This window comes from Halichoerus grypus, chromosome 1 (assembly GCF_964656455.1).
Source record: "Halichoerus grypus chromosome 1, mHalGry1.hap1.1, whole genome shotgun sequence".
Lineage (NCBI taxonomy): Eukaryota > Metazoa > Chordata > Mammalia > Carnivora > Phocidae > Halichoerus > Halichoerus grypus.
Genome location: NC_135712.1, coordinates 211,463,556 through 211,524,503, shown reverse-complemented (window position 1 = coordinate 211,524,503; position 60,948 = coordinate 211,463,556). Strand labels below are relative to the sequence as shown.

Sequence of the window (60,948 nt, the reverse complement as noted above, 5' to 3'; positions counted from 1 at the left end):
GATAAAATTATCCACCGTGTGTGACTTGAAACCCTCAAGCTGCATCTGCCTTTGCTACAAATGTGGGCTTGCTCAATTTACGTATCTAGCTTTTTGACCACAGGATCTCAGACTATGTTTCTTCCTCTTCCCTACTTCTCAGAAAATCCCTCCTCGGAAGTTTGTGGGTGTGGCTGAAATGGCCTCTGGTCTCTGCTCTGGATGTATTTCTCCCATCTTGCCAAGTCTTACCAATTATAATTTCTTACTCCTTGTCCACGCTGAAATTTTCTCAAGAGCATTACATATAATTCTGAAACCTCCTCAGCTTATCCTGTGATTTTATTTCTGTATAAAATAAAAAGAAAATTTAGAAAGCTTCAGTTATAAAATTTGAGGAATTAATATTTATATTTTTTGCATGAATTATAACACGTCCTGCTCTCCCCACACATTGTGATCACTACATGATCACCATAAAGGTAAAACCAAAGGCCAAAGTTGTCTGGATTTTATGGAAAATAAGGTCCAACAAAATCCACTGGGTAAGGAATATAAGTTTGCCAAAATCCAAACAGGTCAACCCGGTTCCCTGTTTCAACTTGAATGGGACCAGTGATTTCTTTATTTCTTTATGTTTTATTAAGATTAAAGTCACATAACATAAAATTCACCATTTCAACCATTTTAAAAGTGTACAGTTCAAAGGCTTTTAGAACAGTCAGAATGATCGGGCACCTGGGTGGCTCAGTCGGTTGAGCGTCTGGCTCTTGATTTCGGCTCAGGTCATGATCTCAGGGTCACGGGATGGAGCCCTGCATCAGACTCCATCCTCCATGGGGAGGCTCCTTGACTCTGCACAGTTGAAAATCTATGCATATCTTTTGACTCCTCAAAAACTTAACTATTAACAGCCTATTGTTGACTGGAAGCCTTACTGATAAACAATTATCACATATTTTGTATGTTATATACATTATAGACTGCATTCCTACAGTTAAGTAAGCTAGAGAAAAGAAAACATTAAGATAATCATAAGGAAAATCCATTTACAGTACTGGACAGTATTTATTTATATATAAAAATCCATGTGTAAGTAGACCCATGTAGTTCAAACCCAGGTTGTTCAAGGGTCAACTATATATTCTAAGGGAATGGTTCAATAGATTTCCAGGAAACCAGGTGCTGACTAGTACTGGTTTTAGTGTTAAGTCTAGGCTGCCGTTCTGATAGGGCATAAACACTGGGCTCTGCTTGGTTCTTGTGTCCCTTTTCTGCAGGGTAGAGCACCTTCACCATATTTTCCATTTCCAGCCAATGCTTTTATGGAGTACCACCATTTCAAAGTGTGGGAAGTTTGCTGAGAAACAACTGTTTTTTGTTTTGTGTTTTTTTTTTTTTTTTAGAGGGAGAGGGAGAGCACTCAAGCTGCAAAGGTGGTGGGGAGGGGCAGAGGCAGAGAGAGAATCTCAAGGAGACTGTGCTCACATGGATCCAGTGGCAGGGCTCATCTCAGGACCCTGAGATCATGACCTGAGCCAAAATCAAGAGTCAGATGCTCAACCGACTGAGCCACCCAGGTGCCCTAGAGAAACAACTGTTTTTAAATGACAAGGAAAAAGGGGCACCTGGCTGCTCAGTTGGTAGAGCATGTGACTCTTAATCTCAGGGTCGTGAGTTTGAGTTCCACGTTGGGCACAGAGCGTACTATAAAAAAAAAAAAAACTAAAAAATTTTAAAAAGTAGGGGTACCTGGGTGGTTCAGTCACTTGAACATTGGACTCTTGGTTTCTGCTCAGGTCATGATCTCAGGGTTGCAAGATGGGGCCCCACGTGGACTCTGCACTCAGTGTGGTGTCTGCTGGAGATCCTCTTCTTCTCCCTCTGCCCTTCCCCCACTCACCCTCTCTCTCTCTCTCTCTCTCTCCAATAAATAAACAAATAAAATATTTAAAAATTTGTTTTAAAAAATAGCAGTGGTTAAATGACAGGCAAAAGAGGAAGGGGCATTTGTGTTTTGTGTTTCAAGTCCACACGTCAGTAAAGGATGATGTTTCCTTCTTTTCTTGAAATGTGGTTTCCTCTTGCATGACAGTTAAGAAGAAAAGCTTGGCTTCTGGTTAGAATGGGTAGAACCAGTGTAAGTGCCAGGGTGTGTTTTGGATGGCAGCTTGGTGAGAACAGGTGGCTCAGCCAAAGGAATTAAATGAAGAGGGTTTAACAAAGAGACTATTTATACAGGTGTGGGGAGGTAAAGGGGGCTCTGAACCCAATTCTAGTGTGTGAGTGAGGTTTTTTTCTCACCACCAAGTGAGACTCCAACACCAGCTGGGTGCTCTACAATTCAACTCCATGGTGATACTATCTACCTGGAACTAGCATAGTGTCAGATTCCTTAGGTGAAATGGCTCAGTCCCACAAGACTGCCCTCACCCCACCTCTGAAGCCTGAAAAACCCAGGTGGTCCCCATCTCCCCTTGGAGTTTGATTAATTTGCGAGGCTCACAGAACACAGAGAAACATTTTACTTACTAGATTACTGGTTTGTTATGAAAGGATATGACTCAGGAGCAGCCAGATGGAAGGGATGCACAGGGCAAAGTGTGGGGGAGGGGCTCGGGGCTTCTCCGCCCTCTGCAGGTGCACCACCCTCCCCAAATCTCCACATGTCACCAACCTGGACGCTCCCTGTACACCATACTTTTGGGTTTTACACAGGCATGTTTGATCAAATCATTGTCCATTGGTGATTGAATGCAATCTCAACCCCTCCTCCCTCCCAGGAAGTCAGGGGTGGGACAGAAAGTTCCAACCCTCCATTTGTGGTTGGTTTCCCCTGGCAACCAACCCCCATCCTTAGGTGCTTTCCAAAAGTTACCTCTTTAACATAAACCCAGTTGTGGTGAAAAGGGGCTTGTTACCCATTTCAGTGTCTTGTGATACTGTCCTTCAATGTCACAAGAGACCAAATATTATAACAAAAGATGCTCCCATTGTTCTTATTGCTCAGGAAATTCCAAGGGTTTTAGGAGCTCTGTGCCAGAGCAGGATGAATGCCAAATATATATTTCTTATTATAAATCACAATATCACAGCAGAGCTAAGGGAAACCAAGAAAGGATGGGGAGAGGGGAGGGAGGGAGTAGCAACAGGGGGTAACTCTTATCAGTCCTTGTCTTAAAGGGGCAAGGGGATGGAACAGGTATAGGAACCTGGAAAATGCCTTGCCTGTGACAGAAGAATCTAACCACTGCCCAAATGTGCAGTCCCTGCAGGGAAGGAGGAGCTTGGAAAATGAATATCCCCATCTCTCTCTCCTCCAGCTTTATTCCTTCCTTCTACAGCTACTGTTGGTCAAAAAAGGTTGGAAGACAGAGCACAAGAGAAGCCTGATAATGCAGTCCATACAGGACAACCTCCTGTGCACAGAGCAGGGTGGAGAAGGATGGAAAACAGATTCTTTCACAATCACCCAAAATGAATTGTTACAAGCTTGTTAAAGTTTGAGAAGCAGCCAGACCCTATGGAACTGTTCCTTAAATTGGGCATTTGCTCCCTTGGATTGTGGAACCCTACCCCTAACCCTAACTGACTGGGATTCTGTTATGGTGATGGTCTACTGCTCCATCAAGGAGAGGTGAGATAAACAAGTAGGGATTAAAGAAAAAGATCATCAACAGATTCTTCCTTCTGACGGCTTCTGCTTTTGTTATTTCTCAGCTTGTTCATTGTTTCATGGACCACTCTACTGTCTATCTGTGTCCCTCTCTGGGGTTTTGCATTCAGACTCTCCAAGAGAGAAAGAAATAAGCTGAATCGATTGGCCAGTCAGCATCCAATATGGAGAAGTACTCTAAGGTAGATTTCTCTGCTTGGGCCATCATAGATTGTTGGTGCTGAATGGACCAACCCATGGTCCCATCAATTGTGGTTAGAAGGGGAAATCACATGGTTCCATGCCTGACAACATGTGTGTAAAAATCATCTTTCAGTCCACTTTGTGATGTGTATCAGTTAGCCTTAGCTGTATAACAAACCATTCCCAAATTTCATTTGCTTAAAATAACAACTATATTATTTTGTTCATGATTTTGTGGGTTGGTTAGACATTCCTTCTGGTCTAGTCTAGCCTGGCTGGTTTCTGATGAGCTCGTTTATGCATTTGTGGTCAGTTGGTGGTTAGCTGGTTGCCAGATGATCTAGCATAGTCTCACTCCTCATCTGGAAGGCTGGCAACCAGAGTGGTGGATTGTTGATGAGTGAGCCTTGGCTCTCTTCCACATTGCCTCTCATCCTACAGTAGACCAGCTTGGGCTCATTCACATGATGATCTTGGGGTTTAAAGTGCAGCAAAAGAGGGCAAGCCCCGATATGCAAGCACTTTTCAAATCTCTGTTTCCATCCTGTTAGCTGTTGTTCCAGTGGCCAAAGCCAGCCACACAGTCAAGTCTAGAGTCAGCATAGGAGGACTACACCCCAAGATAGGGGAATTCTTACATCTGTTTGTGCAAATATCCTGTCACTTGCAGAATTAGGCTGTGAGCACATGAAATGCTCAAAATTTCAGGGATTTCTCTTGGATTCAGGAATTTCAGTTTAACATTCAAACACTTTTCACTTCTCAGCTGACAGTGATAGGCCTACACCCTCTTTCACTTGTCATTCAAAAGCAACATTTTGAGTATCACCTAGAACAAATATTTTGAGTCTTATGTGGAGCGGCTAACTGCCTGCACACCATATCTAAGTGATTGAATATTTTATTGCATTGACCCTAATTAATTTATAAAATAAAAGAGACACCAAAAAACGAAAATATTTATGTCAGGGATAATAAAGCTATGCCTCATAAATGCAACAAAACCAAGATAAGGAGTAAATTACTAGGTGTGTATTTGGACTTGTTAAACTAGGGTTTTGTGAGAAGGGGTGTTTGCCATATTTGTGCTGGCTCTTACAAAAATTCTTCTAATATGAACAAGAAGAAAATTTCAGGACACCGTGCTAATGGGACCAATAAAGAATTTCATCAGCCAAGTAGATGAATGTAATTATGCTGGGTGACCCTATCTCAAAGTCCAAGAATATGGATATGTTGTTTTCCCAAGATGGTAAACTGAAAAGTGATACCTTAATAGGGAAGTGCGTGATACATAGAAACACTGGCACGGTGGGATACACTCTTCCACAGTCTGGCCTTCAACTCTCTTTCTAAGAAGTTCACCAACTAAAGGAGGCTGCCCAATGTTGGATCCATTTTCTTGATGTAGATAGAAGTTGGTGCCACTCTCCATTAGGTGATTTTCTGTACTGAACACCGTCAGCATTTTCAAATTCACTCTCTGAGGCACTTTAATATGATCCACCCTAATGTAATGCACTATTTAAGTTGCCCAAATGAAAAGAGAACTAAGGGACTCTGCATTTTGCAAACTGCCCAACCAACACCCTCAGCCTTCTAGTGCACCACTAGACTCCTTGAGAAAGTGGAGCTCAAGATAAGAAGTGATGTACTTCCTTCTTCATTAGCTTTGAGAAGCTACTGGACTGGGTAAGAAGCAAGAACTTTTCATCTTGTGGGTAAGAACTGATTAGTGTATTTCAAGAGAAAATAGAAAATGTTTCATGTGTGATCTTGGGTCTAGAAAAATGTCTGGTACTGTAAAATTGTTCAAGGGGAACTTTTATATGTCCCGTTGCTTTGTTTTTGAAAACTGCTATATGGGCAACATTTTCTAGCTTCTGCTTGGGCAATATGTGTATTATGTGATGCAGAACATACTGAAATGCTTTGGCATTCTTGACAGAGATGATGCATTGTGTATTAAGAAGCTTAAGGTGAATTAAAGTACAGGCATACCTCGTTTTATTGTACTTTGCTTTATTGCACTTCACAGATACTGCATTTCGTTTTCTTTCTTTTTTTAATTTTTTTTACAAATTGAAGGTTTATATCAATTAAATCTACTGGCACTATTTGTCTGACAGCATTTGCTCACTTCGTGTCTCTGTGCCACATTTTGGTTATTCTTGTGATATTTCAAACTTTTCATTATTATTATATTTGGTGATTTGTGATCAGTGATATGACTCTCTGAAAGCTCAGATTATGGTTAGCATTTTTCAGTAACTAAGCAACTTTTCATTACAGGATGTACATTTTATTTAGACCTAATGCTATTGCATACTTAATAGATTACAGTATAATGTAAACATATTTTCTTATATGCACTGGGAAACCAAAACATTTATTTGACTCGCTATATTGAGGGAACCAACCCTGCAATATCTCTGAGGTATGTCTGTAATAAAGTTTCAAGAAACAGAGTCTGAAGCAAATGTAGCATAGAACCAATTTGCTATTAAAAATGAAGAAAACAAGACCTAGAAAGAGGAATAGGTTTACAGAGGTTGCATGGTGAATTGACAAGCATTGTCACACACCACATGCATCACCTCCATGATAAACCCATCAGCACAGTTAAATGCAAGGCTCGCTGTCAAAGGATTGTATATTTTATTCATGGCCAAAGTGACTTACTGTAAAGGTCAGTCAGTGTTTTTCCAGCTGCTGTGACCCACTGGCGGGGAGCAGGATCATGAAACCAACTTGCTGGGTAATAACCAGCATTTTAAAATAAATTAAAGGGAGTATAATCATAAAATATCAAATGCAGCATATTGATTTGTGAAACTTGGTTGAGTTCTCTCTCTCTCTGTCTGATGTATTTCTTACAGTGTGTCACAGTCAAAAATCTCTCCAAGTCAGCCTTGCTAGATATGTAAAGAAAGCCAGACACAGAAAGACAAATATTGTATGTTCTCACTTACATGTGGAGCTACAGTACTCAAATTCACAGAAGCAGAGGGTAGAATGGTGGTTGCCAAGGGTTAGGGGAAATGGGAAATGATGGTCAAAGGGTACAAAGCTTTGGTTACACAAGATAAATAAGTTCCAGAGATGTACTAGACAACATGGCACCCATAGCTAATAATACTGTAATTGTATACTTAAAATTTGCTGAAAGGGTAGATCTCACGTTAAATGTTCTTACTGCACACAGACACAACTAACCACAGGGGAGCAGGAGGAAACTTTGGGAGGTGATGGATATCTTTATGATCTTGATGGTGGTGATGGTTTCATGGGTGTGTACTCATGTCCAAACTCATCAAGTTGTACACATTGAACATGTACAGCTTTTTACATGCCAATCATACCTCAAAAAAGTAATTTTAAAAAGCTAAAAGACCAAATCAGCATTGCTAGAGGTCTCGGCGCTTCTGAAAAACATTATCCCCTCTTTCATGTAAAATACTCACTTTAGTTAAACCAGTTTCCAAAGAGGCCTCTGAATAATCCTCATCTAGACACAATTTCTTTTTTAAAAAATTCCTTTAAAGTAATCTCTATACCCAGCATGGGGCTTTAACTCATTACCCTGAGATCAAGAGTCACATATTCTACCTACTGAACCAGCCAGGTGCCCCTGGGCACAATTTCTTTGCAGTATATTCTATAATAGGTTTTTGGAAGAGAAGAGAACCAAGAATCAAAACAGGGAAATGTATGCTGAGAGGGGGAGTGCATCCAGGAAGTGACCAAGTATAAGTCCTCGAAGAGGCCCACGTACAGATTTTGATTTGCAATTAGGCAGTATTGTCCACTGCAGAGATTGCAAGCTGGTGGCCCAATGGTTCTGCATTTGGGGAAAAAGTTGAATTGAGTATCTCTAGACAGAGCCCAGGGTTTTCAGTTCTCCACAGTCCTCCTTGCTTCCCCAAAATGGCCTTGCTTATTCTTATTACAGTTTTGCACCTAAGAGGCATTGGGGCTTAGGATCTTGGTCCAGTGGTTATACTCAGGCTTTGAATCCAGCCTGACTTTTCCAAATCTTAGCTTTGCCTTTTCCTAGCAGCATCACCTGGAGGAAATGATAGAATTTCTTTGAGTCTCAATTTCATCATTTGAAAAGTGGGAAGATATTATTCGATCTACATTAATAAGGTGATTGTGAGCTTTCAATGAAACAATAGTGTCAAAGCACTTAGAAAAAAAAAAAAAAAAAAAAGCACTTAGTAAGGGACTTGGCCCACCACAGAAGGTCCATGAATGTTTTTAGGAAGTGAGAATAGAAGGCTAAGAGAAGTATCTGTAGCAAAATTTGATTTATGTGCTAGATACCAATACGTAATGTGTGACTAGCCTGTTCAGGCCATCGGGAGTAAGAGATTTTTCTGGGATGGGATTTCTCAGGCCACTACTTTGTTTTGGGGGGAGCTTCACAGGACCCTGTTAATTCTCATCACCACTTGATAATGGATCAGTCAGTCCTTAACACACAAAGTCATGGTTATAACTGGAGTCAGGAAAGAGGAATGGGAGACCTCCATGGCCACGACTGTCATCACTGTAACTACTATCTCCACCATCACCACCACCATAACCACCATCTCCACCATCAGTAGAACCACCATCACCATCTCCACCATCAGTAGAACCACCATCACCACCACCATAACCACCATCTCCACCATCAGTAGAACCACCATCACCACCACCATAACCACCATCTCCACCATCAGTAGAACCACCATCACCACCACCATAACCACCATCTCCACCATCAGTAGAACCACCATCACCACCACTGCCATCACCACCACCTCCACCACCACCATCACCATAAGCACTACCATCATCAACATCATGATGTTATCATCACTTCCACCATCATCACCACTATCACTGTCATCATCAAAACCACTCCCTGCACTGTCACTACTACCATTTATATTATTTTCACCATTACTGTCATCACCATCATTGCCATCATTTCCACCTTCACCATCACCATCATGTCCACCACCACCATCATCATCATATCCTGTCCCCATAACAGTTAACTTTATTCAGCACTTGTCACATGCCAGGCAGGTGCCCACATGCTATGGGAGGTCATCTTCACTGCATCAACACAACATTACTGGGAAGTATATGCTCTTTCTTAGCACCATTTTGCAGATGAGAAAACAGCCCCAGAGACAAAGTCACCACCTCAGAGTGATTGAAATAGTAGCTGCCGATTTGCAATCCAAACTCGGGTTTTCCTGGGCACTGAGTTATGTTCTCATCTCACTGCCTATCGCCAACAGCTAACTGTGGGTGAAGTGTTGAGAGAATTGCCCCACAAGCAGACCCCTAGAGATTCCAAACTCAGAAATCAAAGCAGAATCTACATATCAAAGCAGGAGCATGGAGAAGGGAAGGACCTACCAAGAGAATCCATTTTTCAGCCATTTTGTTTCCTCTTCTGTGAAAATACTTCATTATTGTTATTATTTTCTTATTGCTATAGTAATGTATAAAATGTAGAGCTAGTTAAATAAAAAGAAATTTAAATCACTCAGAATGCCACTCTTCTATTAACATTTATAGAATCCCCTTTAAATGTGAGATCACATATTTTGCTCTATTACCTGCCTTTATCCTAATGCTGGATTACAACCACCTTCCATGTTATGTTAGTAGCCTCCTACAGCATGATTTTTATTTATAATATCTAATTATTTGTGTTACACATCTTTGAATGCTCCCTTTCTTACATTTTATGTAAGAAAGCATCTTATCTTTAAATGCTCCCACTTACATTTTATGAAAATATTTTCTTCAAATTCTTTAGCTATATCTTCCCCATTGGTGCCTTTGTCTTCACTGGCACATTTGATGGTTTAACAGATTTGCAGGGCATATAGTCTTTGCTAATGTGCACTGGAGGTTTTGTCCTAAATCTTAATTGCTCATGGCATTACCTGAGAATGGTGCTTTTTACATTTCAAAATGATATTCACAGAGCAAACACTAACAACTTAAAGTCTTTGAAAGTCTCATTTTTGGTGATGTGCAGCACTTCCATTGTTTCTCCAAGAAGGGACTTAGGTTTTGAATATGAAATACCTTCACTTACTTCAAAATTCAAATGGCATCAAAAGGTGAAATATGAAGTCTCCTTGCTCCTGCTTCCCAGTGGCTCAGTTTTCAAAGGCAACAGGTATTAGGAGTTTCTTGGGCAGTTTCCAGGAATATTTTATGCAAATGCAAAATCATAATATGCATTTGTATGTTTGTGCACACACATTTGTATGTGTGTATATGTTAGTTATGTATGACCTTATGTAGGTGTAAGTACACACACACATAACTGTATAGAGAATAGCTCACATTTTGCAGTTTCCCTGTTGTATAAATATATTATAAATATATGTATGCACATTTCTAATTGTGTATAGTGTGCTGAAGTCTTCCTTATTATCTCCCCATCTTACACAAATGCTAGCATACATACTTCTGCCCCTTGGTATCTATCTATCTACTTAATGAACAACATATCTTTAAGATAATCCCCCCTTTTTTATTACGGGACTTCTCAAACATACACAAATGCAATGACAATGGCATCGGGAACCCCATAGACCCTTCACCCGGTTTTAGCAATGATCAACACCTGCCAAACTTGTATCAAATTTATTCCCACTTACTCCCCAAACCATTCCCTCACTCCAATTATTTTGACATAATTTCTACATATCATATGATTTGCCTGCAAAATTTTAGTGTGTAACTCCAAAATATCAGGACTCTGTATATGGCCACTTTATCATACCTACAGCCTCCTCTGGAGCAACCGTCGGAGTTGACAGACAAGGAACTGGAGGTTGAATTATCATATTCACGAGAATGAACAACCATTCTTTAATGTTGTCACATTGCCAGGCTTCAAACATTTAAAAAAATTATGTTTGATTTGGGATCCAGTAAGACACTGCAGTTGGTTGATGTATTTCTAAGTCTTTTTAAATCTAGGTCTCCCCTATGTTTTTCACCCCTTAAATTTTTTGAGGAGGGTGAAGAAATTGGATAGTTTGTCCTGTGGAATTTCTTACAGTCCAAACCTTGCTGGTTGCAACAGACTGGGAGTTTAAATTCCAGCAGGATATTTGTTCCACATTTGTTGGGTTGTAAGCTTGTTTCCTATAATCTACTCTCCTTCGATCATCTTTTCCTTGAGATAATTTCCCAGAAAGTGGGATTGTTGGGTCAAAAGATGGGCAGAAATTAAAGGGTTTTGAGAAGCATTGGCCACCTGGCCTCTGAAGTCTGTGACCATTCGAAATTGACTTTCATGGGGCTTCTTCATTCCAGACATCCTTGCCACATCCTGCTTGAGAGCGCTTCTCAGATTGGTGCTCCTGGTATCTCAGTGCTATGGGAAGCAGGTGCCTGCCCCTGCTCTCAGGTGAGTACAACAAAGAATTCTCTCTTCTGCCCATGACCCCTGCATCCTAGTTTGGGTTGCTCCACCCAGTTTGGCACTTTGTGCAGAAATGATTGTGTGCACCTGTCCTATTAGAAACTCTCACACTGAGTCTCTTAGTTGCTCTCCCCAAGCAGAACTGAGACAGACTTGGATGTAAGTAGTTTATTTGGGAAAGGATCCCAGGAGGCACAAGGGAGGGAGTGGAGAATGCCAGATCAGGAAGAGACAAGCACAGATGGGGGTGTGTTAATGGGGAGTTACCCTGTGGGTAAGTGGCACTCAATCCTGTTGGGGCACCTCCAAGAGAGAATACCTTATGTGCCTTAGCAGTGCAAGGAGGCTGAGCTATTTACCCTCGGTCCTCATCCCTTGCTGCTAGATAGCCACTCCAGCATAATTCCCAAATATTTGGGGCTTGCCCTCCACAGGCTGCAGAAAATGCCCTCTTACAGAAAGATAGTTATTTGCATGCATAGGAATCCCCTCTGGGGAAGACTAAAGGGGACACTTCAAGGGCCTGCTACACTGATCAACCACCACCAAGAGGGTCCATGTTTGGAGTGCTGTGGCTTAGTACATTACAATGACCTGGATCTACCCACCCTTCTGCTCTGGGATTTTGGCTCTTCCAGGTAATTCTAAAACACCACAGGAGGACTCAAACACAGTTTAAGGTAGGTTTGTTAAGGAGATCTTATTAGCAACCATGTGATGTCCAATGCTCTATGTCAGGGAAAGGCAAACTTTTTCTATAAAGGGCCAGATAATTACTGTTCTCAGTTCTATGGGCATTTGGTCTCTCTCTGAACTCACCAACTCTGCACTACCATGTAACAGCAATCCCAGGCGTTCCTCGGACTGATGGGCATCTCTGTGTTCCAATAAAACCTGATTTATAGCCATAGAAATTTGAATTTCATATTATTTTCACGTGCCATGAAATCTTCTTCTTGTTTTTAGCCATGTAAGAACTGTGAAAACCATTCTTAGCTCACGGGCCATATAAAAACAAGCACTGGTCTGGATTTGGCCTGAAGGTGATGGTTTGCTGACCCTTGCCCCATAGGAATCAAATATTTCTTTTTGTGAAGAAAGCATTCACAGGGAAAGTACTGATGTTTGAGCATTTTTCTGACTTACAGAAATGGCCATGTCATATGATTCAGTGCAATATCATGAATCCTTAAAGGTGATGTTTTTGTCAGTACCCATAATACAGAGGATAGTAAATATTATAGAAGATGTAGGAAGAGCAGGTGTTGACCTTATCTTGTCCAGGGGACTTGTCCTGTTCTGTGATAATCCAAACGGGCCATACGCAGATTTCTTACTCCTTCTCCTTCCATGTGATTCCCCTTCCATTTGTGATACAAATCCAAATTACCTTGATTTTCCTTGTCATACTTAAGCCATTTGGGGGCTGGTGTTAGCTATGAAAGTAGATGCCTCCAGATTTTTTTTTTAAGATTTTATTTATTTGAGAGAGAGAGAGAGCATGCGTGAGTCATAGGGGGTGGGTAGGGGCAGAGGGGGAGGGAGAGGGAGAGAGAATCTGAAGCCTACTCCATGCTGAGTGGGGAACCCCTAGTGGGGCTGCATCTCACAACCAGGGAATCATGATCTGAGCAGAAACCAAGAGCCCAAAGCTCAACTGACTGAGCCACCTAGGCGCCCCTAGATACCTTAGATTTTAGCAAAGGATCCCAGTACAACCTGCTTGCAGTGAAAGAGATGCAGGAAAATCCATTTTTCAAGTGCCTAGTTATTTGCCACCTATGTACTTTGAGGAAGTGATATTAGGAAATATGTGGGAAAGTTTTCTGCATTTCTGATTTCATCCCCAACTTTAATATAAAGCTTCATCTAAAAATGTGGGAGACATTTTGAGATCATCCTCAAAAGGGACCATGCCCCAAACATGCTCATCCATTCCGATTTTGCCACAGTCTTGGACTCTGGGGATTCTTAGGGTCTGTGATATTCAGATTCCCTCTTACTCCAGAGAAAACATGAGTTATTAGTGGTCAGACCTGTGCTGTGCAGGACCATAGTCACCAGTCGCATGTGGGTCCTGAGCACTGGAAACTAGGCCAGCCCGAGTGGAGATCAGCTGCACATGCTAAATGCATACTTGGTTTCAAAGACTATCTTACACAGAGAAAGGATCGTAAAATACTTTATGAATAATTTGTCATATATTGAATGCTGGTTGAAATGATCCCATCTTGGCTCTATTAGGTTAAATATAATGAAATTAATTTCACCTGTTTTTCTTTGCCTTTAAAAAATGTGGCTACTAGGAATTTTAAAAGGACCTATGTGGCTTGCACTTTGTCGCCATCAGACAGTGTAGGGTAGAGGTCTGGACAGGTCCAGAGGGACCACTGCATATGGAAAGGAGGTTGGCACTTGGCCTTTTGGTACTAGATTCTGAGCCACAGGTTTTTCAGAAATCGGGACATACAACTTGTGATATTGTGATTTATAATAAGAAATACATATTTGGGCTTTGTCCCCATTTCAGGCACAGAGCTCTTTTTTTTTTTTTTTTTTTAAGATTTTATTTATTAGAGAGAGAGAGCATGAGCAGGGTGAGGGGCAGAAGGAGAAGCAGACTCCCCACTGAGCAGGGAGCCCGATGCAGGACCCCATCCCAGGACCCCATCCCAGGACCCCGGGAACTATGACCTGAGCCAAAGGCAGTCATTTAACCCACTGAGCCACCCAGGGGGCACAGAGCTCTTATAATCCTTGGCATTTCCCCATTTCCCCCAAGGGCAGAGTGATAAATGTGTCTTCTGTTATGGTAATGAGGTGATTTGGGAAACTCATGGGGTGGGCGGGGCGCTAGGGGAGGGGCTGGGGGAGGAGCCAATCATGTGATTTGAAGGTTGGACCTTTCAGCCCCACCCCCTGATTTCACAAGAGGGGAGAGGAGCTGGGGAGTGAATCCCTGGCCAAGGGCCAAAGATCTAATCAACCCTGGCTGTGTGAGGTGGCCTCCTGAAGCCGGGAGAGGCTGGGCTGCTGGGGCTGGTGAAGCTGGAGGTCTGGGGAGAGTGGCCACCCAGAGACGGTATGGAGGTTCTGCGCCCTACCCCTGTACTTTGCCCCATACCTCACCTCCCTCAGGTGTTCCCAAGTGATACCTTTTCCTAATAAACCAGCAATCTAGTAACAGAAATGTTTCTCTGGAGTCCTGAGTTGCTCTAGCAAATTAATGCATCTCAAGGAGGTGGTGATAAACTAGGCTTTCCATGGCTTCTAAAGGGGGGGGGGGTAGGCTTGTGGGAGCAAGCCCTTAACCTGTGGGATCTGATAGTCTCTGGGTAGATGGTGTTGGAATCGGTTGAATTGTAGGACACCCAGCTGGTGTCAGAGCACTGATTGTTGGTGTGGGGAACACCCCTCCCTGACCCCCCCAACATTGAAATTGGGTGCAGACCCTCTTACAGCTGCAACCAGATGGCCCTGGTATGCTTCAGTAGTATATGATGTCCCCTGTGACTGGTGTTTGTAGCCTGCCTGGAAGGACCTGCAGTGAAGTTAGCACACGTATGCCCGGGCAGTTGGAGACGAAACCCCTAACCCCTGTGGGCTTCAGCCAAGCTGAACTGTCCCCCTCTCTCTGTGCCAGGTCTCAGTGTCCTGCTGGCTCTGTCAGGATCAGATGCCAAGAATTCTGGAGGTGAGTTTACTCATTACCAAATGCCAGAGAAAGGAAATTGGGATCAGCAACCTGCCTCGAGGGGAGGGAAGGGGCCCTTTTCAAGGGAGACAACATAAATCTCTGCCGCCTTCTGCCTTTTTCTTGCAGCTCCCAAGAACTTCTCTCCCCCTTCTCCATCATCACCACCACTTATGTAGCTCTTGCTTTGCACCAGCCTCCATGATAAGCAAATTCTACACGCATCCCATTCAGTCCTGACATTCCTGCAAAGAAGGTCTGGAGAGTATCCTCACTTGAACAACAGCCCTCAAGGGAAGTAGCTGGCTCAAGGTTGCACAGCTGGTGGATGGTAGACTCTGCCCTTTCTTTCCCAGAGCCTGTATCTAAGTCATGGCAGGAGATACTTTTATTTTCACCCCATGTCTTGGGTTGGGTTCCCCCCCTCCCAGAAGCATACCCTAAGAAAAGGACCTGAGAGCAAGTCATTTGTCGGGGAGGTGATCCTGGGAAGTACCAGCCGGGAGTGGGAAATTACTGGGAAGGTGAGGAGACATAAAGGTCCATTGTCAAGCAGATTACATGAGGGGAGAGGGGAGCATAGTAAGGAGCATGTACCCCAGCATCCCAGCATGATTCCCCTTCATGGGCAAGGAAGCTGTTATCTTCTTATTTATCTTTTTAAACATGTGGTAAAATATACACAACATAAAATTCACCATTGTAATCATTTCTAAGTGCACAGAGCCGTGGCATCAAGCACATTCCCATTGTTGTATACCCATCCCCACCATTCACCTCCAGAACATTTTTCCTCTTGCCAGACTGGCATTCCCCCCATGAAACAGCAATTCCCCGTTTCCCCTCCCACTAGCCCCAGGATCCACCTGAAGACTTTCTGTCTTTAGGAATTTGGACTCCTCTAGCGGCCTCCTGTAAGTGGCACCAAACAGTAGTTGTCCTTTTGTGACTGCTTTATTTACATATCTAATGTCTTCAGAGTTCACCCATGTGGTAGCAGGTGTTGGAATTTCCTTCTTTCTTAAAGCTAACTAATATTCTGTTGTATGGATGGACCACATTGTGTTTATTCATCTGTCACTGGACACTTGGGGTGTTTCCACTTTTTGACTACTGTGAATCATGCTGTTATGAACATGGGTGTGCATATAGCTCTTCAAAACACTGCTTTCAATTTTTTGGGCTATATACTTAAAAGTGGTATATGGTATTTCTAATAAAAAAATTGTTAAGACTTGCCAAACTGTTTTCCACAACAGCTGCACCATTTTACATGCCTTACCAGCAGTGCATAGGGTTACAGTTCCTCCACATCTTGCCAATACTTGTTTTCTTTTTTTTTCCCTGATGATAAAAAAGCCTTTTTTTTTTTTTTTTTAACATGTTGATTCATGTCAGTCATTGATTGAGGGAACTGCTCCATTGCTAACCCACCATGTGGTGAGCACAGAGGACTCTGGTGGCCAGAGAAAGCCCTCAGGGAAAGACACACTGATGCTGACAGAAGTTCTACTGTTGAGCGGAAGTGGTGTTGATGGTAGAGGCTGGATGTGGGTGGGGCAGGCACGCAAGCATCTGTGTTCAGCCGTGGGAGGGGTGCACGGTGGAGGACAACAGAGCTATTCCCAAAAGGACATTCTTCTGACTACAGCATCTGGGACATCATAAGTGCTCAAGGAATCCTTCTTGAATGAATGAGTAAATTAATGAAAGGATCCTGTGTTCCCTGCAGCTTTCTGTCCCATATGCCCTGAACATGCCAACTGCTCCAACAGCACCCACTGTGCTTGTAAAGATGGATTTCAGTCTCCGTCTGGGAGGAGGTACATCAAGCCCCACGAGAAATGTGAAGGTAGAGACTCAATCCACGACATCCTGAAATCTGGAACGGGGTGGGGGCGTGTGTGGGGTGCTGGTGAGGCAAAGATGCAGTCGTGCTACAAGATAGAACATGTCAGAGCTGTCTCGGTGCCCTTAGAGGAGTTCTTATCCCTTGTGTCCCCCTTGCTCTTTCTGAAGCTGGTTTGATGTCTTCCTTTCTTTATTTTTTATTATTTATTTATTTATTTATTATGATATGTTAGTCAACATACAATATATCATTAGTTTTTGATGTGGTGATCCACGATTCATTGTTTGCATATAACACCCAGTGTTCCATGTAGTACGTGCCCTCCTTAATACCCATCACTGGGTTAACGCATCCCCTCACCCCCTTCCCCTCTAACACCCTCAGTTTGTTTCTCAGAGTCCATAGTCTCTCATGATTCGTCTCCCCCTCTGATTCCCCCCCTTTCATTTTCCCCTTCCTTCTCCTAATGTCCTTCCTGCTATTCCCTATGTTCCACATATAAATGAAACCATATGATAATTGACTTTCTCTGCTTGACTTATTTCACTTAGCATAATCTCTTCCAGTCCCATCCATGTTGATGTAAAAGTTGGGTATTCATCCTTTCTGATGGCTGAGTAATATTCCATTGTATATATGGACCACATCTTCTTTATCCATTCATCTGTTGAAAGGGCATCTTGGCTCTTTCCACAGCTTGGCTATTGCGGACATTGCTGCTATGAACATTGGGGTGCACGTGCCCCTTCTTTTCACTACATCTGTATCTTTGGGGTAAATACCCAGTAGTTCAATTGCTGGGCCATAGGGTAGTTCTATTCTTAACTTTTTGAGGAACCACCATACTGTTTTCCAAAGTGGCTGTACCAACTTGCATTCCCACCAACAGTGTCTTTCTTTAGAGGAAGGTAGAGTTCCCAGGACCCTTGGAGTTTCAAGCATCAGTTTTTGTTTGTCTGTCTGAGAATCCCACAAGAGGGGGGACCATGTCTGTTTTGTTCATTACTGTAAGCCAAGGACAGAGAATATGTCACATAACAGAGGCCCAATAAAAAAGTGTTGTCCAAGAGAACAAATGAATAACTCACTATCTTGACACTCAAACATCTTCCATGATCAGGCCCAACTCAGATCTTGACACTCAATATCTTCCATGATCTGGCCCACATCAGATCTTGACACTCAAATCTTCTATGATTTGGCATCAACTGAATAACTTACTATCTTGTCACTCAATATCTTCCATGATCTGAGTATTCGAACTCAGATTCCAGTTTCCCTTTTCACTACTCCCTTCTGCTCCAGCCAAAATCCTTTCTCATTTCCACAAATTCTAAAGGTCCATTTGACTGCCAAAAAGAAAAAACACTCCTGAATATCTAATTGGTGGAGTTTTGTAAATTCAGAAGGCAAACTGGACCATGGTAAACTACTTAGGATTTATTTTATTTTATCATGGCAAAATATAGATAATGTAAAATTTACCAATTTAACCATTTTTGTGTACAACCCAGTGGCATCAAGCACACTCACACTGTTTTGCAGTCATCCCCACCATCTGTCTCCAGAACTTTCCCCAAACTGAGACTCTGTCCCCATGAAACACTGCCTGCCCACCCCCTGCCCCACCTCTTACTCCCCCCCATCTACTCTCCGTGTCTGCGGATATGATTCCTCTAGGGACCTCCTGTGAGTGGAATCAGACAATATTGGATTATTCATTTACTTGAATTATTTTTTTCAATTGTGGTAAAATATACACAACAAAATTTATCATCGTAACTATTTTTAAGTGTATAGTTCACTGGCATTAAGTCCATTCACAGTGCTGTGCAACCATCCCCACCATCCATCTCCAAGACTTTTTTTATCTTGCAAAACTGAAACTCTGTCCCCACTAAACATTAACTCCCCATTCTCCCTCCCCTGGCCCCTGGCTCCCACCATCTACTCTCTGTCTCTGTTAATTTGACTCCTTTAGGGACCTCCTATAAGTGGAATCATACAACATTGGATGTATCTGTTTTTAAAACTTTTTAAAAAGAGTTTAGGAAATTCTCTATTACCCCTTCACCCAATTCCCCTAAGGTTCACCAACAACATGGCTATACTACAATGATGAAAACTAGGGAATTAATATTGATATAAGGATGTTAAACAACAGACTTTTTTTCCAGTTCCACCAGTTTTTTTCCCCAATGCCCCTTTTTGTTTTCTGCTTCAAGAATTATTTCAGGATCCTATTTAGTTGCCATGCTCCTGAGTTGGCAATCTGTGACGGATCCTCAGTCTTTTCTGGTCTTCTCTGACTTAGACACCTTTGATAGGACACCAGAGATGCCCTTTTGCACTTTGCTTTTTTCACTTAACAGTATATCCTAGAAATTATTCCAAATCATGTAGAGATCTTCCCCCATTCTTTTATGTACCTGTGTGGATGAACCATAGTTTATTCAAACTTCTTCTGCATAGGGACCTTTTACTTGAATCCTTAGGCTTTTTCCAGTATTTGTGGGAGATGTGTCTTTACAGTCCTGGAGGTGAGGTGCCTTAGTTAAAGGGTAAATCCATATGTAGCTTGATTAGCTATCCCAAGTTTAACTCCAGAAAAGTTGTACCAATTGGCATTCTCACCAGCAATGCATGAAAGCACCTGTCTCCCCACAGTCTTGCTGACAGAACATGTTGTCAGAACGCATCGCCAGTCTGCTAGGTGAGAAATGGTATATCAGTAGATTTTTCATGATTTTCTCTAATTATGAAAAATTTTTTTAGGTAATCTGTTCACCCAACATGGGGCTTGAACTCATGACCCTGAGATCAAGAGTTGCATGTTCCTCTGACTGAGCCAGCCAGGCATCCCTAATTATGAAAAATTTTGAACATTATGTATTAGAGGATCATTTTTATATCTTCTTTCTGAATTGTCTGTTCATGTCTTTTCCCTATTTTTTTTTATTGAGTATTTGTTTCTTTTCCTCCCAATTTTTGATTTCTTTATATGTTAGAAATTTTGGTCCCTTGTTAGTAGTATACATTGAGAATATTTTCTCTCTGTCAGTTTTCTTTAGACTTTGCTTGTATATATTTTTTTTAACCATGCAACTAATTAAAAAATTTTTTTATGTAGGTAAATTTATCAAGGTGCTTAAGTCATCATTAAAATGTTTTCCCTGGGGCACCTTGGTGGCTCATCGGTAGAGGGTCTGACTTTTGATTTTGGCTCAGGTTGTGATCTCGGGGTCATGGGTTCGAGCCCCACCCTGGGCTCTGTGCTGGGGCATGGAGCCAGCTTGGGATTCTCTCTCCCTCTCCATTGGCCCCTCTCCTCCCATGCTCTCTAAAAAATAAAAAATAAAAATAAAATGTTTTTCCCTACACTGAGATCAAAGAATTCACCTCTGTTTAATTCTAGTACCTGTATGGCTTCATTTTTACATTTAGATCTCTGATATATGTAGAGTTTATTCTTTTATTATTATTATTATGTTCAATTAACCAACACATAGTACATCATTAGTTTTTGATGTAGTGTTCAATGATTCCTTAGTGTAGAGTTTATTCTTAAGAAGTGTGTGATATCTGGGTCTCATTTTATCTTATTAAAAAATCCATCCTGGGGCGCCTGGGTGGCTCAGTCGGTTAAGCGTCTGCCTTCGGCTCAGGTCATGATCTCAGGGTCATGGGATCGAGCCCCACATTGGGCTCCCTGCTCCGCCGGAAGCCTGCTTCTCCCTCTCCCACTCCCCCTGCTTGTGTTCCCTCTCTCGCTGTGTCTCTCTCTGTCAAATAAATAAATAAAATCTTTAAAAAAAAAAAATCCATCCTGAACCAGGATAAAGGGGAACCCCGTTCTAGAGAAGGGAAGTGTGCAGAAGTGTAATGTGCATTTGTTATACTGTTTGAGACTATTTGGTTTTGCTGCAGAAGAAAGAAAATCCAATGGGATATATGAAATGCATAAGATGTGTTAAAATAGGTAAGTAGTTGGTGGGTAGAGCATATGTGTGTTAAACGTAGAATAGAATGGAGAGACCAACAGTGATATTCATGAAGCGATAAATATACACAAGGCGCATAGGTGCTAAATGCTCATGGTAAATTAAATAAGAGGCATTTAATGCCCAAGATACACAATAGAAACAAAACATACAAAGCACTTAAGATTTATGAGGTCTTAATTCAGTCACTCATTGATGATAACCATTCTGGCCCATATAACCCTCTACCCAAAACACACACCCATAGCCCGATATAACTCATAGACTAGTAGGCAAGTTGTAACTATTGGTTAAATGCACTTGTCCTGAGTCCTTCCAACAGAGAGAATAAGTGTGAGTCATTGGCTCAGGGTAACTTCTGTCTGTGGGTCCCTTTGCTTGAACCTCAACTCTGGTCCACCAGAGAGATGTGGCAGATCAATGCAGAACACATGAATATTGCATATGCCAGGACTTAGATGGTGGGAGCCTTTTGCCTCACTTGTACCATTTCCTAAGGGTATATGCACCTGTCCTATCTCTTTCCTTGCTACTTGCTGTGTATTTTAAATTGATTAAACAAACCGTGTGATCCAAGTATTGAAAGAACCACTTGTCCTTCCTTCAGTGGTTTGACATACCACCATCATACTCTAAAGCTCCATATGTACTTGGGTCTATTTCTGGACTTTGAGTCTATTTCACTAGCCTCTTCATCAATTCATGTGCCAGCACTCATTTTATTGAGGCTTTAAAGTGTGTTTCAGTGTCTAATAAGATGAGTCCCCACTGCAGAGTTTTTCTAGCTATTCTTACATGCTTGTATCCACTGTCTTACTCCTTAAAGTCCGGCTAGATGTTTTTCACTAGGATTGTGTTGGATTTATAAATTCACTGGAGGAGAACTATCACCTTTATGATATTGAGTCATCTTATCCAAGAACAGATGCTTATGAATGATGGTGGGTACCCGAGAGTCCCTGTGCAAGGGAAGATGGTATAGTTTGATGAGAATGAAAAATGATGTTTTCTCTTGATTTGCAGATATTGATGAGTGTAAGGTTGGGCTGGCAAAGTGCAAGAAGGAATCATACTGCGGAAATGAAATTGGAAGTTACTACTGCAGCTGTTTCTCAAATCGTATCTTGAACTGGCTGGCTAGGTTCATTAAATTAGATGATGAAGCATGTCATGGTAAGGATTTCCAAATACTCTCGACAATGAAGGAGTGGTGGGGGGAGACTTTGAGAGCTTCACTGATTTCAGGCCAGGGTAAAAGAGCAGAGATCTGTCCTGGCCCTGGTCCTGCATCCTACTATTGTCCCTGGTAATCTTTTCCCAGAAGGCACCACTCAAGCCTCCAGCACCAATCACCGTCCTTATGGGGCTGCCTTGCAAGAGTATGTCTCCTGTCTGGGTCTCTTTCCTGGTCTTCCAAAATGACATCTCAGATTTTCCGCTGGACTTCCCTACTTGTTTCTCCCTCTCTCACTTTAAATTCAATTTCTACATCTATTTATCTGTCTATATACTAAACCCTATGAGTTCACACTGATACCTCAGATTCCCATCCAACACCAGGGCTCTTTCTAGCCTTCCCTCTTTTCTTATTTGTGGCTGCTTCTGTGGCATTGAGAACCTGGTTCTCAATGACCACAGCATGTTTACTTATTTGCTCATTCCTAGTATAATTCCGTGTTTTGAGTTCAATAGTTTGGACTTAACTTCTGGCTCTACCACTTACCAGCTGACTTTTGGGTGGGTAATGACCTAACTTCTATACACCTCACCTGTAAGTGGGAACAATAATAGCATCTACCGTATGAGTTATGTATTGCTGCATAACAAATTACCCCAATGGTAGTGGCTTAAAACAACAATATTGTCTCACAGTCTCTGTAGGCCAGGAATCTACATGTAATTTCCCTACATTCTCTGCTCCAGGGTTTCTCACAGCTACAGTCAAAGTGTTGGGTTGGGATGCAGTCTTATCTGAAGGCTCATCTAGAGGCAGATCTGCCTCCAAGCTCACTCACGTGGTTGCTGGAAGGATTCAGTTCTTTCAAAGCTACTGGACTGAAGGCCTCAGTTCCTTTCTGGTGGTTGGTGAGAGGCTGCCCTCAGTTCTTAGATATGTCAGCCTCTCCAGCTTGCTTTGTTGTAGTGAGCACATGAGAATATCCAGAAAGAGAGTGTGGACAAAATAGAAGTTGTAGTCTTTTATAACCCAGTCTCAGCAGTGACATCCTATCACTTTTGCTGTGTTCTGTTCATTAGCAGTGAGTCACTGGGTCTGATCAGGGGGAGGAGGGTTCCAAATGGCAAGGATCACTGAGAGTCACTTCAGAAACCTACTTACTTCATGTACTGGGTAGAATAGAATCTCCCCAAATTCACATACATCTGGAACATGGGAATATGATCTTGTTTGGAAAGAAAGTCTTTGCAGCTTTAATAAAATCAAGAGGCAGTCATACCAGATGAGGGTGGGCCCTCAATCCAATATGACTGGTGTCCTTATAAGAAGAGGGGAATTGGGTATAGAGACACACACACATACAGAGGGACATGCAAGGATAGACACAGAGGCTGGAGTTCTGCTGCCACCAGCCAAGGGACACCAAAGATTGCTTGCAACCACCAGAAACTAGGAGAAGCAAAGAAGGATCTTCCTTAGAGCCTTCAGAGGGAGTGTGGTCCTACTAATAACCTTGATTTTGGACTTTTAGCCTCCAGAACCATGAGAAAATAAATTTCTATTGTTTTAAAGCCACCCAGTTTGTGGCACTTGGTTACAGCAGCCTTAGGAATCTAATACACCTCACCTACCCATTTTGATTATTAAGGTGTGTAAAATATTCAGTGCAGTGCTAGCCACCTAGGAAGGCTCAATAAATATTAGCTATTAAGCTACATAACCCTGTTCTAGAACCTTCTGTCTTCTTTACATGAGATAGTGTGTATTAAGGCACTTTATATGCCATGTTGTGTAGACAACTGCAGGTATTATTACTACTTCTGTATTATTAACCCAGTTAACACCCACTCCTTCAGGAAGACTCCTCTGCACCCTCCATATTCTAGGATTTCTCTTTGTGCTCCCAAGGTATCTTGTCCTATATATTAAAAACAGGTGGGACCCTTGTAATCACTTAATCATTTATTTGTCATTATTTACCTAGTGACTCTCCCACCAGACTGCAAACTCCACAAGGGAAGACCCTTTGTTTCTTTGTCAATTTACTTCCATAAGGTTTAGTATTGTTCCTGGCCTTTAGTAGGTGTGCAATAAATACTATTGACTTAATTATTGAACTGGAGGCCCCACCCTAATCCCCTTTTAAATTTCTACTGTAGAAGACATTTTGGACTTCTTGGAGGGAACTTGGGCAAGGATGGGAAGCATCAGAGAAAGACTCAACTCAATAGTGATTGGAAAGGGATGTGGGCCAGGCCTGTTACCTCCCACATTCCACTCAATGGCTACTTTTCTTTCCCAGAGGGCGCCAGTGAGAAGACAACATTCTCAGGGAACATTCAGGTGAGTGAAGTGAAGCCTAGGTCTGGGAGACAGCTGACCAGTCTTGCTATGTTATTCTCCTGCTCAAATAAGTACCATGGCTCCCTCTGCCTTTTAGGACACACCAGCTCTCATGCAGGAATGATTTGTCCATTCTCCCAGGGGACATCTGGCAATGCCTGGGGACATTTTTTGGTTGTCACAACTAGGGTGCCACTGGCATCTAGTGGGTAGACACCAAGGATGCTGCTAAACATTTAGTTATGCCTGAGGACAGCCTCCCCCATTATCTGGTCTCAAATGTCAATAGACACTGAGAAACCATGGGGAAGGTTTTTAGTGCCTCAGCTGTTGTTCAAAGACTGGCATCAAAAATCTAGAGCTTCACTCAACCTCTGTTACCACTTCCCATCCCCTGTCTTTCTCTGTAAGGCACTCTTCATGGGTTCCAGACACCTCATCCTTTAGGTCCTCATGTTCCCATAAATACAGTGGAGTGAATGATACACCTTTCACAGGGCTGTGTGTGGTCAATGAGAAGATACATATCAGGTTGAGAGTGCAGAACCTACACCTTAATCAATGTTATTGTCTTCAGGGCTCACCCAACCACACACAAGTATATTCCTGCTTTCTCAAGTTTCAGGAAGAGCCTACCTAATTAGTTTTATTTCTTTGAAAGGAAATTCTGAGGAACAACGGAAGCAAAGAGCACATTGCAAAAATGGCTACCCAAATATTTCAAAAAATGGAAGTGATCATATGGACTGAAGATTTAGCATCTCCAGGAAAGCATGATAATTCTACACTTGGTATAGGTAAGAAACATAGAGCACTTTCCTTATGACCAAAACATTTTATGAGGGTAATCTTTTGTCAGACCTGGTGTTTATATGTTTATGTGACATGGAGAATTCATTCAAGGGGTTCTTCCCAAATGCAGACCTGCTCCCAGGTGACTGTCCTTGGAAAACTTTTAAATGTTTAGCTTCTCTTGCTTAAAAACTTAGTTACCCCCTCACCAGGTACTCCAGTATACATTATTTAAAAAATTTTTTTATCTTTAAATATTATATGTAAAAGCTGAGCTTGCCTACGCTGGTTGCAGCTCCAGGAAACATGGCCATCCCCTCTCTTCTCCTGGGTTGCTGTGGCCAGTGGATGCTGCTTAGACCATTTTGACCATCTCATCCCCATCAGCCAGAGGTGTGGAAGGGAATGCCATCTGGTGTACCTTGCATACAGAAAAGGAAATCACCAGTAGGGGGCCTTTCAAAGAAGAGAGTTCTTCAACAAATTTCTTATGCATGAGAAGCGAGCAAAGCAGGACTCACTTTCTTAATGTTTCCAGTCTATGAAATCAAGAGGTGCAATGAGACAAGTGAGAAGACTGTTCTGGAAGCTGGAAATAACACTATGGATATCGACTGTACTGATGCTTTCAAAGGAACCATAGGAGGTACTGTGTTTGAGATGGATTCTCCTGACTTCCAAATCCTAGGCACTGTTGTCTCATTTCTAGGTGACTGGGCCAACTTACAAAGCCTTCAAGGCAGGGGGGACTCTACATGGGTTCCACTAACCAGGCAATTTGGGGGACACAGTTGGTGGGTACTTTGTGACATGCTGAGGTTCAAACAAGGATCCCTTGGCATGCTTCCTTAAAAGGAACAGGCTGATGCATGCTCTGTGTCCATGTGATGGTCTGAAAAGGCAGCACTTGAAAGTGGCAGATGATTGTTACCTTGAACACTATTTCCCTTGAGAAGTGTTTTATGATCGCCCTATTTAAAATAGTCCCTAGCCTTTCTCTGTCCTATGAGTTGGCAAACTTTTTCTGTGAAAGGACCAGATAGTAATTTTTTTCTCAAGTTCTTATTTAAATTCCAGTTAGTTAACATACAGTGTAATATTAGTTTCAGGTATAGAAGTTAGTGATTCATCACTTACATACAACACCTAGTGCTCATCACAAGTGCCCTCCTTAATACCCACCACCCATTTAACCCATCCCTCCACCCACCTTCCCTCCAGGAACCCTCAGTTTGTTCTCTATAGTTAAGAGTCTGTTTTATGTTTGCCCTTCTTTTTTCTTTTTTCCCCTATGTTCATCTGTTTTGTTTCTTAAATTCCACATGTGAGTGAAATCATACGGTATTTGTCTTTCCCTGACAGACTTATTTCATTTAGCATAATACACTCTAGCTCCATCCATGTCATTGTAAAAGGTAATATTTCATTCTTTTTTATGGCTGGGTAATATTCCATTATAAATATATAATCCATCCCACATCTTACATCTTCATCCATTCATCAGTTGATGGACATTTGGGCTCTTTCCCAAAGACTAACGTTTGATAATGCTTGACTAACGTTTGACTAACGTTGATAATGCTGCTATGTGTGTATCCCTTCGAATCAGTATTTTTATATCCTTTGGGTAAATACATAGTAGTGCAATTGCTGGATCATAGGGTAGTTCTATTTTTAACTTTTTGAGGAAGCTCCATACTGTTTTCCACAATGGCTGCACCAGTTTGCATTCCCCACCAACAGTGTAAGAGGGTTCCTCTTTCTCCGAATCCTTGCCAACATCTATTGTTTCCTGTGTTGTTAATTTTAGCCATTCTGACAAGTGTGAGGTGATATCTCATCATGGTTTTGATTTGTATTTCCCTGATGATGAGTGATGTTGAACATCTTTTCATGTGTCTGTTAGTCATCTGTATGTCTTCTTTGGAAAAATGTCTATTCATGTCTTCTGCCCATTTTTCAACTGGATTGTTTTCTGGATGTTGTGTTTTATAAGTTCTTTATAAAACTAACCCCTTATCAGATATGTCATTTGCAAATATCTTCTCCCATTCCAAAGTTTGCCTTTTAGTTTTGTTGATTGTTTCCTTCACTGTGCAGAAGCTTTTTATTTTGAAGAAGTCCCAATAGTTTATTTTTGCTCTTGTTTCCCTTGCCTTGCTTGGGGCAGATGATCTCTTTTTTTTTTTTTTTTTAGTGTTATGTTAGTCACCATACAGTGCATCATTAGTTTTTTATGTAGTGTTCCATAATTCATTGTTTGCATATAACACCCAGCACTCCATGCAATACATGCCCTCCTTAATACCCATCACTGGGCTAACCCATCCTCCCACCCTCCTCCCCTCTAAAACCCTCAGTTTGTTTCTTAGAGTCCATAGTCTCTCATGGTTCGTCTCCCTCTCTGACCGCCCCCTTCATTTTTCCCTTCCTTCTCCTAATGTCCTCCATGCTATTCCTTATGTTCCACAAATAAGTGAAACCATATGATAATTGACTTTCTCTGCTTGACTTATTTCACTTAACATAATCTCCTCCAGTCCCATCCATGTTGATGTAAAAGTTGGGTATTCATCCTTTCTGATGGCTGAGTAATATTCCATTGTATATATGGACCACATCTTCTTTATCCATTCATCTGTTGAAGGGCATCTCGGCTCTTTCCACAGTTTGGCTATTGTGGACATTGCTGCTATGAACATTGGGGTGCATGTTGGGCCAAATGATCTTTGTTTTAACTACTCAACTATGACATTGTAGTGGGAGAGCAGCCATAGATGATTTGTAAATGAAGGGGCATGACTGTGTGCCAATAAAATTTTATATACAAAAACAGGTGGTAGGCTGGATTTGATTCTCAGGCCATAGTTTGCCACCCCTGCTTTATTCCACCATCTCATTTAAATTTCTGTACAGCATGTACACTATGCAATTTTTCTTAATTTATTTGTTGTCCATCTCTCCCACTATAATATCAGCTCTCTGATGGCAAGAACTTGGCCTGTTTTCATCACTGTTGTATTGCAATGCCTAGAACACTGTCTGGCACACACTGGATGCTCAATAAATATTTGATGAAAGAGTGAATAAATACATTAATGAAAGAGTGCATGAAAAATATCCCAAAGAGAAAGACCTGGTTCTCTGGAGAGAGTGAAATACCTGCTGTATTTTCTCCAGAAAATTCCCATCTACTGATTAATCTTCACTCCTTATTGTGAGCTGTCAGATGGAGAAGGCAGAGGGAAAAGATCTACAAATGAGTTGGTTTTTAAAATGGAGTAAATAATAATATAGGTGGAAAGTGGCTTTGGCTAAAACTGGGATGGTGGCCCATGAATAATTGCAGTTTAAGAAATACTACATCATGCTATAGAGCATCATATGTGAATTTACCTTCTGTGAATTAAATTATTCTTGCATGAGAAGGGGAGGGAAAGAGGATAGGAGGGAAACAGAGAAATACAGAGAGAGGGAAGGAGAATGAGAGAATGAATTAAAAGAATGTGTCATCCTGCATACCTTCCCATACCTTTCTAAACTAGATACCCCAGAGTGAGCTTGAAATGGAAGATGGGTTCCTGTCTCACATTGAGGTCTTTCATCCATTTTGAGTTTATCTTTGTGTATGGTGTTAGAGAATGGTCGAGTTTCATTCTTCTGCATGTGGCTGCCCAATTTTCCCAGCAGCATTTATTGAAGAGACTATCTTTTTTCCATTGCATGTTTTTTCCTGCTTTGTCGAAGATTATTTGACCATAGAGTTGAGGGTCCATATCTGGGTTCTCTATTCTGTTCCATTGGTCTATATGTCTGTTTTTGTGCCAGTACCATGCTGTCTTGGTGATCACTGCTTTGTAATATAGCTTGAAATCGGGCAACGTGATGCCCCCAGCTTTGTTTTTCTTTTTCAAAACTTCCTTGGCAATTCGGGGTCTTTTCTGATTCCATACAAATTTTAGGATTGTTTGTTCCAGCACTTTAAAAAATCCTAGAAGAGAACATAGGCAGTAACCTCTTTGACATCAGCCACAGCAACTTCTTTCAAGATACATCTCCAAAAGCTAGTGAAACAAAAGCAAAAATGAACTTTTGGGATTTCATCAAGATAAAAAGCTTCTGCACAGCAAAGGAAACAGTCAATAAAACAAGAGGCAACCCACAGAATGGGAGAAGATATTTGCAAATGACACTACAGATAAAGGGCTGGTATCCAAGATCTATAAAGAACTTCTCAAACTCAACACCCAAAAAACAATGAATCAAGTCAAGAAATGGGCAGAAGACATGAACAGACACTTCTCTGAAGAAGACATACAAATGGCTAACAGACACATGATCATTATCATCATCATTAGCCATCAGGGAAATTCAAATCAAAACCACATTGAGATACCACCTTCCACCAGTTAGAATGGCAAAAATGGACAGGGAAAGAAACAACAAATGTTGGAGAGGTTGTGGAGAAAGGGGAACCCTCTTACACTATTGATGGGAATGCAATTGGTACAGCCACTTTGGAAAATAGTGTGGAGGTACCTCAAAAAATTAAAAATAGAGCTACCCTATGACCCAGCAATTGCACTCCTGGGTTTTTACCCTAAAGACACAGATGTAGTGAAAAGAAGGGCCATATGCACCCCAGTGTTCATAACAGCAATAGCCACAATAGCCAAACTGTGGAAAGAGCTGAGATGTCCTTCAACAGATGAATGGATAAAGAAGATGTGGTAAATATATACAATGGAATATTACTCAGCCATCAGAAAGGATGAATACCCAACTTTTACATCAACATGGATGGGACTGGAGGAGATTATGCTAAGTGAAATAAGTCAAGCAGAGAAAGTCAATTATCATATGGTTTCACTTATTTGTGGAACATAAGGAATAGCATGGAGGACATGAGGAGAAGGAAAGGAAAAATGGGGGGGGGAATTGGAGGGAGAGATGAACCATGAGAGACTATGGACTCTGAGAAACAAACAGAGTTTTAGAGGGGAGGGGTGAGGGGGGATTGGTTAGCCCGGTGATGGGTATTAAGGAGGGCACGTACTGCATGGAGCACTGGGTGTTACACAAAAACAATGAATCATGGATCACTACATCAAAAACTAATGATGTATTGTATGGTGACTAACATAACATAATAAAATTAAAAAAAACAAACTAATGATATATTGTATGTTGACTAACATAACATAATAAAAGAAAAGAAAATATAAAATAAAATAAAATAAATAAATAAAATGGAAGATGGGAATGTGTGGTTTCCTCATTCTACCAGTTCCACCTGCTCTTTTGAGGACAAACATCTTGCCTCATGGCTCTGATTTTGATGTCTAAGGGCTCATATATATTTTTTAATTCATTAATGGATATTTTGCATACATATCTCTTATAATGTGTGGTACACTATAATATGTATTACATGTACAAAATGCTGTACCCCAAACCACACATAATGTGTTGATGTAGCAACATAAGGGATTTCCAAGGGCGATTTTGACTATACATAATATTTGCTTTATGACTTTCACACAAGACACTAGCATACTAATATCCTATAATACAGATGTCCTCTAAAATGATTTCTGTTTTCTCAGATAGAAGTGCAGTTGCGCTTATCACTTATCAGTCTCTTTGGGATATTCTGAATGGATCCTTTTTTAATGATGGAAGAGGGACACAGGAAATGAAACTGAACTCTCGTGTCGTGAGTGGCACCATTAGTACAAAGAAGAAAGTATATCTGTCTGAACCTGTGTTCCTGACCTTCCAACATATTCAGGTGAGCAAAATCCAGAGCTGGTTCTCTGTGCATTACCTCCTTTGATGTAATGTGTTATGACGGGTCCTGCCAAGAAACTGAATCCAACTCTGCTCATTCAGAGTTAACAGAACCAACAAGAAATGTTGAGGCACCCAGAGATTGCCACCAGGGGAAGCTATTATCACATTTAAGCCTAAAAAGGCAATAGGGGGATGAGCATTGTTGAGCCCAGTGAGAGCTGGAGACATGCAGGAGTGTTGCCCTGCTGGAGATGGAGATATTCTGAAGCAGAAGAAGTGTCTGGAAGAAACACCTGACTTCCTCCTCCTCTCATCTAAGGACTTCTCACCAGTTCCTCTCATTCATTGTCCCAGTGACAAGGAGCCTGGGTAAAGCAGTTCATAAGGGTCAATCCCTGGGGCTCTGAGATGACCAGAGAAGGGCAGAATAAAGGAAGAATAAACCCCACAGAAGGTGTGGTCATATGAAACTCTTCCCCACAAGTGTTCTAGATAATGGGATTTTCCCATTCCAGTTTCTAATGCAATGCATCCATGACTAACCTATAAAATTAAGATAATAAAACCAGAAAGAGCCCCACTTTCATGCTATTTTCTTTTCAGCCTGCTGGTGCAAGAACAAAACATTTCTGTGTCTACTGGAAAGGATCAGAGGAGGGGGGCACCTGGTCGACAGAGGGCTGCTATCATGTGGGCAGCAACGATTCACACACCAAATGCAAGTGCTTCCACCTTTCCAGCTTTGCTGTCCTCATGGCTCTTGTTCCCAAGGTACCAAGATTCATGCTCCCTTCCTGGTATCTGATTGTGTCCAACAAACTGTGAGATTGTCCTCTCCATGTCTTAGAAAAAGACTGAGATAAGAAGTCAAGTGGAAGTAGTTTACTTGAGAGGTAATTCCAGGAAGCACCAATAAGGGGCTGGGAAATGAAACAATAAAAAACAAAAGTTAATGCAGAGAGCATTATCAAGCCACTCACTACTTTGGGCATCTGGAATTTAATTCCCTCTAGGGTACTCTGGGAATCAGTGTAGGAGATGCATCTGAGTCATCCTAACTGAACTGCAAGAGAGCTAGGCTATCTATACACCACCTCCTCTCAGGCATTGGTTGAAAGCTGCATGGGGGTGGGGGTCGTTAATTCTGGCATGTCCATGGGCATGGGCAGAGTAAGCTCAAGCTAGCAGAGAAAGCTCTCAAACATTGGAAAGTTGGGTTGTCAGCCGCTACAGTTGTGGGGTCTAAGATGATCTGGAATTAAACATCCATTACTCTGCAAGAGACAGTTACAATTGGTCAGATGGGAAAGAAGGCAACTGACTGTCACCAATGAAAAAGTATAGGTCCTTGAACTTCCCCGATCCCAACCACATCTAGGATCAGCCAGATTTAAAGAAATTTACCTAACTTCTTCCCCTATTTCTTTTAAGCTCTCAATTACTGAACATTTACTGTATGACAATCATTATATTACGCATTTAAATGCATTGGCCTCATTTTATTCATTCAACAGATTTGCATGTGACTGCCTACTATATGTCAGATGCTGTTTTAGGCATTGAGGATACAGCAGAGAACAAAACAGATAAACAAATTCCAACCTTCATGGGATGACTTTGGAGAGCTATGTTGTCCAGTAGGATCACCAACCACATATGGCTATTGAGCACTTGAAACGTGGCTAGTGTGGCTGAGAACCAACTTTTTTATTTTATTTAATTTTAATTTATTTAAACTAAGAAGCAGTGTGAAATATTTTTCCATTAAATACCACTTCATTCGTAGGATTTCACTTTTATCATTGAAAATAAAAGCATCTGAATTCAGATGTGTTGTAAGCATAAAATACACCCTGGATTTCAAGGGCTTAATATGGAAAAAAGTATCAAATATCTCACTAATAATTGTTTTACATTGATTGTAATTTGAACTGATTGCATTTTTGTTACATTGATTATATTATATTCAATACATTGGACTGATAATATTTTGAACATATACTATTAAATTAATTTGACCTGATTCTTTTCACATTTTAAAAGATACGGCTACTAGAAAATTTTAAATTCCACATGTGGCTCACATATTTCTTTTGGACAGCACCAGGCTAGTGGTTTTGGTTTTTAATAGCCTTGTGTGGTGAATGCTATTAGTGCACCCATTTTGAAGATGAGAACATCAAATCTCAGAGAGGTTAAGTCAGTAATTTAAGGGATTGAACTTGGAAGCCCATCAGACTCTCCATCAAAAACATAACTGCAGAATTGGAAACTATAATGAATTCTTCACTTGGTGGCTCATAGGTGGATCCTGTGTTGACCATGATCACCTATGTGGGGCTGAGCTTCTCTCTGCTGTGCCTCCTCCTGGCAGCCCTCACCTTCTTCCTGTGCCGACCCATCCAGAACACCAGCACCTCCCTCCACCTGCAGCTCTCCATCTGCCTCTTCCTGGCCCACCTGCTCTTCCTTACAGGGATTGATCAAACTGAGCCTAAGGTAGGTAATTTAACCAAATCACCTTCTTGTCATAATCAAATCTAGCCATCTTGTCTTGAGGAAGGATGGGGAGAAGGCAAGAGTCAGCAGTAATGGTAACAACATGGATGGAGCTAGAGGGTATTATGCTAAGCATAATAAGTCAGTCAGAGAAAAAAAATACCATATGATTTCACTCATATGTGTAATTTAAGAAATAAAACAGATGAACATAGGGGAAGGGAAGGAAAAATAAAATAAGATAAAAATGGGGACAAACCATAGTGACTCTTTTTTTATTTTTATTTTATTATGTTATGTTAATCACCATACATTACATCATTAGTTTTTCATGCAGTGTTCCATGATTCATTGTTTGCGTATAACACCCAATGCTCCATTCAATATGTGCCCTATTTAATACCCATCACCAGGCTAACCCATCCTCCCACGCCCCTCCCCTCTAAAACCCTGTTTGTTTCTCAGAGTCCATAGTCTCTCATGTTCGTCTCCCCCTCCAATTTCCCCCCCTTCATTTTTCCTTCCTACTATCTTCTTCTTTTTTTTTTTTAACATATAATGTATTATTTGTTTCAGAGGTACAGGTTTGTGATTCAACAATCTTACACAATTCACAGAACTGACCATAGCACATACCCTCTGCAATGTCTATCACCCAGCCACCCCATCCCTCCCACCCCCCACCACTCCAGCAACCCTCAGTTTGTTTCCTGAGATTAAGAATTCCTCATATCAGTGAGGTCATATGATACATGTCTTTCTCTGATTGACTTATTTTGCTCAGCATAATACCCTCCATTTCCATCCACGTCGGTGCAAATGGCAAGATTTCATTCCTTTTGACGGCTGCATAATATTCCATTGTATATATAAACCACATCTTCTTTATCCATTCATCTGTTGATGGACATCTTGGCTCTTTCCATAGTTTGGCTATTGTGGACATTGCTGCTGTAAACATCAGGGTGCACATACCCCTTCGGATCATTACATTTGTATCTTTGGGGTAAATACCCAGTAGTGCAATTGCTGGGTCATATGGTAGCTCTATTTTCAACTTTTGAGGAACCTCCATACTGTTTTCCAGAGTGGCTGCACCAGCTTGCATTCCCACCAACAGTGTAGGAGGGTTCCCCTTTCTCCGCATCCTCGCCAACATCTGTCATTTCCTGACTTGTTAATTTTAGCCATTCTGACTAGTGTGAGGTGGTATCTCATTGAGGTTTTGATTTGGATTTCCCTGATGCCAAGCGATGTTGAGCACTTTTTCATGTGTCTGTTGGCCATTTGGATGTCTTCTTTGGAAAAATGTCTGTTCATGTCTTCTGCCCATTTCTTGACTGGATCATTTGTTCTTTGGGTATTGAGTTTGAGAAGTTCTTTATAGATTTTGGATACTAGCCTTTAATCTGATATGTCATTTGCAAATATCTTCTCCCATTCTGTCAGTTGTCTTTTGGTTTTGCTGACTGTTTCTTTTGCTGTGCAAAAGCTTTTTATCTTGATGAAGTCCCAATAGTTCATTTTTGCCCTTGCTTCCCTTGCCTTTGGCGATGTTTCTCAGAAGAAGTTGCTGCAGCTAAGGTTGAAGAGGTTGCTGCCTGTGTTCTCCTTTAGGATTTTGATGGACTCCTGTCTCATATTTAGGTCCTTCAACCATTTGAGTCTATTTTTGTGTGTGGTATAAGGAAATGGTCCAGTTTCATTCTTCTGCATGTGGCTGTCCAATTTTCCCAACACCATTTGTTGAAGAGACTGTCTTTTTTCCATTGGACATTCTTTCCTGCTTTGTTGAAGATTAGCTGACCATAGAGTTGAGGGTCCATTTCTGGGCTCTCTATTCTGTTCATTGATCTATGTGTCTGTTTTTGTGCCAGGACCATACTGTCTTGATGATTACAGCTTTGTAATAGAGCTTAAAGTCTGGAATTGTGATGCCACCAGTTTGCTTTTCTTTTTCAACATTCCTCTGGCTATTCGGGGTCTTTTCTGGTTCCATACAAATTTTAGGATTATTTGTTCCATTTCTTTGAAAAAAATTGATGGTATTTTGATTGGGATTGCATTGAATGTGTGGATTGCTCTAGGAAGCATTGACATCTTCACAATATTTGTTCTTCCAATCCATGAGCATGGAACGTTTTTCTATTTCTTTGTGTCTTCCTCAATTTCTTTCATGAGTATTTTATAGTTTTCTGAGTACGCATTCTTTGCCTCTTTGGTTAGATTTGTTCCTAGGTATCTTATGGCTTTGGGTGCAATTGTAAATGGGATCGACTCCTTCATTTCTCTTTCTTCTGTCTTGTTGGTGTGTAGGAATGCCACTGATTTCTGTGCATTGATTTTATATCCTGCCACTTTACTGAATTCCTGTATGAGTTCTAGCAGTTTTGGGGTGGAGTCTTTTGGGTTTTCCACATAAAGTATCATATCATCTGCAGAGAGTGAGAGTTTGACTTCTTCTTTGCCGATTTGGATGCCTTTGATTTCTTTTTGTTGTCTGATTGCTGTGGCTAGGACGTCTAATACTATGTTGAATAGCAGTGGTGATAGCGGACATCCCTGCCATGTTCCCTACCTTAGGGGGAAAGCTCTCAGTTTTTCCCCATTGAGAATGATATTCGTTGTGGGTTTTTCATAGATGGCTTTTATGATATTAAGGTATGTACCCTCTATCCCTATACTCTGAAGAGTTTTGATCAAGAAAGGATGCTGTACTTTGTCAAATGCTTTTTCTGCATCTATTGAGAGGATCATATGGTTCCTGTTCTTTCTCTTATTAATGTATTGTATCACATTGATTGATTTGCGGATGTTGAACCAACCTTGCAGCCCAGGGATAAATCCCACTTGGTCGTGGTGAATAATACTTTTTTTTCTCATTTTTTAAAAAATTTTATTATGTTATGTTAGTCACCATACAATACATCATTAGTTTTTGATGTGGTGATCCACGATTCATTGCTTTTGTATAACACCCAGTGCTCCATGCAGTACGTGCCCTCCTTAATACCCATCACTGGGTTAACCAATCCCCCCTCCACCCTCCCCTCCAAAACCCTGTTTGTCTCTCAGAGTCCATAGTCTCTCATGGTTCATCTCTCCCTCCAATTCCCCCCCCCCCAATTTTTCCTTTCCTTCTCCTAATGTCCTCCATGCTATTCCTTATGTTCCACAAATAAGTGAAACCATATGATAATTGACTTTCTCTGCTTGACTTATTTCACTTAGCATAATCTCCTCCAGTCCCATCCATTTTGATGTAAAAGTTGGGTATTCATCCTTTCTGATGACTGAGTAATATTCCATTGTATATATGGACCACATCTTCTTTATCCATTCATCTGTTGAAGGGTATCTCGGCTCTTTCCACAGTTTGGCTATTGTGGACATTGCTGCTAGGAATATTGGGGTGCATATGAACCTTCTTTTCACTACCTCTGTGTCTTTGGGGTAAATACCCAGGAGTGCAATTGCTGGGTCATAGGGTAGCTCCTTCTAATTTTTTGAGGAACCTCCACACTGTTTTCCAAAGTGGCTGTACCAATTGCATTCCCAGCAACAGTGTAAGAGGGTTCCCCTTTCTCCACAACCTCTCCAACATTTGTTATTTCTTTCCCTGTCCATTTTTGCCATTCTAACTGGTGGAAGGGGATATCTCAATGTGGTTTTGATTTGAATTTCCCTGATGGCTAATGATGATGAACATTTTTTCATGTGTCTGTTAGCCATTTGTATGTCTTCTTCAGCGAAGTGTCTTTTCATATCTTCTGCCCACTTTTTGACTTGATTATTTGTTTTTTGGGTGTTGAGTTTGAGAAGTTCTTTATAGATCTTGGATACCAGCCCTTTATCTGTAGTGTCATTTGCAAATATCTCCTCCCATTCTGTGGGTTGCCTCTTTGTTTTGTTGACTGTTTCCTTTGCTGTGCAGAAGCTTTTTATCTTGATGAAGTCCCAAAAGTTCATTTTTGCTTTTGTTTCACTAGCTTTTGGAGATGTATCTTAAAAGAAGTTGCTGTGGCTGATGTCAAAGAGGTTACTGCCTATGTTCTCCTCTAGGATTTTGATGGATTCCTGTCTCACAGTGAGGTCTTTCATCCATTTTGAGTTTATCTTTGTGTATGGTGTTAGAGAATGGTCGAGTTTCATTCTTCTGCATGTGGCTGTCCAATTTTCCCAGCACCATTTATTGAAGAGGCTGTCTTTATTCCATTCCATAGAGTTGAGGGTCCATATGTGGGCTCTCTATTCTGTTCCATTGGTCTATATGTCTGTTTTTGTGCCAGTACCATGCTGTCTTGGTGATCACTGCTTTGTAATACAGCTTGAAATCGGGCAATGTGATGCCCCCCGCTTTGTTTTTCTTTTTCAACATCTCCTTGGCGATTCAGGGTCTTTTCTGATTCCATACAAATTTTAGGATTGTTTGTTCCAGCACTTTGAAAAATGTCATTGGAATTTTGATCAGGATGGTATTGAAGGTATAGATTGCTCTGGGTAGCATAGACATTTTCACAATGTTTATTCTTCCAATACATGAGCATGGAATATTTTTCCATCTTTTTGTGTCTTCTTCAATTTCTTTCATGAGTGTTCTGTAGTTCCTAGAGTATAGATCCTTTACCTCTTTGGTTAGGTTTATTCTGAGGTATCTTATGGTTTTTGGTGCTATTGTAAATGGAATCATTTCTCTAATTTCCCTTTCTACAGTTGCATTGTTAGTGTATAAGAAAGCAACTGATTTCTGTGCATTGATTTTGTATCCTGCCACATTACTGAATTGCTGTATGAGTTCTGGTAATTTGGGGGTGGAGTCTTTTGGGTTTTCCACATAAAGTATCATGTCGTCTGCGAAAAGAGAGAGTTTGACTTCTTCTTTGCCAATTTGAATACATTTTATTTCTTTTTGTTGTCTGATTGCTGTTGCTAGGACTTCTAGTACTATGTTGAACAATAGTGGTGAGAGTGGGCAACCTTGATGTGTTCCTGATCTTAAGGGAAAGGCTCTCAGCTTTTCCCCATTGAGGATGATATTCGCTGTGGGTTTTTCATGGATGGATTTTATGAACTTGAGGAATATTCCCTCTATCCCTATACTCTGAAGAGTTTTAATCAGGAAAGGATGCTGTATTTTGTCAAATGCTTTTTCTGCATCATATGGTTGGGATGGACCATATGGTTCTTCTCCTTCCTCTTATTAATGTGACCTATCACACTGGTTGATTTGTGAATGTTGAACCACCCTTGCATCCCAGGGATAAATCCCACTTGGTCGTGGTGGATGATCCTTTTAATGTATTGTTGGATCCTATTAGCTAGGATTTTGTTGAGGATTTTGGAATCCATATTTATCAGGGATATCAGTCTGAAATTCTCCTTTTTGATGGGGTCTTTGCCTGGTTTGGGGATTAAGGTAATGCTGGCCTCATAGAATGAGTTTGGAAGTTTTCCTTCTGTTTCTATTTTTTGAAACAGCTTCAGTAGAATAGGTTTATTTCTTCTTTCAATGTTTGGTAGAATTGCCCAGGGAATCCATCAGGCCCTGGACTCTTGTTTTTTGGGAGGTTTTTGATCACTGCTTCAATCTCGTTACTGGTTATTGGTCTATTCAGGTTGTCAATTTCTTCCTGTTTCAGTCTTGGCAGTTTATAGGTTTCCAGGAAGGCATCCATTTCATCCAGATTGCTCAGCTTATTGGCATATAGTTGCTGATAATAATTTCTAATAATTGTTTCTATTTAGGTCTCCTACTCCTCTGCCATCTTGCTCCTTCCTATTTTTTATTTTTTTAAGTCATCACATTTTTATTATGTTCAGTTAGCCACCATATAGTACATTTTTTTATGTAGTGTTTATATAGTACATTAGTTTTTTATGTAGTGTTCAATGATAATTGCGTATAACACCCAGTGCTCATCACAACTTGTGCCCTCCTTAATACCCATCACCCGGCTATCCCATCCCCCCACTCCCTCCCCTCTGAAATCCTCAGTTTGTTTCACAGAGTCCATAGTTTCTCATGGTTTATCTCCCTCTCTGATTTCCCCCCTTCAGTTTTCCCTCCCTTCCCCTATTGTCTTCTGTGCTATTCCTTATGTTCCACATATGAGTGAAACCATATGGTAATTGTCTTTCTCTGCTTGATTTATTTCACTTAGCATAATCCCCTCCAGTTTCATCCATGTTAATGCAAATGATAAGTATTCATCCTGTCTGATGGCTGAGTAATATTCCATTGTATATATGGACCACATCTTCTTTATCCATTCATCTGTTGAAGGGCATCTCAGCTCCTTCCACAGTTTGGCTATTGTGGAATTGCTGCTATGCACATTGGGGTGTACGTGCCCCTTCTTTTCACTACACCTGTATCTTTGGGTTAAATAACTAGTAGTGCAATTGCTGAGTCATAGGGTAGCTCTATTTTTAACTTCTTTAGGAACCGCTACACTGTTTTCCAAAGTGGCTGTACCAGCTTGCATTCCCACAAACAGTGTAAGAGGGTTCTCCTTTCTCCACATCCTCGCCAACATTTTTTGTTTCCTACCTTGTTAATTTTTGCCATTCTAACTGGTATAAGGTGGTATCTCATTGAGATTTTAATTTGAATTTCCCTGATGGTTAGTTATGTTGAACATTTTTTCATGTGTCTGTTAGCCATTTGTATGTCTTCTTTGGAGAAGTGTCTGTTCGTGTCTTCTGCCCATTTTTGACTGGATTATTTGTTTTTTGGGTGTTGAGTTTGAAAAGTTCTTTATAGATCTTGGATACCAGCTCTTTATCTATAGTGGAGATGTGTCTTGAAAGAATTTGCTCTGGCTGATGTGAAAGAGGTTACTGCCTGTGTTATCCTCTAGGATTTTGATAGATTCCTGTCTCACATTGAGGTCTTTCATCCATTTAGAGTTTATCTTTGTATACGGTGTAAGAGAATGGTCCAGTTTCATTCTTCTGTATGTAGCTCTCCAATTTTCCCAGCACCATTTATTGAAGAGACTGTCTTTTTTTCCATTGGATATTCTTTTCTCTTTGTCAAAGATTAGTTGACCATAACATTGAGGGTTCATTTCTGGGTTCTCTATTCTCTTCCATTGGTCTATATGTCTGTTTTTGTGCCAATACCATGCTGTCTTGGTGATCACAGCTTTGTTTTAAAGATTTATTTATTTTGAGAGAAAAAGAGAGAGAGAGATTGAGAGAGAGAGAAAGAGCTAGCAGGGGGAGGGGCAGGGGGAGAGGGAGATGGAGAATCCCAAGCCGACTCCCTGCTGAGCGCAGAGCCTGACTCAGGGCTTGATCCCACAACCCTGAGATCATGACTTAAGCCAAAATCAAGAGTTGGTTGCTCAATCATCTTAGCCACCCAGCACCCCAAGAGACTCTTAACTATAGGAAACAAATTGACGGTTACTGGAGGGGAGGTGGGTGGGGGGACGGGGTAATTGGGTGATGGGCAATAAGGAGAGCACTTGATGTAATGAGCACTGGGGGTTATATGCAACTGATAAATCTCTAAATTCTACCCCTTAAACTAACAATATACTATATATTAACTAAATTAAATTTAAATTAAAAAATTTTTTTAAATAAATAAAAAAATTAAAAAATAGAGTCAACAGTGATGGTGTTAGGGGAAAAAGCAAGTTTCGATTTCAACCCTCTTCATCTGTAACTCTGAATAAAACCTGTACTTTTTGAGAAGCCATTTAGCAAGCTGACTGAGAGTCATACTGATGACATTAGGTAAGGTAACAGTAGTTCCTGTAACAAATAAACTCCAAAATGTCATTGACTAAGCATAAGAGTGGTTAATATCCCCCTTCTGTATTAGTGGAGGATGGACAAACAGGTTTGAAAGGAGTCTATCCTCCAACTTCAGGCTTATGGAAGCTCTTCTGCCTTGTATGCACAGCTTTCAAGGTCATCCAAGAGTCCTTTCCATTTTCGTTAACTGAAAAGAAAAAAGAACGTGGCAGAGTCCCATGAGGGAGGTTTATATGGGCCATCTTAGAAAGTGGTGCACATCACATCCCTTCACGTTCTACTGGCTATAAATCAGTGAAGTGGTCCCACCTGAGAGCAAGGGGAGCAAGGGGAGCAGGGAGTTGTAGATGAAGCCTCATCCTAGTGACAAGTCTATAGACTGGAATCAGGGGTAGAGGGAGTTTTGAATTCTGGGTGGACAGTGGCTTTGCTACACAAGTGATATTAGCTTTTGTCTCCATTATGATCACAGTCATCATCATAGCCAGGAAGAATTGGAACTAACTGTTTTCCAAAGTTCCTTTTAACCCTAAAAGACTACGATATCACAGCCAGAAGGTTGTGAAAGCACTATTTTTCTCCCCTGGGAGGCAGTACATTGCTATGGTTAAGAGTAAGTATAGTCTCTGGAGACAGTTTGGGTTTCAAATCCATTTCTATTTTTTACTAGCTATGTGATCTTGGGTGAGATTTACCTTTTGGTCCCCAGTTTCCTCATTAGGAAATGGGCAAGGTTGGCAAGTACAGTGCTGACACTGATTCTGGCCCACCCTCTGTTTCTGTTAAAAAAAAAAATCTGTTTTATAAAACAGTCTGTTTTGTTTATTGGAACCACAGCCACCAATGTCAGAGATGGATGTCCCAGCTAAAGCAGAGAGCAAATTCTCCCTTCCTCCATCTAAGTTTTTCTTAGACCCTCAGGTGGATTGAATGATGATGCCCTCATTGGTGAGGGTGATCTTTACTTAGTCTACTAACTCAAGTGCTAATCGCTTCCTGTAAAACCCTCACAGACACACCCAGAAATAATGTTTTACATGTTATCTGGACATTCCTTATCAGTCGAGTTGACACATAAAATTAAGCATCAAACCCACCCAAAGGGCAAGGACCATGGAATATTCATCTACCAACTCTTGTCTGTCATGGATCTGAGGACTGTTCCCATGGCATTCATTCCTTGGTATTTCTAGTCCGCTCCATATGTGGAGTAAGCAAGGGACACTGAGAGCTCCCCAGAAATGTGTTGCCCCCAGGCAAAATGTCACAGGTGTTAGAATTGAAAATGTAGGCCAACATCCAGGAAATGCTAAGTGCTGCGGACATGATCAGGCACAGACCACATTCCGAACTCTTGTCTCCCCTCCAGGTGCTGTGCTCCATCATCGCAGGGATGCTGCACTACCTCTACCTGGCCTCCTTCACCTGGATGTTCCTTGAAGGGCTGCACCTCGTCCTCACCATTAGGAATCTCAAGGTGGCCAACTACACCAGTGCAGGCAAATTCAAGAAGAAGTTCATGTACCCTTTAGGCTATGGGATTCCAGCTCTCATTGTGGCTGTGTCTGCAATAGTAGGACCCCAAAATTATGGATCACATACTCAGTAAGCATGATGTGTGCCTTTATGGTGGAAGTGGCGTCTGTGGCTGATATATGATCTGAAATCAAAAAACATTTCAGTCCATTTCCTGTTATGAATTATACTTCACAAAAACAGTCCCATTTTAAGCCAGAATTCTATTTTCTCTTAGAAATTCCTAGAGGAATGATTCTCAGCATCTTTGGAGTTGGATCCTTTTGAGACTTTTGGTGAAATCTAGGGCTTATTTCCCCAAACAAGGAAATATACCTTTCAGACAAATGTACTTACACATAAAATTTTGAACACAACTTCAGGACATTAGGGACAAAAAAGTATACTCAGAAAATTCAGGGACAGAAAAGCCCACCTGTGGCCTCTGTGTTCTGGAGGATTCTGGAAGAGCTTGAGATTCATCCCAAAATGTAAAGAGTAACAACAATAGCAACAAATCTTGAAGGCCTGTGATGCATCAGAGATAGTGCATATCATGTCTCATTCTCCCCGTGATCCTGTGGGGTCAGCACGGTTCATCACCCATACTCAGGACATCTGGGTCTTAGCGCATCTAAGAAACTTTCTTAAGGTCTCAGCTAAAAAGAGAATAAGTCAGAATTCCTCACTAAAGGAATTGCTGCCTCACTAAAGAAGTTTGCAAAGCTCTGCAAAGTTAGTTGAAGACGTTAGTATTTTGGCAATGGGGCTTCGGTTAGGGAGTAGGCATGCATGTGCTAAAACAACATGATGAAGGTGTCTCTCTTGAAGAAAAAAAGATGTCCTGTCTCCAGCCTGAACCCTATGTCCTGCTAGAATGATTCTGGAGATCTCATGGTAGCATAGATCAAGGGTTGACAAACTTTCTATAAAGGGCCAAATGGTAAATGTTTTTGTCTCTGAGGGCCATATGGTCTTTGTGGCAATTACTCAATGTTGCCCTTGTGGTGGGAGAGCAGCCAATTCATAGACCATATATAAATGGATGGGTGTGGTTATGTTTCAATAAAGCTTTATTTACAAAAACAAGGGTGGACTGGATTTGGACTATGGGTCATCATTTGTAAAACTTGGAATAGAACTTAAGTGTTGGAGCTTTTCTGCTCACTGAGTGTTGGCAATTGCTTGTTACATTTACTAGTTTTATGCTGCCAGGTCTTTGTTCAGGATAATTTATACTATCTTTGCCAACATAAGGCATGATTTAATAAAAAGTATTTGGGCAACAGTGTACTTGATACATGGAAAATATTTAGTGTTGGTAGGTATTCTTGTAGTTAAATTACTACTTTTACTCTCTTTCTGATAGCAATCATTATTTTGGGGCACTATTTATTGAACCTTACCTCTTTGCCAGGAACCATACTCAAAAACTATATACACATTATCTCATTTGATCTTTCCTACAAGATCTATCTATATGGGGAAAACTGAAAAAGTCTGATGAAAAAAATCAAAGAAGATTCAAATAAATGGAGAGATAGTCCATGTTCATGGATAGGAAGATTCAATATTGTCAAGAAGTCAGTCAGTTCCTCCCAAATTGATCTATAGATTCAATGCATTCACAATAACAATCTCAGAAAATTATTTTGTAGATATTGATAAACTGATTCTAATGTTTATATAGAGAAGCAAAAGATCCTAAGTAGCTAACACAATATTGAAGGAGAGGAATGAAGTCAGAGGACTGACCCTACCTGACTTAAAAACTTGGCGTATAGCCACTGTAATCATGTAATCTTTTCAATACTTCCATTTGCCCCCACTTTACACTTGAGGAAACTGAGGCTTAGAGCATACAGCTTGTGTCAGATGAGGACCCATGTCTGATGGCACTAAAATCTAGGTTCTGAATGAAATGGTTCCCAGCACTGGTTGGATCTTGCTACAGGAGTCTGAATTCAAACTCTCTGCCCTCTGAGAAATAGGCAGCTCATGCATACCCTTCTCTCAACAGCTGCTGGCTCAAGGTCAATAAAGGGTTCATCTGGAGTTTCATGGGGCCAGTGGCAGTCATTATCTTGGTAAGTGACTAGTGATAGTTATTTATGGGTGTGTCTGCCCTGGGTTGGCCAAGCATGGAGTGCGTTTCTTGCTGTGAAAATGGAAATGAAGTGAAGATAAGAAAATATAGCCTAATGTGATTAACTCCTCTTCCTAGAAATACTGTCTTCATATGTCTTTCCCTTGCTCCCTTACGGATTACTAAGGAAGCTGTGATATAATATAACTCTCTGCTGGGGATTCTTGTAAAAACCTATGTTTGTTCATTCAACAAACACTTAGCAAGTATCTACTCTGCACAGAGTGACATGTTCTCCTGTTTGCCAACAACTTTCTGATCACATCCATTGTCCTGGTATAGACATTAATAGTAATCTTCCACTTTCAAGGCATCTTGGTTTGAATGATACATTATATAGTCACCCTAATCAAGCACCAAGTGCCCCAGGTCCATATACACACAATGTGCTGTATAAAATACCAGAGCATAGCATCCTATGAAGCCAGTATCTTTTGGAAAAAGATACTCAGGTCCACCTCAAATTGGGTTTCATGACATGGTCTCAAAATAAAATTCCAAGTCAATATTTCATTCTGTGTCCACAGATAAACTTGGTGTTGTACTTCCAAATTCTGTGGATTTTGAGAAGCAAACTTTCGTCCCTCAATAAAGAAGTTTCTACCATTCAGGACACCAGGTAAGAAGGTCCCAGAATCAGTGGTATCCACAGATTTTTCCTACAAGGCTACTTTTCTTTCTACCTGGGAAAGAAAAACCTATACAAAAATCTGATATAAAATTTCATGGTACTGGATAAAGGGTGTGTGCAGTACAACTTCTAGAAGTAAAAACTATAATTTTCAGGTAGCTTAATGTACTCCTTGATCTCTTTATTCAACAAATATTCATTGGGTTCCTCCTTTGTGTAGCAAACTCTTCATCTGAAATTCATGCCAAGAGTATCAACATTATCCTCCCTCCCCCACCCCGCTAGTCCACCCACTTCTGGACTCCATTATCCTTGGTTGTAGACACTCAGTTCTTACTGTGCTGATCTAAATTATTAAAAATAATGATAAGAACAACTAACATTAACTAGGAACTTAGTAGATGTTTGGAGTTTACCAATATTCTTTTACTGAATGCTCATAACTTCAATCTATGTGGTGGGCACAACTACCATCCCCCCATTGATAAGAGGAGCAAGTGCTTATTTTACCCAAGCATGCACAAAAATTTGCATTGGTGAGTCATGTGGACAAAACTTAAAGGAATATCTTTCCAATTTCAGACCCTGGCTTTGATCTCATCTACTTATCAGACCGAGCTAACATCTCTTTGCCTTAGTATTTTCAGTCTTGGAAGGTCACAGCTTCACCCTTCTTGGCGTTTCTTCATCCCTCTACACGTGTTGGATGAGTGCAGGCTCACTCCCCTGTGTGCATGCACACACACACACTCACACGTGTCATCTCTCCTAGACAGTTGCCACCAAGAACCCCATTCTGTTTTATAAAACACAATTTTCCTTTGAAGAAACACAACAGCACGTTCTATTCTGAAGTCATGATATCATCATCAACACATTTTCAATACAAATTTCTAGAAGGCACTTCCACACATCTTCCAATAGATCCAGGTAAAAGACTTGCAGATAAATCACTTCCAAGAATAGGAGAAAGCATTATTCTCAGAAGCAGCCATGGAAAACATGGGTTCTGCCTCATCTTCGAGTCGTATGACTTTGCATAAATCACTTAAGCACATGGGGTTGATGTGAAGTTTAAATCAGGTAATATGTGCAAAGCATTTTGCACAGCACCCAACACATAATGATGAATGATACTTATTATTGCTCCCGTTCCTTTTCAGAGTCATGACATTTAAAGCCATTGCTCAGCTATTTATCCTGGGCTGTTCTTGGGGCCTTGGCCTTTTTATGGTTGAAGAGGTCGGGGAGGTGATCGGATCAGTCATTGCATACACATTCACCGTCATCAATGTCCTTCAGGGTGTTTTGCTCTTTGTGGTACACTGTCTCCTTAATCGCCAGGTAAGGCTAATTATTTTGTTTCTCAACAGCCAACTCTCAAAGTCTTATTGAATGGTTGTTCCCATTCTCACCTTTCTCTGACATTTCATATTTGTATTTGGGGTTTCCTTATTCTGAAAGGAGGGTTTAGGTGATGATTTGATATGCTCTGTGCTCTGGGTTTCACTAGCATCTGACTAACCTTCACATTCCAACCTATCTCTTAAGAGTATGCCTTTGTCACCTGGGGATGACACATCAAAATACCATAGACTGTGTGGCTTGGGCAACAGAAATTTCTCGTATAATTCTAGAGGCTGGAAATCTGAGTTCAGAGTTCCTGTGCAGTTGGGTTCTTGTGAGATCTCTGTTCTTTTTTGCAGATGGCCACCTTCTTGCTCTACCCTTACATGGGAGAGAGAAGGAGAGAGCTTTTATGCCTCTTCTTATCAGGACACTAATCCTATTGGATCAGGGCTCCACCCTTGTGGCCTCATTTAATCTTAACTGCTTCTATAACGGCCATCATGTCTTCAAATACAGTCATACTGGGAAGTTAGGGCTTTAACATGTGAAGTTTGAGGAGACATAGTTCAGTCCATAGCAGAGCATGTTATCAGTCAGCATAAGGGAGATTATGATTCAGTAACTTATAGCCACCACCCTCTAATTTCAGTGGTTTATAACAATAAAGGTTTATTTCTTGCTCATGCTACATAGCCATGGCTTGATCTACATTGTCTTCACTCTGGGATATAGGTTGAATAAGGTCAGCCCTTATTTAGAACACTGGTATTCTCATGGCCAAGGGAAGGGAGATCCTGGCAAAGTGAACTTAATTAGCTCTCTTTCATTGGGTGGAGCAAGTTCCTTGGCCATACCTGAGTTCACCAGAAAGAGGATACAGAAGCCTCTTATAGTGAGGTGCACTCTATGGAGGGACACTGGAATATTTGACTTACTATGCCAAAAACAGAGTGACTTCAGCTCTAATGTAGGTTTTCCACTGAGTAGGTTGCTGTGTGACCTTGGCCAGCCGTCTTACCCTCTCTGAGCCTCAGTCTTCTCACCTGCGTTCGTGGCAATACCTGCCTCACAGGATTAAGAATTAAAAGAGATATTGCGGGGGGGGGGGGGGCAAGATGGCAACAGAGTAGGGGACCTTGTTCCATCTGGTCTCTCAAAGTTAGATGGATATTTATCAAACCATTCTGAACACACATGAATTCAACCTGAGATGTAAGAAGATTTATCTGGATCTCTACAAGCAGAAAAATGACTACTTTTTGCAAAGTAGGAGGTGCAGAACCTTGAATCTTTGGGGGAAATATCAGTAGATAAACAGAGGGGGAATGGACCCTCCATAAGCTAGCCCCTGGAAAGTGATATAACACTGGAGCAAAAAATGAAGACCCTTAGAAATCTGCTCCAGTGAGAGACATCCCTTTCTGAAAAGGGCACAGGGGATGAATAGGGCAGAATTCTAGGTGGATCATTGTGGTCTCAGAATTCCAGGAGACTCAGAAATTATGGGGGAGTCTGACCAGTAGAGTGCCCAAGCAGTGGAGCAAGGAAAGTGGTTATGGTCAGTGAGCCCAGAGGGGGCTCTCAGATCCAGTCACCATAAACTGCCAGCTGGCTTGTAGCGAGACCACTCTCTTCCTGATCACCCTGAAAAGGACTAGAAGGTGCAGGCTGTTTAACATCTCAGATGAGATATAAAATGGCTTGTGCCCATGACTGGACAACAGCTCTCAGGGTGGTGTGGCCCATGAAAGAATACTGGGGAGGCACCCAGCCATGAACTGGGAGCCACGGAAGAGGGTGCATGCACAAGCCCACAGCCACTAGCAATTGCTAAGTCACAAAGCGCACAGATGCTCTCAGGTCCCCAGAACTCCCCTGGGAGAGTTGCAGAGGGTGGGAATAGCACGAGTCTGTGGAGTTTGGTACACACAGAAGTGGAGATGGTTTGACCTGGCAGGGTTATTGAAGAAAGGGGACAGCGAACTTGCGGCTCTGGGCCAGAGATTCCTGAATGGCCATATTTGCTCTGACCCTCTAAAGAGAAGCCAAAACCCACCAGGGAACAAGAGCCACACAAATGACCAGCTCACATTAAGCCCATCCCCCTGACAAGGGGTGGGGCATTCCACCCAGGCAAAGACACCTGAGAAGCCAAGCAGCAGGCCCCTCCCCCAGAAGACAGACTGGATGAACAGGTGAATGATAAGCTTATTTCCCACAGGACTGTAGAACTCCAGTGCCAGGGGGAAAATAATATAGGAAGCTCCAGGTTCTCTCATGATTCATTTATACTTCAGGCTAAAATTTTACGTTTCTTTTTTGTTTCTTTTCTTTTTCTTTCTTTTTTTGTTTTACCCTGTTCATGTTTCAAATAGATTCTTATTTCCCAAGTTATGTTTTAGGCTGCTTTTTAACTTTTATTTGTTCACTTCTACGTTTTATAGACTATTCCCCATACTAGTCCATTTTTCACTCTATTCAATTTTATCTTGATAAATATATAAGTTCTGATTTTTTTGCAATTTTGGGATATAGTGTCTTCAAACACACAGACCAAAAATCAATCAGGAACAGGCAGATAACCCTGCTTTGTCCACCCTGAGAGATTATAAGCTCTCCCCCACCTTTTTTTATTGTTTTGGATCATCTTGGCTTTGTTTGCATATCTGTGGTAGCTTCCGACCACTTTGGATTTTTTTTAGGGTGCATTTTGCTTGGGTGGTGGTTGATATTTTGGACTCTGTTCATTCACTCAACCATCCCTCTACAGAATGACTAGGAGGAGGAACTCTCAACAAAGAAAAGAACCTGAGACAATGTCCTCTGCCACAGAACTAATGGATATGGAAATAAGCAAGATGTCAGAGATAGAATTCAGATAGCAATAATGAAGTCAATAGCTAGGCTTGAAAAAAAGCATTAGTGACAATATAGAATCTCTAAGGGAAGAAATGAGATGCAATTAGGCCAAACTTAAAAATGCTATGACTGAGATGCAGTCTAAACTGGATAGTCTAACAGCCAGAGTAAATGAGGCAGAATAGAGAATAGTGATCTAGAAGATAAGCTGATGGAAAGGAAGGAAGTCGAGGAAAACAGATAGGCAGCTAGCAGCCTATGAAAATAGAGAGATTAATGATACCATGAAATGTTCCAATGTCAGAATTATTGGGATCCCTGAGAGGGTGGAGAGAGAGAGAGGACTAGAAGGTATATTTGAACAAATCATACCTGAGAACATCCCTAATCTGGGGAAGGAAACAACCATTCAAGTCCAAGAGGCAGAGAGGACCCCTACCAAAATCAATAAAAATAGATCAACACCCTGACATATAATAGTGAAGCTTGCAAATCTTACAGCTAAAGAAACTATCCTGAGAACAGTTAAGGGGAAGGAGGTTCCTTACATATGAACAGAACATCAGAATAACATCAGATCTATCAGCAGAGACATGGCAAGCCAGAAAGGGCTGGCAAGACATATTCAGGTTACTAAATGAGAAGAACATGCAGCCAACAATACTTCATCCAGCAAGGCTGTCATTCAGAATGGATGGAGAGGGGCACCTGGGTGGCTCAGTCATTAAGTGTCTGTCTTCAGCTTGGATCATGATCCCAGGGTCCTGGGATCGAGCCCTGCATCAGGCTCCCTGCTCTGCAGGAAGCCTGCTTCTCCCTCTCCCTCTCCCACTCCCCCTGCTTGTGTTCCTGCTCTCGCTATCTTTCTCTCTGTCAAATAAATAAATAAAATATTTAAAAAAAAGAATGGATGGAGAGATAAAGAACTTCCAGGACAGGCAGAAAATGAAAGAATATGTGACCACCAAGCCAGCCCTGCAAGAAATATTAAGGGGGATTTGGTAAGCAAAGAGAGACCCCAAGTGTAATATAGACCAGAAATTAGCAAGACAATCTACAGAAACAAGGACTTTACAGGCAATACAATAGCACTAAATTCATATCTTTCAATAGTTACTCTCAATGTAAATAGGCTGAATGCTCCCATAAAAAGACACAGGATTTCAGATTGGATAAAAAAGCAGGACCCATCCATATTCTGTCTACAAGAGACTCGTTTTGAACCTAAAAAAACATCCAGACTGAAAGTGAGGGGACGGAGAACCATTTACCATGCCAACGGACCTCAAAAGAAAGCTGGGGTAACAATCGTCATAACAGACAAATTAGATTTTTTTTTATTATTATTATGTTATGTTAGTCACTATACAATACATCATTAGTTTTTTTTACTTTTTTTATTATGTTAATCATCATACATTACATCATTAGTTTTTGATGTGGTAATCCACGATTCATTGTTTTCCTATAACACCCAGTGCTTCAAATTAGATTTTAAACCAAAGACTGTAGTAAGAGATGTAGAGGGACACTATATCATACTTAAAGGGTCTATCCAACAAGAAGATCTAACAATTGTAAATATCTATGCCCCCAACATGGGAGCAGCCAATTATATAAAACAACTAATAACCAAAAAAAGAAACATATTGAAAATAATACATTAATAGTAGGGGACTTCAACACTCGATTCACAGCAATGGACAGATAATCTAAGCTGAAGATCAACAAAGAAACAAGAGCTTTGAATGACACATTGGACCAGATGGACTTCATAGATATATACAGAACATTCCATCCCAAAACAACAGAATACTCATTCTTCTCGAGTGCACATTGAACTTTCTCCAGAATAGACCACATACTGGGTCACAAATCAAGTCTCAACCGATACCAAAAGATTGAGATTATTCCCTGCGTATTTTCAGAACACAATGCTTTGAAACTGGAATTCAACCACAAGAAAAAAATTTGGAAGGAACTTGAACTGTTGGAGGTTAAAGAGCATCCTACTAAAGAATGAATGGGCCAACCAGGAAATTAAAGAAGAACATAAACAATTCATGGAAACCAATGAGAATGAAAACACATCGGTCCAAAACCTATGGGATACTGCAAAGGTGGTCCGAAGGGGGAAATACATAGCCATCCAAGCCTCTCTCAAAAAATTAGGAAAATCCCAAATGCACAAGCTAACCTTACACCTAAAGGACAAGGAGAAAGAACAGCAAATAAAGCCTAACCCAAGGAGGAGAAGAGAAATAATAAAGATTAGAGCAGAAATCAATGAAATAGAAACTAGAACAGTAGAACAAATCAATGAAACTAGAAACTGGTTCTTTGAAAGAATTAATAAGATTGATAAACCTCTGGCCAGACTTATCCAAAAGAAAAGAGAAAGGACCCAAAGTAATAAAATCATGAATGAAAGGGGAGAAATCATGACAAATACCAAGGAAATAGAGACAATTATTAGAACTTATTAATAGCAGCTATATGCCAACAAACTAGGCAATCTGGAAGAAATGGATGCATTCCTGGAAACTTATAAACTACCAGGAAGAAGTAGACAGGAAGAAATAGACAATCTGAACAGACCCATAACCAGCAAGGAAATTGAAACAGTAATCAAAAACCTCCAAAAACACAAGAGTCCAGGGCCAGATGGCTTCCCAGGGGAATTCTGCCAAACATTTAAAGAAGAAATCATGGATACCAGCCCTTTATCTGTAGTGTCATTTGCAAATATCTTCTCCCATTCTGTGGGAGTTTGCCTCTTTGTTTTGTTGATTGTTTCCTTTGCTGTGCAGAAGCTTTTTATCTTGATGAAGTCCCAAAAGTTCATTTTTGCTTTTGTTTCCCTTGCCTTTGGAGGCATGTTTTGAAAGAAGTTGCTGTGGCCAACGTTGAAAAGGTAACTACCTATGTTCTCCTCTAGGATTTTGATGGATTCCTGTCTCACACTGAGGTCTTTCATCCATTTTGAGTTTGTCTTTCTGTGTGGTCATGCCATTGTTGTTTAACATAGTACTAGAAGCCCTAGCATCAGCAATCAGACAACAAAAAGAAATAAAAGGCACCCAAATTGGCAAAGAAGAAGTCAAACTCTCACTCTTCACAGATGATATGATACTTTATGTGGAAAACCCAAAAGACTCCACCCCTAAATTACTAGAACTCATATAGCAATTCAGCAATGTGGCAGGATACAAAATCAATGCACAGAAATCGGTGGCATTTTTATAGACTAACAATGTAACTGAAGAAAGAAATTAAGGAATTGATTCCATTTATAATAGCACCAAAAACCATAAGAAAGCAAGGAATAAATCTAACTAAAGAGGTAAAGGATCTATACTCTAGAAACTACAGAACACTTACGAAAGAAATTGAGGAAGACACAAAGAGATGGAAAAACATTCCATGCTCTGGGATTGGAAGAACAAATATAGTTAAAATGTCTTGCTGCCCAGAGCAACCACACTTTCAATGCAATCCTTATCAAAATACCATCAACATTTTTCACAGAGCTGGAACAAACAATCCTAAAATTTGTATGGAACCAGAAAAGACCCTGAATCACCAAGAAAATGTTGAAAAATAAAAACAAAGCTGGGGGCATCACAATGCCTGACTTCAAGCTATATTACAAAGTTGTGATCATAAGACAGCATAGTATTGGCACAAAAACAGACACATAGATTAATGGAACAGAATAGAGATCCCAGAAATGGACCCTCAACTCTATGGTCAACTAATCTTCGACAAAGCAGGAAAGAACATCCAGTGGAAAAAAGACAGTCTCCTCAATAAATGGTGCTGGGAAAATTGGACACATGCAGAAGCATGAAACTAGATCATTTTCTTACACCATACACAAAGATAAACTCAAAATAAATGAAAGACCTCAATGTGAGACAGGAATCCATCAAAATTCTAGAGGAGAACAGAGGAAGTAACCTCTTTGACATTGGACACAATGACTTCTTTCAAGACACGTCTCCAAAGGCAAGGGAACAAAAGCAAAAATGACCTTTGGGGACTTCATCAAGATAAAAACCTTCTGCACAGCAAAGGAAACAGTCAACAAAACTAAGAGGCAACCCACAGAATGGGAGAAGATATCTGCAAATGTCATTACAGATAAAGGGCTGGTATCCAAGATCTTTAAAGAACTTCTCAAACTCAACTCCTAAAAAACAAAGAATCCAGTCAAGAAATGGGCAGAAGACATGAACAGACACTTCTCCAAAGAAGAAATATAAATTGTCAACAAACACATGAAAAAATGCTCCACATCACTTGCCATCAGGGAAATACAAATCAAAAGCACAATGAGATACCACCTTACACCAGTTAGAATGGCTAAAATTAACAAGACAGGAAACAACAAATGTTGGCGAGGATGTGGAGAAAGGGGAACTTTCTTACACCGTTGGTGGGAATGCAAGCTGGTGCAGCCACTCTGGAAAACAGCATGGAGGTTCTTCAAAAAGTTAAAAATAGAGCTACCCTATGACTCAGCGATTGCACTACTAGGTGTTTACCCCAAAGATACAGGATGTAGTGAAAAGAAGGGCACATGCACCCCAATATTCATAGTAGCAATGTCCACAATAGCCAAACTGTGGAAGGAGGGGAGATGTCCTTCAACAGATGAATGGATAAAAATGTGGTTCATATATACAAAGAATATTACTCAGCCATCCTAAAGGTTGAATACCCACCATTCACTTTGAGATGGATGGAACTGGAGGGGATTATGTTAAGTGAAATAAGTCAAGCAGAGAAAGAGAATTATCACATGTTTTCACTCATATGTGGAACATAAGGAATATCATGGAGGACCACAGGGGAAGGGAGGGAAAACTGAACGGAAAGAAATCAGAGAAGGAGACAAACCATGAGAGGCTCTGGACTCCGGGAAACAAACTGAGGGTTACAGAAGGGACGGTGTGGGAGAATGGGGTGACCAGGTGATGGGTATTAGGAGGGCATGTGTTGGGATGAGCACTGGGTGTTATATACAACTAATGAATCATTGTACACTACATCAAAAACTAATTATGTACTATATGCTGGCTAATTGAACATAATAAAAAAATTAAAATAAGAAAGAAAGAAAGAAAGTTAAAAAAGAAAAAAAAGAGATAATGCAATATGAATCTCCTAGTGCAGTCCTTGGCGTACATTAAGTTCTTGTAAGGGTCATCTTCTTGTATTTTTACTCCTTTTAGATGATTGGAAACAGTTTTCCTGGCTTTTCTTGCTTTGCTATTGGGCAGGACTACCAACCATTAAGATGCTGGTGACAAAGACAGCAGCATAACACTTCATTTATTTCTCTTTCATCTCCTAGTGCCTTCTTAATTGTTGGTATCCTCACACCCAGAAGTACAGTACAACTTAAGTGTCTTTGTGAAATAATGTTGAATATTAAATATTTAAATATCTTTTTATAACATGTTAAGCAGGTTTCAGGAAGGAATCCATGCAATCACAGGGAGTGGTTCAGCATAGCAGTTAGTGTTGGGGCTCTGGTGTGAGAATGATGAGGTGCTGAATGCTGGCTGTATGACCTTGAATAAGTCCATTTACTTCCAACAGCTTCAGCTTCTTTATCTTTAATTGGGGGTAACAGAAGAACCTTCCTCACTTGGTTTATGTAGGATGAAATTATATATTGGGTAAAATAAAGTGTACTGGAGATTGCTAGTGTTCAATAAATGTTGACTTTCATTGTTATAATCACCACCACCACCACCATCATCTGCACTGTCATCATTATGACCATCATCACTTCCATGATAACCATCACCTTCTCCTTCCTCCTCCTCTTCATTGTCAGAATCATCATCACCACCACCACTCTATAGACTCTAAAGAGACTTTGTAATGCCTGACATTTAGTAAATACATTTAGTAAATACATTCAGCAAAAGTTGAATTTTAGAATGAACCAAGAAGAGGATGTCCAAGACTATACAGGAAACCAATGAGAGGGTAGTCATGGGGCTTGGCATGTATATCTTTAACCTCCTATTCAGGGTCCTTTCTCCCTAAGCAAGCTCCTGATGTGACACAAACCTCTATATTCCTCAGGTGCGAATGGAATACAAGAAGTGGTTTAGTGGGATCTGGAAAGGGGTTGAAACTGAAAGTATTGAGGTAACACATTCTACGACCCAAACCAAAACGGTAAGACCAATTTCTCTACAATGCTGTGTACTGGCTGAACCCAACATCTTGTACTGCCAGGAGTTTCCTGGTCTCTTGATCTGAAGGAAAAGAGAAATTGCATTACTTCCTCCATTATGCTGGTGCTTTCTGGTTTTTGAGGCCAAAATCAGTGGAACACTTCCCTTCCCTTCCCTTCCCTTCCTTCTTCCTTTCTTCCTCCCTTCCTTCTTCCTTTCTTCCTCCCTTCCTTCCTTTCTCTCCCTCTCTCTCTCCAGTCTTTCCATAAACATCCAAATGATATTTATCAAAAAACTTAAATTTATTTAACAATGTTCATTTAACAAATATTTACTGAGTAGCCAGTACATGCCAGATGCTGTTTTAGGTGCTGGGGAAACAGCAGAAGATACACTGACAAAAATCCTTGCCCTCACAGAACTAATATTCTGGTTGGGGGAGGCTGAGAATAAACCCCCAAACATGGATTATACAGTGTTTCACCAAGTGATGTGGGCTATGGAAAAATACAGAGCAGTGAAGAGAAATCAGGACTCATGAGGTGGGGGGAGTTTGGTTTCCAGTACAGTGGCCACTGACAATCTTTCACTGTCTATCACCACCTTCTATTTTAATTCTCTGCATGATGTGCCTCTCTGTATGATACTTGTTTTACTCTGAAAAACATGAAAGTGTTTACGTTTGGTCAATCTCTACCCCTGTAAGTTTCAGTGCTGTGGTTACTATGATTTTCCTTCTACCTAGAGCAATGCCTGGCCCGCAAAAGATGCTCGCTTAACTTGTTGAGTGTCTAAGGTCCTTGTTTATAGATGAGAACTCAGACTGGGAAAGTCCACATAATTGGCCTGAGGCTACTCAGCTGGGTACAGGGGTTCAGACTCAGGTCTGTTTTCCTCTGAAAGTTGAAAACATTCCTTGGTTGTCACCAGAGTTGTTTGTCACTGCAGATCATCAACAACTTTTGGGACCAGCTTCCTGGGACATGCACTTTCAGACCGAGGACAATTCTGTTTACTGGCTGCTGACTGTGTCCTAACAGTATATGCCACTGATTCACCCCTTGGCTGAAATCACCAGCAGTCAAAGGTTATGTCAACCTAAACTGTGTAAAGGAACTGTCCCAACACATGTGGTCTCCAAAAGCATGTTGCATAGTGGAACCCATTGCATGGACTCTGGGGCTCACCGGATTTGAGTTTGAATCTTGATTCTTTCAGGTTCCAGCTGGTAGATGCTGGGCAAGGAGCTTAACCTCCCTGAGCCTCAATTCGTTCATCATTGAAATGTCTGGTTGACTGAGTAACAAAACAATGTACATGAAAGCACTTTGCTCTACTCTGAACCATGTCAACACTACTTGTATGAACACCACATTATCAAGAGTCAACTATATAGAAGGTCCCAAACAGTGATCCTATCCTCTTATCTTTGGACAACATTTTACATTCTAAAATGCACATATTCAGGGCTCAGTCGGTGAAGCATCCCAATCTTGGTTTCAGCTCAGGTCATGATCTCGGGGTTGTGAGATCCAGCCCCACCTCAGGCTCCGAGCTAAGCGTGGATTTTGCTTGAGATTCTCTCTCCCTCTCTCTGCCCCTCTCCCAACTCGTTCTCACACTCTCTCTAAAAAATTAAATACGTAAAAATAAAAAACAAAAAGTGGATATTCAACCTTACAGGCTTCATTGATCCTCTGTAGCATTTAGTGATCCTTCATTGTTTGAATGGAGCCAACGTGCCTGAGTTCAAGTCCCAACTCCACCACTTCCAGGCTGCGTGAGCCTGTGCTAGCCATTTACTGTCTCTAAGCCTCAGGACTTCATCTGTATGATGAGGATGGTGATAGGATCTATCTCATCATGAGAAGAAAGCAAGGTTATATGTGTTAAGAGCTTAGAATGCTGCTTGGCACACAGTAAACAAACACCCTGCAAATGTTTGTGAAAAGATCAGATAAATAAAAAGACCATCATAGATGGTGTTTGGGGGAGGAAAGACTGTAAAGTCAGGTATTAAGATATTAGTCAGATCTTAATGAGCTTTGGATCTTAGAGAAATTCTGGCTTGTCATTTCCTGAGGTGTTAATTTCTTTTCAGCTTGTTCTACATATTATCTCCCCAAATAGGAGGAACCAGGGACGTCATCAGAAGTCTTTCCCAGAAGAGATGCTGCTTCTGTGCAACCTCAGCATCAGACTCCTATCTCTGCTTTTTGGCTAAGAACAGAAAACTGAGCTGCTTCTGGACAGCGCCCCCTGTGGTCACACGTGGATTGGACAAAGGCTACCATCTGTATCTTCCTCCTGAAAGCAGTTCTGAGGCCTTACTCTATTGGCTTCTAGGTCCTTAGAAAGAAGGGGTCATGGGGAGACCTCTGAGACCCATACCCAGTATTGTTTATCACATGCCATTAAATGTTCAAGGAATAATTTTTAATAATGAAGGAAATAAGGGGATTTTCTTCTTCCAGCTATCGCTACCTTGCCCAGGATTTATTGGCCAACATCTAGATTCACCTGGCAGGTTTCTCTCTCTGGGCATTTGGTGTTGCATTTTATGCTCCTGAAGATTTTGCAAACTCGACACTTTCAGAATTCAGTAATTCCCATATGAATAAGTATTATAAAGGGGGGGGGGGTTGCATTCTTGCAATGCAAAATTCCACCACCATCCATCTTAGGAGCACGTTGTCAACAGGAAGGGTCTTGTGGCCAGGAGACCAGCACCGACTCCTTTGTTTGATGACTTTCAAACTTACTCATTTATTGGGTTAATTTTGTTTTCTTAGTGTCATCTGGAAATGCTCCCAAACCAACAGCGTGAAGGTCACAGCAGTTGTTTGGCCTTATTTGTTTTCTTTTAATATTTCTAATTTCTTTTTCAAAGTAATTGGATTCTAGGAATGTTTTTCAGCACTGGAATTAATAAATGCATGGCTAACTTTGTTACCAGAAGGTATTTTAAAACCAATTTTACATGATAACAGCAGGAAAGGTAAAAATAGGAGCAAAGAGTTGCCAGATTCATTTGAAGAGATTTCATGTGCAGTTTTTAGGTGGTGGACCAAAGACTGTGTCCCTTTTCTGCTTAATCAGCTCAAGTGTCTCTTCCACATGGCAGCAATGCAACAAGAGTGTATGATTCACTCCACCTGCTGGCCTTAAAATATTGTTATTCCTTTTGAACAGTAAAAATTTTGGGAGATTCACATGTTTTCAAAAGGTATACCTGCAGTGTTAATTTTTATATCTGCAATTTCAAGTTTGCACAAATAAAACTTGCAGGAAATGCAACCTTCCTGGGCAGTTGACAAATCCTTGCACTTAAGTCCCACAAGTGTTGCTGCTGTTTTTGTGTTCAAGACAGTTGCAAGAAGAGGATAAACCAGCCAAATGTTCTAGGTGCTGTGCGCTTGGACCTCTCTATTCAATATTTTTCCTCCCCTCCCAACATGAAGTCTGCTTTCTTTCTCTTTTCTGCCTCTCTCACTCCTTTGTTTTCTTTAAGAAGTAGCTTCTTCGTCCTTCAAGAACCTTTTCTTCTTCTAGCTCTCAGAAATCCATCTCCTTTACTCGCTCTATTATCATCCATATGACTTGACTTACCCTGTATTTTGTGTGCTGTTGCACACATGATGTGTGTGCTTGTAAATCATGCCTGCTTGGATCATAAACTTCTGGAAGGTCAGAATGATAAATGTCTTAATGATAAATTAAAAAGGTGATAAGTGAAATGTTCCTTGCCTCCACTTAGAGCATTACTTCTCAAGGTCTGCACTATTGACATTTTGGGTTTTATAATTCTTGGTTGTGGGCGGCTATCCTTTGCATTGCCGAATGTTGAGCAGCATCCCTGGCCTCTACCAGTTAGATGCCAGTAACCACCCCACCCCACACACCCATTGCAACAATCAAAAATGTCTCCAGACATTGTCACCTGGGAATAGAAATGATCCTGTTGAGAATTTACTGGTCTAAGCATTAGTTCATAGTGAACAGGCAACTGCTGAAGAAGTCCTTTGTGGTCAGCCAGCTGTTCCAGGAAATGAATAATCGAACAGAAACCAGAATGTGGTTGCTAGGTGCCTACTCTATACTTAGAGGTGGTGGTATGTGTGGGGAATGCCTCTTGTGTTGTCTGCCCAGCTCTTCTTTTCTGGGAACTGCCCACCCCACTGAGGTAGAAGCAAAATCCACTTCTGCTTCTATGCAACATGCACTTTTGCTTAGAGGGCCCATGCTTGGGTTAGTGCCCCAGAGGAGAGAAAATAAAACTAAGGGACTCCAAGATGGGAGCTCTTAAGATTTTCTTTTATTGCATCAGAGAATACTTTGAGAGCCTGATTTTGAAAAAGTGGCTCCTCTCCCTGCAAAAACACATATAGGCAGCAATCAATCAGAGATGCTTTTATTTGCAAGTAATAGAAACCTAACTGACCTGCTTTGCTGCTCCAAATGTGGCCTGATAATCAGTAGCATAGTGGCATCTGAATCATGTGGAAATCTGGTACAAATGAAGAATCTTAGGCTCAGTCCCACATCCAGTGAATTGGGCTCTTCATTATAACAAGATCTCCAGGAGAGTTTATGCAAGTTAAAGTTTGAGAAACCTGGGGTCTGTGGATCTGCATCATCAGCATTGCCTGGGAGCTTGTTTAAAATGCAAACCTTAGATGTCACCTGGGAATCATCACCAGACTCAAAATCCCTGCAGTTGGGGGCCCAGGAATCTATGGCTTAGCAAACTTTACAGGAGGTTGAGAAACACTGTGCTGCTCAAAGCGAGGTCCTCAAACCAGCAGCAAAACACTGACTACTTATTAGAGATTTAGCATTGCAGCCTTCACTCTAGACCTACTGAAGCAAACCTGCATTGTAACAAGACTCTCAGTAGATGTGGATGTTCATTTGCACTTGGGAAGCACTGCTTCGAGCAATAAAGACATTTCATGAACCCACATGACAAGGAGTCTGAGTGAGAACAGTTGAAGTCTGGTGAAGCAGCTTGATAAGGTCATCAAAGACCCAATCTCCACCC

General features: G+C 41.0%; 1 protein-coding gene across 5 annotated transcripts; it reads left to right on the top strand.

The window, feature by feature from the left end:
* Nucleotides 1-3,146: 3,146 nt before the first annotated feature.
* Nucleotides 3,147-59,644, top strand: LOC118518963 (putative adhesion G protein-coupled receptor E4P). 5 transcript variants are annotated; one of them, XM_078056573.1, is made up of 17 exons: nt 3,147-3,616; nt 11,183-11,276; nt 14,935-14,985; nt 16,718-16,837; nt 21,862-22,011; nt 24,318-24,358; nt 25,020-25,155; nt 25,689-25,796; nt 30,757-30,941; nt 31,547-31,714; nt 33,248-33,442; nt 42,579-42,814; nt 44,745-44,811; nt 45,398-45,489; nt 46,665-46,845; nt 55,813-55,908; nt 58,009-59,644. In XM_078056573.1, exons 2-17 carry the CDS (start codon nt 11,246-11,248, stop codon nt 58,129-58,131), a joined length of 1,980 nt encoding a protein of 659 aa, XP_077912699.1. In that variant the 5' UTR covers nt 3,147-3,616; nt 11,183-11,245; the 3' UTR covers nt 58,132-59,644. The 5 variants fall into 5 exon arrangements, with proteins under 5 accessions (XP_077912699.1, XP_077912692.1, XP_077912720.1 ...); XM_078056566.1 differs by having other exon boundaries at nt 3,147-5,559; XM_036066099.2 differs by having other exon boundaries at nt 3,149-5,559; nt 58,038-59,644.
* Nucleotides 59,645-60,948: the final 1,304 nt, after the last annotated feature.

Bases quoted from the DNA above. Each gene is read 5' to 3' on its own strand.
- LOC118518963 (XM_078056573.1), top strand. From the start codon at position 11,246: ATGGGAAGCAGGTGCCTGCCCCTGCTCTCAG. The intron at 11,277-14,934 runs GTGAGTACAACA...TCTCTGTGCCAG, and splicing joins GTGCCTGCCCCTGCTCTCAG to GTCTCAGTGTCCTGCTGGCT. The intron at 45,490-46,664 runs GTAAGAAGGTCC...GTTCCTTTTCAG, and splicing joins TCTACCATTCAGGACACCAG to AGTCATGACATTTAAAGCCA.